General features: G+C 44.0%; 2 protein-coding genes across 2 annotated transcripts; one reads left to right on the top strand and one right to left on the bottom strand.

The window, feature by feature from the left end:
• Nucleotides 1–21,888: 21,888 nt before the first annotated feature.
• On the top strand, nucleotides 21,889–49,162 carry LOC115165353 (SRSF protein kinase 3). Its single transcript, XM_029718431.1, has 15 exons — nucleotides 21,889–21,962; nucleotides 22,699–22,753; nucleotides 32,546–32,682; nucleotides 33,620–33,728; nucleotides 33,924–34,011; nucleotides 34,160–34,354; nucleotides 35,047–35,212; nucleotides 35,357–35,382; nucleotides 35,470–35,710; nucleotides 36,035–36,766; nucleotides 37,317–37,417; nucleotides 37,679–37,786; nucleotides 40,257–40,326; nucleotides 46,978–47,070; nucleotides 47,436–49,162. The coding sequence occupies exons 1-15, from the start codon at nucleotides 21,950–21,952 to the stop codon at nucleotides 47,621–47,623; spliced, it is 2,322 nt and encodes a 773-aa protein (XP_029574291.1). The 5' UTR covers nucleotides 21,889–21,949; the 3' UTR covers nucleotides 47,624–49,162.
• Nucleotides 49,163–51,252: 2,090 nt separating this feature from the next.
• Nucleotides 51,253–57,587, bottom strand: LOC115165354 (LHFPL tetraspan subfamily member 5 protein). Its single transcript, XM_029718432.1, has 4 exons — nucleotides 57,019–57,587; nucleotides 53,679–53,849; nucleotides 51,803–52,039; nucleotides 51,253–51,594 (listed from the first exon to the last, which is right to left on the bottom strand). The coding sequence occupies exons 1-4, from the start codon at nucleotides 57,293–57,295 to the stop codon at nucleotides 51,584–51,586; spliced, it is 696 nt and encodes a 231-aa protein (XP_029574292.1). The 5' UTR covers nucleotides 57,296–57,587; the 3' UTR covers nucleotides 51,253–51,583.
• Between the last annotated feature and the right edge of the window lie 14,502 nt (nucleotides 57,588–72,089).

Below are 72,089 nucleotides of genomic sequence, written 5' to 3'. Positions count from 1 at the left end.
CATGCAGTCTTTGTAATTGTATTTTTAAATCATCACTCTATGTCTAATAAATCACTGTGTTTATTAGGATCCCCATTAACTAGTATATTAGGATCCCCATTAACTAGTCTATTAGGATCCCCATTAACTAGTCTATTAGAATCCCCATGACCTGGTTTATTAGGATCCCAATTAGCTAGTCTATTAGGATCCCCATGACCTGGTTTATTAGGATCCCAATTAGCTAGTTTATTAGGATCCCCATTAGCTAGTCTATTAGGATCCCCATTACCTGGTTTATTAGAGTCCCCATTAGCTAGTCTATTAGGATCCCCATTACCTGGTTTATTAGGGTCCCCATTAGCTAGTCTATTAGGATCCCCATTAGCTAGTCTATTAGGATCCCCATTACCTGGATTATTAGGGTCCCCATTAGCTAGTCTATTAGGATCCCCATTAGCTAGTCTATTAGGATCCCAATTAGCTAGTCTATTAGGATCCAATTAGCTAGTCTATTAGGATCCCCATTACCTGGTTTATTAGGGTCCCCATTACCTGGTTTATTAGGGTCCCCATTAGCTAGTCTATTAGGATCCCCATTAGCTAGTCTATTAGGATCCCCATTACCTGGATTATTAGGGTCCCCATTAGCTAGTCTATTAGGATCCCCATTAGCTAGTCTATTAGGATCCCCATTAGCTAGTCTATTAGGATCCCAATTAGCTAGTCTATTAGGATCCAATTAGCTAGTCTATTAGGATCCCCATTACCTGGTTTATTAGGGTCCCCATTAGCTCAGGTGCAGCAAAGAAAGAACTAGCAAAGCTGCAGCTGGCACTAACGCTAGTTAGCGTTGGCTTGCGAAACTACCTCTAACTTCCTTCATACTGGACACAGAGACACAAAAATGCTATCCACAAGTTCATCTGACTCTGCGGAAGTAGATAAAGTATCCCTTGAACTGCACACACAGAACTAACATCAACAATGTGCATGATAGTCTTTCATGGTTGAGGGTTGAAGAGAAATTGACTACTTCTCTTCAAGTCTTTTAAGAAACATTTGTGTGTTGAAAATGTCTTACCGCTTGTATAATCTATTTGCATACACTTCAAAACAAACACACTGTAGAATACTCCAACAGACACGCCACTATCGGGTTCTTCACGGTACCTACACCAAAAAAACGATTTAATGCGCCGCTCAGTTATGTATAGAGCCATCGTGGAATGCTCTGCCACCAGAGGTTACTCAGGCAAAAACCAAGTTTAGCTTTAAAAAACAGATACGAAAGTATCTTGTATAACAGCGCCTCTCCTCTTTCTAAAGCTCTAATATAAATGTTCTGTATATAACAATATGAATATGCATACAGTGCTTTCGGAAAGTATTCAGACCCCTTGACTTTTCCCACATTTTATTACATTACAGCCTTATTCTAAAATGGATTACATTGTTACCCCTCCCTCATCAATCGACACACAAAACACCATAATGACAAATCGAAAATAGGTTTTAGGACATTTGAAAAAAATAAGGAAATACCTTATTTACACAAGTATTCAGACACTGTGCTATGAGACTTGAAATTGAGCTCAGGTGCATCCTGTTTCCATTGATCATCCTTGACATGTTTCTACAACTTGATTAGTCCAGCTGTGGTAAATTCAATTGATTGGACATGATTTGGAAAGGCACACACCTGTCTATATAAGGTCCCACAGTTGACAGTGCATGTCATTGCAAAAACCAAGCCATGAGGTCAAAGGTATTGTCCGTAGAGCTCCAACACAGGATTGTGTTGAGGCACAGATCTGGGGAAAGGTACCAAAACATTTCTGTAGCATTAAATATCACCAAGAACACAGTGGTCTCCATCATTCTTAAATGGAAGAAGTTTCGGAACCCCCAAGACTCTTCCTAGAGCTGTCCACTTTGCCAAACTGAGCAATCGGGGGAGAAGGGCCTTGGTCAGCGAGGGGACCAAAAACACAATGGTCACTCTGACAGAGCTCCAGAGTTCCCCTGTGGAGATGGAAGAACCTTCCTAGAAGGACAACCATCTCTGCAGCATTCAACCAATCAGGCCTTTGTGGTAGTGGCCAGATGTAATCCACTCCTCAGTAAAAGGCACATGACAGCCCAATTGGAGTTTGCCAAAAGGCACCTAAAGGACTCTCAGACCATGAGAAGCAAGAGTCTCTGGTCTGATGAAACCAAGATTGAACTCTTTAGCCTGAATGCCAAGTGTCACGTCTGGAGGGAACCTGGCACCATCCCTACGGTGAAGCATAGTGGTGGCAGCATCATGCTGTGGGGATGTTTTTCAGTGGCAGAGGCTTGGAGACAAATCAGGATCAAGTGAAATATGAATGGAGCAAAGTACAGAGAGATCCTTGAGAGATCCTGCTCCAGAGCGCTCAGGACCTCAGACTGGGGCAAAGGTTCACCTTCCAACAGGACAACAACCCTAAGAACACAGCCAAGACAATGAAGGAGTAGCTTCGGGTCTCTGAATGTCCTTGAGTGGCCCAACCAGAGTCCGGACTTGAACCTGATCAAACATCTCTGGAGAGACCTGAAAATATGCGGAAGACACATCCAGCCTGACAGAGCTTGAGAGGATCTGCAAAGAATGGGAGAAACTCCCCAAATACAGGTGCCAAGCTTGTAGTGTCATACCCAAGAAGACTCGAGGCTGTAATCGTTGACAAAGGTACTTCAACAAAGTACTGAGTAAAGGGTCTGAATACTTATGTAACTGTGATATTTTCCTTTTTTCTTTTTTTTATGCATTTGAAAATCTGTTTTTGCATTGTCATTATGTGCTATTGTGTGTAGATTGATGAGGGTAAAAAAACGATTTAATACATTTTAGGATAAGGCTGTAACATCAAAATTTGGAAAAAGTAAAGGGGTCTGAATACTTTCCGAATGCACTGTATATGAATGTGTAAATTGTATTTTGTCTCTTGATGTCTTTCCAATATATAACTCTCAAAGTAAAGAATTTAATGTAATATCTAATGTTGTTCTTGTCTATAACTGTTCTGTGCTTTGTCATGTAAAAAAACGGCACCGGAAAAGATGGCTGACGTTTTACATGCTCCTAACCGATTGTGTTTTTATGTTAGTTTCTTTGCGTTGTTTATAATACATTTTTTTAACTTATTTTGCACATAATGTCGCTGCTACCGTCTCTTATGACCAAAAATAACTTCTGGTCATCAGAACAGCGATTACTCACCACGAACTGGCAGAAACGTTTTTTGCCTTTAACGAGTCTGACGAGCCCGACGTGAAGGACATACTGCTTTCCCGGGAACAGGCCCAAATCCCCGTCATTTGAGTGAAGAGAAGATGGAGAAAAAGAGGACGGAGGTCGGGCTGCCTTCTGAGAATTTGTAGGCGATCGAATAAACCCCCCCTGCCTTCCGTTCTACTAGCTAACGTGCAATCATTGGAAAATAAAATCGACGACCTACGAGGAAGATTAAACTACCAACGGGACATTAAAAACTGTAATATCTTATGCTTCACAGAGTCGTGGCTGAACAACGACATTATCAACATACAGCTGGCTGGTTATACGCTGTATCGGCAGGATGGAACAGCGGCGTCTTGTAAGACAAGGGGCGGCGGACTATGCATATATGTAAACAACAGCTGGTGCACGATATCTAAGGAAGTCTCAAGGTTTTGCTAGACTGAGGAAAAGTATCTCATGATAAGCTGTAGATCACACTATCTACCTAGAGAGTTTTCATCTGTATTTTTTGTAGCTGTCTACATACCACCACAGACGGATGCTGGCACTCAGACCGCACTCAATGAGCTGAATTCCGCCATAAACAAACAGGAAAATGCTCATCCAGAGGCGGCGCTCCTAGTGGTCGGAGACTTTAATGCAGGGAAACTTATCTGTTTTACCTCAATTCTATCAACATGTTAAATGTGCAACCAGAGGGAAAAAAACTCTAGACCACCTTTACTCCACACACAGAGACGCGTACAAAGCTCTCCCTCGCCCTCCATTTGGCAAATCTGACCATAATTCTATCCGCCTGATTCCTGCTTACATGCAAAAATTAAAGCAGGAAACACCAGTGACTTGGTCAATACAAAAGTGGTCAGATGAAGCAGATGCTAAGCTACAGGACTGTTTTGCTAGCCCAGACTGGAATATGTTCTGGGATTCTTCCTATGGCATTGAGGAGTACACCATATTAGTCACTGGCTTCATCAATAAGTGCATCGATGATGTCGTCCCCACAGTGACCGTACGTACATACCCCAACCAGAAACCATGGATTACAGGCAACATCCACACTGAGCTAAAGGTGAGAGCTGCCACTTTCAAGGAGCGGGACTCTAACCCGGAAGCTTATAAGAAATCCCACTATGTCCTCCGACGAACCATTAAAAAGGCAGTGTCAATACAGGACTAAGATCAAATCGTACTACACCGGCTCCAACGCTCGTTGGATGTGGCAGGGCTTGCAAACCATTACAGATTACAAAGGGAAGCACAGCTGAGGACTGCCCAGTGACACGAGCCTACCAGACGAGCTAAACTACTTCTATGCTCGCTTCGAGACAAATAACACTGAAACATGCATGAAAGCACCAGCTGTTAGCAGTGTTCCTTCTGCTCCTCCTTGCACAAAGGCGGAGGTAGCGGTCCTGCTGCTGGGTTGTTGCCCTCCTACGGCCTCCTCCACGTCTCCTGATGTACTGGCCTGTCTCCTGGTAGCGCCTCCATGCTCTGGACACTACGCTGACAGACACAGCAAACCTTCTTGCCACAGCTCGCATTGATGTGCCATCCTGGATGAGCTGCACTACCTGAGCCACTTGTGTGGGTTGTAGACTCCGTCTCATGCTACCACTAGAGTGAAAGCACCGCCAGCATTCAAAAGTGACCAAAACATCAGCCAGGAAACATAGGAACTGAGAAGTGGTCTGTGGTCACCACCTGCAGAACCACTCCTTTATTGGGGGTGTCTTGCTAATTGCCTATAATTTCCACCTGTTGTCTATTCCATTTGCACAACAGCATGTGAAATGTATTGTCAATCAGTGTTGCTTCCTAAGTGGACAGTTTGATTTCACAGAAGTGTGATTGACTTGGAGTTACATTGTGTTGTTTAAGTGTTCCCTTTATTTTTTGGAGCAGTGTGTGTTAAAGGAATTTATATCTTTGATGATAATAATCAATAATCAATTCGCCTTGACTAATGCCCAAGGTTTGTAAGACAATGGGTTAAAATAATTAGGCAAGGACTCAGCTTTCTGCAAAAGGTATCTGTAGCTTTATTCAGAGAACGTTCTGAGGTCAGGATAACAAAACAGTCATTATATAGTTTTTGCTTTCTTACGCACATGCATTTACACACAAACTGTTGGTGACCTGCAACCCCCATAAACTTCTCACACTGTTTATCACTATCCAGAGCTCAGCCTGTTCTTTTCCCTCAAGGTTAGAAATGCTTTGAAGCTTTCACTCCCTTGACCATCTGTTTCTCTATCTCTCTATACTAATTGCATACACACATTTCTTTCCCTCTCCAGTGGTTCCTGGACTTTCCGGAACTAATCAGACTAATCGATCCCTACATTGATCATTACATTGATTATTCATTAACCATGCTGTATGACTAATAATTCATCATGGTTTATTGATTCATTTACCTTTATTAGATAATTATCTTATCAGTGTGTGAGGTATATATATATATACACCTCTCCCTATCTTCACAACAACTTTAACAATATGACTTGACCATGATTACTTACCATCCAATGTTACTCCTAGGAGTTCAGCTTCTTCAACTTATTCAATAGTCACACCCTTTATACACAACTCTAGTTGAGGTTTAGGTCTAAGAGAATGCTTTGAACCAAATACAATGCTGTTGGTTTTAGATGTATTTAAGACCCGTTGTTTTTTGTTAACTGCCCATTCTGATATTGACTGTAAGTCCTTGCTGAGAGTATAAGTGAGCTCCTTTGCTGTAGGTGCTGATGTGTAGCGTGCAATCGTCAGCATACATAGTCCTTTTCTCTTCTTGTAAGACAAGTGCCAAATAATTTGTAAAAATAAAGAGTAACGGCCCAAGGCAACTGCACTGTACATGTCTGACGTTAGAGAAACCTCACGTCTGACGCTAGAGAAACCTCACGTCTGACGCTAGAGAAACCTCACGTCTGACGCTAGAGAAACCTCACGTCTGACGCTAGAGAAACCTCACGTCTGACGCTAGAGAAACCTCACGTCTGACGCTAGAGAAACCTCACGTCTGACGCTAGAGAAACCTCACGTCTGACGCTAGAGAAACCTCACGTCTGACGCTAGAGAAACCTCACGTCTGACGCTAGAGAAACCTCACGTCTGACGTTAGAGAAACCTCACGTCTGACGCTAGAGAAACCTCACGTCTGACGCTAGAGAAACCTCACGTCTGACGCTAGAGAAACCTCACGTCTGACGCTAGAGAAACCTCACGTCTGACGCTAGAGAAACCTCACGTCGGACGCTAGAGAAACCTCACGTCTGACGCTAGAGAAACCTCACGTCTGACGCTAGAGAAACCTCACGTCTGACGCTAGAGAAACCTCACGTCTGACGCTAGAGAAAACCTCACGTCTGACGCTAGAGAAACCTCACGTCTGACGCTAGAGAAACCTCACGTCTGACGCTAGAGAAACCTCACGTCTGACGCTAGAGAAACCTCACGTCTGACGCTAGAGAAACCTCACGTCTGACGCTAGAGAAACCTCACGTCTGACGCTAGAGAAACCTCACGTCTGACGTTAGAGAAACCTCACGTCTGACGTTAGAGAAACCTCACGTCTGACGCTAGAGAAAACCTCACGTCTGACGCTAGAGAAACCTCACGTCTGACGTTAGAGAAACCTCACGTCTGACGCTAGAGAAACCTCACGTCTGACGCTAGAGAAACCTCACGTCTGACGTTAGAGAAACCTCACGTCTGACGCTAGAGAAACCTCACGTCTGACGCTAGAGAAACCTCACGTCTGACGCTAGAGAAACCTCACGTCTGACGCTAGAGAAACCTCACGTCTGACGCTAGAGAAACCTCACGTCTGACGTTAGAGAAACCTCACGTCTGACGCTAGAGAAACCTCACGTCTGACGCTAGAGAACCTCACGTCTGACGCTAGAGAAACCTCACTCTGACGCTAGAGAAAACCTCACGTCTGACGCTAGAGAAACCTCACGTCTGACGCTAGAGAAACCTCACGTCTGACGCTAGAGAAACCTCACGTCTGACGCTAGAGAAACCTCACGTCTGACGCTAGAGAAACCTCACGTCTGACGCTAGAGAAACCTCACGTCTGACGCTAGAGAAACCTCACGTCTGACGCTAGAGAAACCTCACGTCTGACGCTAGAGAAACCTCACGTCTGACGCTAGAGAAACCTCACGTCTGACGCTAGAGAACCTCACGTCTGACGCTAGAGAAACCTCACGTCTGACGCTAGAGAAACCTCACGTCTGACGCTAGAGAACCTCACGTCTGACGCTAGAGAAACCTCACGTCTGACGCTAGAGAAACCTCACGTCTGACGCTAGAGAAACCTCACGTCTGACGTTAGAGAAACCTCACGTCTGACGCTAGAGAAACCTCACGTCTGACGCTAGAGAAACCTCACGTCTGACGCTAGAGAAACCTCACGTCTGACGCTAGAGAAACCTCACGTCTGACGCTAGAGAAACCTCACGTCTGACGCTAGAGAAACCTCACGTCTGACGCTAGAGAAACCTCACGTCTGACGCTAGAGAAACCTCACGTCTGACGCTAGAGAAACCTCACGTCTGACGCTAGAGAAACCTCACGTCTGACGCTAGGGAAACCTCACGTCTGACGCTAGGGAAACCTCACGTCTGACGCTAGAGAAACCTCACGTCTGACGTTAGAGAAACCTCACGTCTGACGCTAGAGAAACCTCAATTTGAAGATTGATCTGAGTTCTATTGGATAAGTAACTCTCCAACCATGTGAGCTTTTTTTCAATAACAAGAAAGGCTGCACTAAATTCTAACAATATACTGTAGTTCCAACTATTATCTTATTATCCATTTCTTTTAACCAACCATCAGTCATCTGAGTCAGTGCAGTTCAAGTTGAGTGCCCTTCCCTATTTGCATGCTGAAAGTTTGTCTTTGAAAAATAACACTGTATTTGTTCAAGCACAATTTTCTCCATCAGTTTACTAAGAACAGGAAGCAAACTGATTGGGTGGCTGTTACAGACAGCTAAAGGTACATTACTATTTTTAAGGCAGTGGAATGACTTTATCTTCCACGCCAGTGGAAACACACTCCTTTAGGCTTCGCTCAAAGATCTAGCAGATAGGGACGGCAATACAGTCTGCTACCATTCTCAATAGTTTCTATCTAGGTTGTCTATACCTGGTGGCTTATCATTATTGATGGATAACAATAGTTCTCCCAACTCTTCCACACAAACTTGACCAAATTCAAAACAGCAAACCTTCTCTTTCATGATCAGATCTTCAATACACAAATATGATGGTTCAATGTTGTCATTTCACTTAATTTCACTGTCACATTATTTCAATTTTTTAAAAATATATTTGTAATCATTTATTTCCCTGAGCCTCACCTGGCCCTTGAAATGCTCAGTCTGATCGTGTGGGCGTTAGGAAACAAATTTGAATATATTTACATACACAGACCTGATTGGCTGATAGGACGGTCTAGAGCCCCACCCCCTTGTCCAGATGAACAGTCATTGGTCTATTATAATCAGATCACATTGACATCATGATGTGGGCCAAAAGTTCCATCCCACCTGAGCAGGCAAAAATTTCAGGGATTTCTTTCAAACAGCTGTTACACAAAAAGGTTATTATCATAATTTTCACAATTTCAGTGTCTTATCACATTTTTAACTTCACCGCCCCTTTAACATGTTCAGTCTTTTCCGGCCTTGTCCTTCTAGGGATCTCCTTCCTCAGAGGGTTCCAGGTCTCCGTTCAGGCCTTGTCCTTCCAGGGATCTCCTTCCTCAGAGGGTTCCAGGTCTCCGTCCCGGCCTTGTCCTTCCAGGGATCTCCTTCCTCAGAGGGTTCCAGGTCTCCGTTCAGGCCTTGTCCTTCCAGGGATCTCCTTCCTCAGAGGGTTCCAGGTCTCCGTCCCGGCCTTGTCCTTCCAGGGATCTCCTTCCTCAGAGGGTTCCAGGTCTCCGTTCAGGCCTTGTCCTTCCAGGGATCTCCTTCCTCAGAGGGTTCCAGGTCTCCGTTCAGGCCTTGTCCTTCCAGGGATCTCCTTCCTCAGAGGGTTCCAGGTCTCCGTTCAGGCCTTGTCCTTCCAGGGATCTCCTTCCTCAGAGGGTTCCAGGTCTCTGTTCAGGCCTTGTCCTTCCAGGGATCTCATTCCTCAGAGGGTTCCAGGTCTCCGTTCAGGCCTTGTCCTTCTAGGGATCTCATTCCTCAGAGAGTTCCAGGTCTCCGTTCAGGCCTTGTCCTTCCAGGGATCTCCTTCCTCAGAGGGTTCCAGGTCTCCGTTCAGGCCTTGTCCTTCTAGGGATCTCATTCCTCAGAGGGTTCCAGGTCTCTGTTCAGTCCTTGTCCTTCCAGGGATCTCCTTCTTCAGAGGGTTCCAGGTCTCCGTTCAGGCCTTGTCCTTCCAGGGATCTCCTTCCTCAGAGGGTTCCAGGTCACCGTTCAGGCCTTGCACTTCCAGGGATCTCCTCCCTCAGAAGGTTTAAAGGGTTCCAGGTCATGGGAGGATCTCATATTGCCTGTCAGCTCTTTCTCTTTCACAGCAATATCTCTATCTCTGCCTGCATATGGCCCAAAAGGATTGGACACCATGCTTACATGACCCTATTTTTATAAAGGTAAACCTCACCAGGTTCTTACATAAGTGGTATACACTATGTTCACTGAAAGGTAACAAAGGAAAACTATTGTAAAGTGAATACTATTTAGAGTAAGAATGATTGAAGTTATTGGGCCAATAAAAAACAAGTGTTGTCTTTTCAAGATTCCCACGTCGTCTAACAGTGTTTACTGGTGTTGTACTGTAGGTGTACCAGTCAGACACCTTCTCCCTTCTAGCCCTGGGGGCCCAGTATGCTGTCGCTTTGATGGCCTTGCCAGTTCCTGACTTGTGGGATCAATTCTACCGCAGCAAAAATGTTCTCCACACACAGTAAATCTTCCTCATACTATACAGTACCGCATGCTGTTGGACATAAATGGAACACAGGAACATTGTTCACTAACACTGTTTGCTTCCACTATGACAACGTTTTATTTTATTTTACCGTTTATTTACAATTAACCATTTTATCCAGTAAATTCAATGGAAACGGAACTGAACGACCAGTTGAAGAACATTGTGATTATAGTGTCCCCAAGGGCGATTGCGTATGCCACGCTGCACGTCATTTTAAATGGTCACATCCATATTGATCATGCCACACCTACCAAATGTACCGCAAGGGTGTTGATCTGATGAAGGGGGAAGTAAAGAGCAAGACAGATATTTACATTTTTAGTCATTTAGCTGACACTCTTATCCAGAGGGATTTACAGTAGTGAGTGCATATATTTTTGTACTGGTCCACCGTGGGAACTGAGCTCACAACACTGGCGTTGCAAGCGCCTTGCTCTACCTGCTGAGAGCCACGCGGGACAAACTGGGCCATAGGCGTAATGAGTTTCATCATCCCAGTTGGGATGAATCAGTGGCCATTGATTTATAACGACCGGGACTGTTGAATTGAATTGATTTGTGTAAAAAAAACATATACAACAATATGTACAATGTATTCCCAGAGGATAGCACTTAAAAGTATGAATTAAAACAGCTGTTTCCAAAGTGGTCCTCGATGGGGAACTATTCTGTGACTGGTGAGCCAAAATAAGCTTTTAAAAATGGCCTTGTTTTTATATGTTAAAAGGACTATATTCTTGGTGTTATATGTGCTGTGATAAGGGTTGGCTATGGGCTATGCTGGATAATTTTAAATTCACTAGTCTCAGAGGATAACAGAAAACTGGAGTAAAAAAATATTGAAATCTATACATTTTCATGAGATGATTTTGGCATGTAAATATTGCTGTAAATAAATTACCACATTAACATATCTTTCAAGAAAATACCTCCGGCTGTACAGTATGTTCAGATCGCTACACTGCCGACAGATTGATCTCTACACTGCCAACAGATTGATCTTTACACCCCGGCCAACAGATTGATCTCTACACGGCCAACAGATTGATCTCTACACCCCGGCCAACAGATTGATCTCTACACCCTGGCCAACAGATTGATCTCTACACCCTGGCCAACAGATTGATCTCTATACTGTCAACAGATTGATCTCCACATCCCGGCCAACAGATTGATCTCTACACCCCGGCCAACAGATTGATCTCTACACCCCGGCTAACAGATTGATCTCTACACCCCGGCCAACAGATTGATCTCTACACCCTGGCCAACAGATTGATCTCTATACTGCCAACAGATTGATCTCTACACCCCGGCCAACAGATTGATCTCTACACCCCGGCCAACAGATTGATCTCTATACTGCCAACAGATTGATCTCTACACCCCGGCCAACAGATTGATCTCCACATCCCGGCCAACAGATTGATCTCCACATCCCGGCCAACAGATTTAACATTATTTTTGAGATGTTGAAACAGACTATAAGATGAGGAAATTCTGATTGTGAAGCAAATTGTTGTATGATATGTGATCTTACTTTTAATTTAGTAAATACAAAATCCAGATGTATTTTATTGTACTGTGTGTTGTACGTGCTATGTAATGATAATGGTAATATTTATTTATTTAGCTAGCCTGAACAGCCGCTAGTGGTCGCTGTTAACCTGTTTATTGACGGTCTGACTATCTTCCGGTTAGGATTATAAACTAAAGATAGAATATAAACTAATTTGACAGTAAATTCATTCAAACCAGAAAAAAAGTAGCAATCAAATTAATATAGCTTTTCTTTGCAATAAGTTACATTTGATTTTATTCCTTGATTTTATTTTATAAAGAAATTCAGAAACTGGATTTTGATTGGCTTGCCCAGTCAGTTGAGCTTGCCCGCTGAATAGGTTTTCACATCTCCATTCTGCTAGCAGCAGGATATTATGCTGGCGGCATAAGATAAGCTAAACTTTGGAAACATTTTGCACAGCAATGCAACTACCTAGGGAAAATACATATACCAGGATACCAGGATTTATTTAGAAAGTTTACACAAATACTCGTATGTTCAAACCAATGATGTATACTGAACAAAAATATAAACGCAATATGTAAAGTGTTGGTCCCATGTTTCATGAGCTAAAATAAAAGATCTCAGACATTTTCCATATGCACAAAAAGCTTATTTCTGTGTACAAATTTGTTTACATTCCTGTTAGTGAGCATTTCTCCTTTGCCAAGATAATCCATCCACCAGGTGTGGCATATCAAGAAGCGGTTTAAACAGTATGATCATTACACAGGTGCACCTTGTGCTGGGAACAATAAAAGGGCACTCTAAAATGTGCAATTTTGTCACACAACACAATACCACAGATGTCTCAAGTTGAGGGAGCATGCAATTGACATGATGATTGCAGGAATGTCCACCAGAGCTGTTGCAAGATAATTTAATGTTCATTTCTCTAACATAAGGCACCTCCAACGTTGTTTTAGAGAATTTGGCAGTACTCTAACCGGCCTCACAACCGCAGACCACGTGTATGGCATTGTGTGGGCAAGTGATTTGTTGAAGAAAGTGCCTCATGGTGGCAGTGTGGTTATGGTATGGACAGGTATAAGCTAAGGACAACGAACACAACGCATTTTATCTATGTAAATTTGAATGCACATTCATCCACCGACATCACATCATGTTTCAGCATGATAATGCACAGCCCCATGTTGCAAGAATCTGTACACAATTCCTGGAAGCTGAAAATGTCCCACTTCTCCTATGGCCTGCATACTCACCAGACATGTCAACTTATTGAGCATGTTTAGGATGATCTGGATCGATGCGTACGACATCGTGTTCCAGTTCCCACCAATATCCAGCACCTTCGCTCAGCCATTGAAAAGAAGTGGGACAACATTCCACAGGCCACAATCAACAGTTTGATCAGCTCTATGCGATGTAGATGTGTGTCTCTGCATGAAGCAAATGGTGGTCACACCAAATTCTGACTGATTTTCTGATCCATGCTCTTACTTTTTTTGTTGTTGTTGGTATCTCTGAGCAACAGATGCATATCTGTATTCCCAGTCATGTGAAATCTCTAGATAAGGGCCTTATTTCAATTGGCTGTTTATATTTTTGTTCAGTGTACATATAAAACCCAGATGGCCAATGAGAGGCTTTGATGCCACTGGTCGGTCATATTGGCACTCCCCAGAAGAAGCAGTCCTCCATAGGAATGACTGGAGTTCTACAGTATTTCAATTAAATGTTTCAAGTACAAAATTACATGTATTTAAGTATTTTGTTTTAGTGGGGACAGTAACATTAGTAATCTGTAAAAAAAAATATATACTTTAATGAAAATGTTTATATATATATATACATATAAACATTTTCATTAAAGTATATATATTTATATATATATATATATTATTTATTTTTATTTTATTTTATTTTTTTTTTGGTTTTTTGTTTAGCTCACATAATATAATTTAAAAGAATGCATTAAGGTGTCTGATAAGAGAATTATCTAATAAAGGTAAATGAATCAATAATCCATTATTAATTAGTAGTTATGTAGCATGGGTAATGAATAATTAAAGTACTGAACGTTAGTCCCATAAGGTCTAGTAGAGACCCGGAAGGGAGAGAAATGTGTGTGTGTGATTAGTGGGTCTAAGGGAACCGTAGACATGTGTGTGTGTGTGTGTAGAAACCGGGAGTAGCCTTCAAGGTTCTCCTAATCTCGGGGGAAAGGAACAGGCAGCGCTGGATAGTGATTAATAGTGGTGGGAAGTCAGGGGAGGGATACTATTCACCTACTGTTTGTGTGGAGGTGTGTGCGTAAACGGAGAGAGAGGATAAAATGAACTTCTTTGTTAATGTTGGGCTGAACGTTCTCTGAATAAACTGTACGAACCTTTTGCAGATGCTGAGTCTTTGCCTAATTATTATTAACCCATTGTCTTACAAACCTTGGGGATTAGTCAAAGTTTATTGATTGTTAATTATTATCATTAGGACAGAAAATTCCTATGACAGTGTCTGTAAGAGAAAACATTAATGAAGAAATTAATAAATGCATTTGCATAGTTTCCTAAATATTTTTAACAATGTTGACAGAGTGCCAAGATGGAAGCGGAGGTTTCAGCATAGTTCCCCCTATCAGTCACTCTAGTGCCCCCTATCAGTCATCTAGTGCCCCTATCAGTCACTCTAGTGCCCCCTATCAGTCATCTAGTGCCCCTATCAGTCACTCTAGTGCCCCCTATCAGTCATCTACTGCCCCCTATCAGTCAATCTAGTGCCCCTATCAGTCACTCTAGTGCCCCCATTAGTCATCTAGTGCCCCCTATCAGTCACTCTAGTGCCCCCATCAGTCATCTAGTGCCCCCTATCAGTCACTCTAGTGCCCCCATCAGTCATCTAGTGCCCCCTATCAGTCATCTAGTGCCCCCATCAGTCATCTAGTGCCCCCTATCAGTCATCTAGTGCCCCCTATCAGTCATCTAGTGCCCCCTATCAGTCATCTACTGCCCCCTATCAGTCATCTAGTGCCCCCTATCAGTCATCTACTGCCCCTATCAGTAACTCTAGTGCCCCCCATCAGTCATCTAGTGCCCCCTATCAGTCATCTAGTGCCCCCTATCAGTCATCTAGTGCCCCTATCAGTCATCTAGTGCCCCCTATCAGTCATCTAGTGCCCCCTATCAGTCACTCTAGTGCCCCCTATCAGTCATCTAGTGCCCCCTATCAGTAATCTACTGCCCCCTATCAGTCATCTAGTGCCCCCTATCAGTCATCTAGTGCCCCCCATCAGTCATCTAGTGCCCCTATCAGTCATCTAGTGCCCCCTATCAGTCATCTAGTGCCCCCTATCAGTCATCTAGTGCCCCCTATCAGTCATCTAGTGCCCCTATCAGTCATCTAGTGCCCCCTATCAGTCACTCTAGTGCCCCCATCAGTCATCTAGTGCCCCCTATCAGTCATCTAGTGCCCCTTATCAGTCATCTACTGCTCTCTATCAGTCATCTACTGCCCCCTATCAGTCATCTAGTGCCCCCTATCAGTCACTCTAGTGCCCCCTATCAGTCATCTAGTGCCCCCTATCAGTCACTCTAGTGCCCCCTATCAGTCATCTAGTGCCCCCTATCAGTCATCTACTGCTCTCTATCAGTCATCTACTGCCCCCTATCAGTCATCTAGTGCCCCCTATCAGTCACTCTAGTGCCCCCTATCAGTCATCTAGTGCCCCCTATCAGTCACTCTAGTGCCTCCTATCAGTCATCTAGTGCCCCCTATCAGTCATCTAGTGCCTCTATCAGTCATCTAGTGCCCCCTATCAGTCATCTAGTGCCCCCTATCAGTCACTCTAGTGCCCCCTATCAGTCATCTAGTGCCCCCTATCAGTCACTCTAGTGCCCCCTATCAGTCATCTAGTGCCCCCTATCAGTCATCTACTGCACCCTATCAGTCACTCTAGTGCCCCTATCAGTCATCTAGTACCCCCTATCAGTCATCTAGTGCCCCCTATCAGTCACTCTAGTGCCCCTATCAGTCATCTAGTGCCCCCTATCAGTCATCTAGTGCCCCCTATCAGTCATCTAGTGCCCCCTATCAGTCACTCTAGTGCCCCCTATCAGTCATCTACTGCCCCCTATCAGTCATCTAGTGCCCCTATCAGTCATCTACTGCCCCCTATCAGTCATCTAGTGCCCTCTATCAGTCATCTAGTGCCCCTATCAGTCATCTAGTGCCCCCTATCAGTCATCTAGTGCCCCTATCAGTCACTCTAGTGCCCCTTATCAGTCATCTAGTGCCCTCTATCAGTCATCTAGTGCCCCTATCAGTCACTCTAGTGCCCCCTATCAGTCATCTAGTGCCCCCTATCAGTCATCTACTGCCCCCTATCAGTCATCTACTGCCCCCTATCAGTCATCTAATGCCCCCTATCAGTCATCTACTGCCCCCTATCAGTCACTCTAGTGCCACCTATCAGTCATCTAGTGCCCCCTATCAGTCACTCTAGTGCCCCCTATCAGTCACTCTAGTGCCCCCTATCAGTCATCTAGTGCCCCCTATCAGTCATCTACTGCCCCCTATCAGTCAATCTAGTGCCCCTATCAGTCACTCTAGTGCCCCCATTAGTCATCTAGTGCCCCCTATCAGTCACTCTAGTGCCCCCATCAGTCATCTAGTGCCCCCTATCAGTCACTCTAGTGCCCCCATCAGTCATCTAGTGCCCCCTATCAGTCATCTAGTGCCCCCATCAGTCATCTAGTGCCCCCTATCAGTCATCTAGTGCCCCCTATCAGTCATCTAGTGCCCCCTATCAGTCATCTACTGCCCCCTATCAGTCATCTAGTGCCCCCTATCAGTCATCTACTGCCCCTATCAGTAACTCTAGTGCCCCCCATCAGTCATCTAGTGCCCCCTATCAGTCATCTAGTGCCCCCTATCAGTCATCTAGTGCCCCTATCAGTCATCTAGTGCCCCCTATCAGTCATCTAGTGCCCCCTATCAGTCACTCTAGTGCCCCCTATCAGTCATCTAGTGCCCCCTATCAGTAATCTACTGCCCCCTATCAGTCATCTAGTGCCCCCTATCAGTCATCTAGTGCCCCCCATCAGTCATCTAGTGCCCCTATCAGTCATCTAGTGCCCCCTATCAGTCATCTAGTGCCCCCTATCAGTCATCTAGTGCCCCCTATCAGTCATCTAGTGCCCCTATCAGTCATCTAGTGCCCCCTATCAGTCACTCTAGTGCCCCCATCAGTCATCTAGTGCCCCCTATCAGTCATCTAGTGCCCCTTATCAGTCATCTACTGCTCTCTATCAGTCATCTACTGCCCCCTATCAGTCATCTAGTGCCCCCTATCAGTCACTCTAGTGCCCCCTATCAGTCATCTAGTGCCCCCTATCAGTCACTCTAGTGCCCCCTATCAGTCATCTAGTGCCCCCTATCAGTCATCTACTGCTCTCTATCAGTCATCTACTGCCCCCTATCAGTCATCTAGTGCCCCCTATCAGTCACTCTAGTGCCCCCTATCAGTCATCTAGTGCCCCCTATCAGTCACTCTAGTGCCTCCTATCAGTCATCTAGTGCCCCCTATCAGTCATCTAGTGCCTCTATCAGTCATCTAGTGCCCCCTATCAGTCATCTAGTGCCCCCTATCAGTCACTCTAGTGCCCCCTATCAGTCATCTAGTGCCCCCTATCAGTCACTCTAGTGCCCCCTATCAGTCATCTAGTGCCCCCTATCAGTCATCTACTGCACCCTATCAGTCACTCTAGTGCCCCTATCAGTCATCTAGTACCCCCTATCAGTCATCTAGTGCCCCCTATCAGTCACTCTAGTGCCCCTATCAGTCATCTAGTGCCCCCTATCAGTCATCTAGTGCCCCCTATCAGTCATCTAGTGCCCCCTATCAGTCACTCTAGTGCCCCCTATCAGTCATCTACTGCCCCCTATCAGTCATCTAGTGCCCCTATCAGTCATCTACTGCCCCCTATCAGTCATCTAGTGCCCTCTATCAGTCATCTAGTGCCCCTATCAGTCATCTAGTGCCCCCTATCAGTCATCTAGTGCCCCTATCAGTCACTCTAGTGCCCCTTATCAGTCATCTAGTGCCCTCTATCAGTCATCTAGTGCCCCTATCAGTCACTCTAGTGCCCCCTATCAGTCATCTAGTGCCCCCTATCAGTCATCTACTGCCCCCTATCAGTCATCTACTGCCCCCTATCAGTCATCTAATGCCCCCTATCAGTCATCTACTGCCCCCTATCAGTCACTCTAGTGCCACCTATCAGTCATCTAGTGCCCCCTATCAGTCACTCTAGTGCCCCCTATCAGTCACTCTAGTGCCCCCTATCAGTCATCTAGTGCCCCCTATCAGTCACTCTAGTGCCCCCTATCAGTCACTCTAGTGCCCCCTATCAGTCACTCTAGTGCCCCCTATCAGTCATCTAGTGCTCCCTATCAGTCATCTAGTGCCCCTATCTGTCATCTACTGCCCCCTATCAGTCATCTAGTGCCCCTATCAGTCATCTAGTGCCCCCTATCAGTCATCTAGTGCCCCTATCAGTCATCTAGTGCCCCCTATCAGTCACTCTAGTGCCCCCTATCAGTCACTCTAGTGCCCCCTATCAGTCATCTAGTGCCCCCTATCAGTCATCTACTGCCCCCTATCAGTCATCCAGTTCCCCCATCCGTCATCTAGTGCCCCCTATCAGTCATCTACTGCCCCCTATCAGTCACTCTACTGCCCCCTATCAGTCATCTAGTGCCCCCTATCAGTCATCTAGTGCCCCCTATCAGTCATCTACTGCCCCCTATCAGTCATCTACTGCCCCCTATCAGTCATCTACTGCCCCCTATCAGTCATCTACTGCCCCCTATCAGTCATCTACTGCCCCCTATCAGTCATCTAGTGCCCCCTATCAGTCATCTACTGCCCCCTATCAGTCATCTACTGCCCCCTGTCAGTCATCTACTGCCCCCTATCAGTCACTCTAGTGCCCCCTATCAGTCATCTAGTGCCCCCTATCAGTCATCTAGTGCCCCCTATCAGTCACTCTAGTGCCCCCTATCAGTCATCTAGTGCCCCCTATCAGTCATCTAGTGCACCCTATCAGTCACTCTAGTGCCCCCTATCAGTCATCTAGTGCCCCCTATCAGTCATCTACTGCCCCCTATCAGTCACTCTACTGCCCCCTATCAGTCATCTACTGCCCCCTATCAGTTATCTACTGCCCCCCATCAGTCATCTACTGCCCCCTATCAGTCATCTAGTGCCCCCTATCAGTCATCTACTGCCCCTATCAGTCATCTACTGCCCCCTATCAGTCATCTACTGCCCCCCATCAGTCATCTAGTGCCCCCTATCAGTCATCTACTGCCCCCTATCAGTCATCTACTGCCCCCTATCAGTCATCTACTGCCCCCTATCAGTCACTCTAGTGCCCCCTATCAGTCATCTACTGCCCCTATCAGTCATCTACTGCCCCCTATCAGTCATCTAGTGCCCCTATCAGTTCAAACCTATTTAAAAAGAGGGGGAGTATGCCATGCTGCTGAATATGTACGAGAGTCCCTCTCAAAACCTAAACATATTTGATTAGTAGAGACCCTACTACTACTTTTTCACCCCACTTTAGCTGAGACAGTAAGGTTTTTCCCCTCTATAGCCCAATGTGTAATACAGTGTATAGAGGGGCAATAGTAATGGCGTCTTTTTGTAGGCACTAACTCCAACCATGGTTCGTTGGACAAAACCTATGGGGAAATTAATGTTTTTTTGGGGGGGGATTTTTGAGAAATCTACGTTTTGTTCTATGAGATAATCTTCATGAGCTAACGTTACTTTTCGTGCCTTTTGAAGCATTTATGGAATCATAAAAAGCGCATAATTGCTTCATAATTCATAAAGGTCATATTAACTGACTGACTCTGTACCGGCACCCCCCTGTATATACTGTTATTTTTTACTGCTCCTCTTTAATTACTTGTTACTTTTATCTCTTATTATTATCCGTATTTTTTTAAACTGCATTGTTGGTTAAGGGCTCGTAAGTAAGAATTTCACTGTAAGGTTTACACCTGTTGTATTTGGCGCATGTGACTAATAACATTTGATTTGATTTGATATCTCATAGAACAAAACGTATCAGATCTCCCAAGTCTGTGTTAACGTCAGACCTTTCTTTCGGCGTTTATCCCAATGCCCTATTCTTTCCCAATTCATTTTCCCCATATGAATGACTGAAAGAACCAGAGGTAAGTCCTTTCCAGGTTTTAGGACTACAAGCTGACGAGCTCTATTGCATTGGGGGCAATGGAGGGGGCGAAGTAAAAAGCAATGGAGAGGGCAGAGTAAAAAGCCAGCAGCAGTCTGTGTGACACAGTCCCCCTAAACAACAAGTCATATTTGGTTAGTAGATACATTACTGAATAATTTCCACCCTACTAGCTGAGACCGATTGTGAGGTTTTTTTCTCTACAGCACAATATCCTTAACATACCAATCTCAACATTTGTATTTTTTTCATTACTGGTGTTAAAAGATACATTTTACATTTTCACATACGCTCTTATCCAGAGCGACTTACAGTAGTGAATGCATACATTTCATACATTTTCCCCCCCCTGGTCCCCCGTGGGAATCGAACCCACAACCCTGGCGTTGCAAACACCATGCTCTACCAACTGAGCCACACAGGACTATCAGTCAACTAAATGTCTTTGTATTGATAAATTACTTATTGCATTTTATTAGCACAATAAAAGTGGCCATTGATTAAATATATATATATATATTTTGAATCAGTTATAGATGGGTTATCTGACAACATTACTAAAAGGATGTGCATACTTAAATGGGGCAGAAGCATGTGAGTTGTTGTGGTGCTGGTTGGCCAGATACACCACATGACCAAAAGTATGTGGACAGCTGCTCGTCGAACATCTCATTCCAAATTCATGGGAATTAATATGGAGTTGGTCCCCCCCCTTTGCTGCTATAACAGCCTCCACTCTTCTGGGAAGGCTTTCCACTAGATGTTGGAACATTTCTGCAGGGACTTAATTCCATTCAGCCGCAAGGGCATTAGTGAGGTCGGGCATAGATGTTGGGCGATTAGGCCAGGCTTGCAGTCGGCATTCCATTTAATCCCAAAGGTGTTCGATGTAGTTGAGGTCAGGGCTCTGTGCAGGCCAGTCAAGTTCTTCCACATTGATCTCGACAAACCATTTCTGTGTGGAAATCACTTTGTGCACAGGGGCATTGTCACGCTGAAACAGGAAAGGGCCTTCCCCAAACTGTTGCCAGAAAGTTGAAAGCACAGAATTGTCTAGAATGTCATTGTATGCTGTAGAGTTAAGATTTCCCTTCACTGGAACTAAGGGACCCGAACCATGAAAAACAACCCCAGACCATTATTCCTCCTCCACCAAACTTTACAGTTGGCACTATGCATTCGGGCAGGTAGAATTCTCCTGGCATGCGCCAAACCCAGATTCGTCTGTCGGACTGCTATATGGTGAAGCGTGATTCATCACACCAGAGAACGCGTTTCCACAGCTCCAGAGTCCAATGGCGGTGAGCTTTACACCACTCCAGCTGACACTTGGCATTGCGCATGGTGATCTTAGATTTGTGTGCGGCTGCTCGGCCATGGAAACCAATTTCATGAAGCTCCCGACAAACAGTTCTTGTGTGCTGAAGTTGCTTCCAGAGGCAGTTTGGAACTCGGTAGTGAGTGTTGCAACCGAGGACAGACGATTTTTATGCACTCGGCGGTCCCATTCTGTGAGCTTGTTTGGCCTACCACTTAGTGGCTGAGCCATTGTTGCTCCTAGACGTTTCTACTTCACAATAACAGCACTTACAGTTGACCAGGCAGCTCTAGCAGTGCAGAAATATGATGAACTGACTTGTTGGAAAAGTGGCATCCCATGACGGTGCCATGTTGAAAGTCAATGAGCTCTTCTGTACAGGCCATGGTATTGCCAATGTTTGTCTATGGAGATGTATTTATGTTTTCAATAAAACATTGGAGACCAAACATAGTTTACATGTTGTCAACAATCGAAGCCAACCCCGTCTGTTTGCCACATAGTTGCGTACGCGTCGGTTTTGTTGGTGTTGAAACGTGGGCTTTTAATTTGAAGGTTTTGGTCATTACATATACACGTGACGTCATCCTTTGTGCTGTTGGCAGAACGAAGATCTGCGAGCTACCCGGCCAACATGGAGAGAAAAGGTAATTGTTATAAAGGCATAAAATACACAATTAATCAGTTTGGTGTTCACATAATATATGAACAAACGTGATTTCAGTGTCGTATTTAAAGTTACTGTTCATTGTATCGACGTACTCTTATGTACGAAATGTTTTGTGGAATTGCATGTCTCCTGCTAAATTGAACGCCAGGCAAGCACTGGCGCAGCTAGCTAATGCTAACTAAGCTAGTACCATCAACCTGACCCCTTAACTACAATCCATTGATTTAATGTCATTTCTAACTATGACAAAGTAATTGAGTAAACGAGGAGGGAGTCATGTATTGTTTGTACGATTGGCGTTAGCAGATCTTCAGTGAGCGGTGGGTTGCGCGCTAGCTGGCCAAACATCGCAGTTGTCTCTTCCTTTAAAAAAAAAAAAAAGAACGCTATTGAATAGGCAACAGGGAAGACGTTATTGAATATCTTCAACCAGTAGCTCACTTATGTATCTAATACGACCATAAATTGAATTTGTCTTAACAATGTTTCCTACGACAATAGTTAGTTAACAACTGTGGCTAATGTTAGCTGGCTAATAATTAATTTGCTAGTTACCTCACAGCCAGTTTTGAAATGTCGTTGGATAGCTAGCAAGCACATAGCGTTCCGTCCAGTGAGTCCACTACATGGAAACATAGCTAGCTAAATATACTGGTTAACCAGTCAACTGATGGCTACCTAGATATTGAATACATGTCTTTTCATTGCATTAGTTCTAGCTCTTCAAGCGAGGAAGAAGAGGGCAAAAGCGAAGAAGTCCAGCAAGAAGTGAGTCATTCTGCAGTGCACGAACATACTGGTCAACAAACATGTCTTTCCGCGCTACACTTGGCTATATCTAATGACACAGGCATTTTGTTTTTTTTACCAAGAGCATTGAATTAGCTGGAGGCCCGAGGTCCAGTTTCCGTCCTAAAAAGTACTGACTGATCTGGTCTGTGACAGTCACATTACTAGTAGACTACACGTGCTGTCTGTTGCTGTCCACTCCAGACTGTACAGCAGACAGCTCTGATTTTGCAATAGCCATCCGTTTTTCTACCACACACACACCATAACACCTAGTTAATTATTTATTTAGGTTGAAGTACAGTTGCTAGTGAAACTCTCCACACCCTTTGCACAGTCTTCACATGTTCCTGCCTTAAAATAAAAAAAGGGATTACATTCAAATTTTCCCCTATCGATCTACACAACCTATTCCACTTAGAAATACAACATGAGGATGTATTGATTGTCTTCACATCCCATAGTTAATACTTGGTAAAGCACCTTTTGGCAGCTGTGCATTGTTCTGAATAATAATCTACTGACCTTGCACAACTCTTAGGGCAACATACTGTATATCCATTATTTTTGTCAAACTTCCTCAAGCTCAGTCAATCTGGTTGGGAATCATTGATGGACAGCAATTGTCAAACCTTGTCTCAGTTTTTTTTAAAGCAGATTTAAGTCAGGAAGGAGACTGGACCATTCAGGAACACAACAGCTCTTGGAAAGCCATTCTGGTTTGTCTTTAGCACAGAAAAATAAAACGTTTTCAGAAGACTGAGGTGTTATGGGTATGCATGTTACCTGGGCTTTGCTCCTTTCATATTTATTTTGATTGTAACCAACTCCCCTGTGGGTGGTATGCATACCCATAGCATGATGCTGCCACCACAACACTTGAAATTGCAAACGGATTTACGTTGCATTCACTCCAATATGACAAAGTGAAAAGAAGGAAGCATGTGTTAAAAAAATTCCACTCCAAATCATCCATTCTGTTTGCTACGAGGCCGTTAAGTAATGCTGCAAGACAACACGGCAAAGACACTAACTTTTTGACCTAAATTACAAACTACAGCTTTGGTTCAAATCCAAAGCAACACACAACCAAGTGAAAACCCTCTGTATTTTCAAGTGTTGTTGTGGCAGTATTAGGGGTCTGACCGTATAAACAAAATTAATAATTTTACCCCCCACAATTTATATCACGTTATCACAAAACAGATTATTTTCCTAGGCTGATGAGATCTTATACGTTTTTGTTGTGTTTATAAGTCAGTTATCATGACCTTTGTTTTTTTTTTTGCTTCTCGTTACCTAAATGCTCCAAAATTCACAAAGTGACGTTAGCTGATAGAACAAAATGAAATAAGCTGTCCAATGCTTGTTTACCACAGACCTTATTTTCAGCGTTTATAAAAAAAACACATTCATTTTCCCGTAGGCTTTGACCAACGAACTATGACGGAGTTGTTGCCTACAAAAAGATACCATTACCATTTCTCTCTTACATGCCAAAGATACAGCCTACACCTCTCCTACATGCCAAAGATACAGCCTACACCTCTCCTACATGCCAAAGACACAGCCTACACCTCTCCTACATGCCAAAGACAAAGCCTACATCTCTCCTACATGCCAAAGGCACAGCCTACACCTCTCCTACATGCCAAAGACACAGCCTACACCTCTCCTACATGCCAAAGACACAGCCTGCACCTCTCCTACATGCCAAAGACACAGCCTACACATCTCTCCTACATGCCAAAGACACAGCCTACACATCTCTCCTACATGCCAAAGACACAGCCTACACATCTCTCCTACATGCCAAAGACACAGCCTACACATCTCTCCTACATGCCAAAGACACAGCCTGCACCTCTCCTACATGCCAAAGACACAGCCTGCACCTCTCTCCTACATGCCAAAGACACAGCCTGCACCTCTCTCCTACATGCCAAAGACACAGCCTGCACCTCTCTCCTACATGCCAAAGACACAGCCTGCACCTCTCTCCTACATGCCAAAGACACAGCCTGCACCTCTCTCCTACATGCCAAAGACACAGCCTGCACCTCTCCTACATGCCAAAGACACAGCCTACACATCTCTCCTACATGCCAAAGACACAGCCTACACCTCTCCTCTTTCCATGAGGGGTTGAGGATTCCTGTTATCATGACACTGACCAGGTGAATCCAGGTGAAAGCTATGATCCCTTATTGATGTCACTTGTTAAATCCACTTCAAATCAGTGTAGATGAAGGGGAGGAGACGGGTTAAATAAGGATTTTTAAGATTTGAGATCGTCTGTGTGCCATTCAGAGGGGGGGTAGTAGGTGCCAGGCGCACCGGTTTGTGTCAAGAACTGTAACACACTGCTGGGGTTTTTATACTCAACAGTTTTCTGTGTGTATCAACAATGGTCCACCACCCAAAGGACATCCAGCCAACTTGACATAACTGTGGGAAGCATTGGAGTCAACATGGGCCAGCATCCCTGTGGAACCCTTTCAACACCTTGTAGAGTCCATGCCCTGATGAATTGAGGCTGTTCTGAGGGCAAAGGGGGGTGCAACCCAATATTAAGACTGTTCTTAATGTGTTGTACACTCAGTGTATGTGGTGTTGTAGAAAATGCAGTGCATGCTTTGTGTGAAGTTTCTAGATGACTTTGAATGGTACCTGTCCTTTTGGTTTCCATAGCAGCAGTTGATTCATTATAGGCTTTGAGTGTTTAAACTATATGGTCTCTGGCTTATCTATTCTCTGTAGGCAGAAGGAATGCAGTGTATCTGGAAATGTCATGAGCTAATTATAACATTATTAACATAGTGACATCACACCTGTGTGCGGTTGTGACTGACCACGGCACTCCCAAGGCAGATATGGACACCTGAATGCATACTGCAGGGCTACTCCTGGGCGTCTGAATGCATACTGCAGGGCTACTCCTGGGCGTCTGAATGCATACTGCAGGGCTACTCCTGGGCGTCTGGATGCATACTGCAGGGCTACTCCTGGGCGTCTGGATGCATACTGCAGGGCTACTCCTGGGCGTCTGGATGCATACTGCAGGGCTACTCCTGGGCGTCTGGATGCATACTGCAGGGCTACTCCTGGGCGTCTGAATGCATACTGCAGGGCTACTCCTGGGCGTCTGGATGCATACTGCAGGGCTACTCCTGGGCGTCTGGATGCATACTGCAGGGCTACTCCTGGGCGTCTGGATGCATACTGCAGGGCTACTCCTGGGCGTCTGGATGCATACTGCAGGGCTACTCCTGGGCGTCTGGATGCATACTGCAGGGCTACTCCTGGGCGTCTGAATGCATACTGCAGGGCTACTCCTGGGCGTCTGGATGCATACTGCAGGGCTACTCCTGGGCGTCTGGATGCATACTGCAGGGCTACTCCTGGGCGTCTGGATGCATACTGCAGGGTTACTCCTGGGCGTCTGGATGCATACTGCAGGGCTACTCCTGGGCGTCTGAATGCATACTGCAGGGCTACTCCTGGGCGTCTGAATGCATACTGCAGGGCTACTCCTGGGCGTCTGAATGCATACAGCAGGGCTGGGCGTCTAAATGCATACTGCAGGGCTACTCCTGGGCGTCTGAATGCATACAGCAGGGCTACTCCTGGGCGTCTGAATGCACTTCTGTTTTCTTGTTTCCATCTGACAGTTACTTGTACTCAGTTAATTTGTTAATTGGTGTCCCAGGTCTACAGTAAATCACTCCCTAATTATATATCACAAGATATAAAGCCGCCAGAAGTAACTGGGTCAGATTAAAGTATCCCTGTTACAGCAGGTACACAGTTTAGTACACATGTTGGTGACTCTTGGCCCTGTCCTGAACGACATTATACCTCAAGTAATCCTATAACACCCATTTTGAATATTGTGAATGATGTACAGTATATTAGTTAATCCTGTTTAGGGTTGCAAAGGGTCGGAAACTTTCTGGTACATTTGTGTAATTCTTCCGGAAATGTTCCATGGGAAGTTAAGCCCGAGAATTTGGGGAATTTTGCTTAAACTCATCAAAGAAAGTTAGCTTATAACAGTGAACCTTTTTTGTGGGATACACATAAGGCAATTCTAGGTTTTGTGGCATATTTTGGTTAAACTATCCCCAATTCAATGGAATTGCAACCCTCTGCATGCACAGTGCATTCTTCCATCACATGTACAGCTGATTCTCAAGATCTTGCACACTAATGAGATGCTATTGAGCCCACACTACTACACTGTCTGAGCCAAGGACTACATGCTTTCTGGTAAGTTTTGATTACAATACTGGATGGGGTGAATATATTTTGTGTGACATACAGTATTTTTTGTTAACTAGTAAATAGTAGCCTACAGCAACATGTGTTTAAATCATTTTTAACTTGTTAACATTTTCTGCTAGTTAGTTTTTGCTACCATGTGGGGTTTAGCTTGCTTGAGCCTGCTAACTGTTAATTCACCTGTTTCCATACATGTTTAATTTAAAACATTTATCTTACAAAGGAGTTTTTTATTCTAACTGCTTAATTATTTATCTGTACATGGAATTGTATTTTTATTTTTTTACAAATGTTTTCTAATCTTTATAGGAAAATGGCACAGGCATTACCTGATGTGTGGAGACATTTCACTGCAGCTAATGTAGAAGGAAAAGCTGTGGACATTTGCAAATACTGTGCCAAATCATATGTGACGAATGCAACAAAGATGCAGAATCATCTGGCCATGTGAATAAAGTTCCCTCATCACTCACAACAAGTGACCTCTGACAAAAGTCCCTTTACTTCTATTCGAGGTGAAAATGAGCATCCTGTCTGGTGCAGAGATCAACAAGGCCTATGGTGTCACTACCGTGTCTCGCCACCTCGGCCTGGATGAGGGCAAGGTTCTTGGCAGTCTGGCGAAGTACACGTCCAAGAAAGGGCTTTGGGATGGAGATGGAATATTGCAGTTGTGCCAACATATCTCATCAGCCACCTGGTGGAAGGGACTTTGTGGATCTGAGGCTCTTTCCCCTGTTGCCTCCAAATCCCACCAACATCAGCTGCCTCAGAGCGCAACCGGTCGTGGTTTGGGAACACGCACACCAAAGCACGCAACAGGTTGACCAATACAAGGGTTGAAAAAATAGTGGCCGTCTGGGCAAATTTGAGGCTTTTGAGCCTGACAACAAGCCATCCTCAACAAGGTTGGAAAGTGACAGTGAAGATGAGGCCTGAGTCTGATGTTCTAGAGGTGGACATTGAGGAGGTCCAGGGAGAAGACATGGAAGCCTGAGAGGAAGACAACCAAAGCTTTAGTTTCTAGACTATCATTTCAGAGATGTATGTTGAAAACGTTTTTGGGAGATGCGATGGATCATTGGGGATCATTCAATATTCCCTTTCTTTTGTTGTTCAGTGAAATCATCCCATGTGAAGAGTCGCCTCATTTAATTAGTTCAATTCGTAACTAAATGCTATATATTTTTTCTGTTGGAATGATTGAATCATTTGCAGTTGTCTACTTATGATAAGGTAAAAGGGTTATGTTTCTGTCTCCATATGATATGGTAAATATATCCAATGCAAAAAACAATCTACATTTTAAATGGTATTAATTTGCATATATTTCCATTAATTCCCATATATTCCTGTTAATTACCACGGAAAGTTTCCGCCTCCTGAATGTTCCCCAAAATGTGCAACCCTTGTCCTGTTATAGAAAAGATTCAGATTGTGGTTTAACCCCAACAGCCAAGCCGACCCACACTATGCCATCACACATGGCAGACATCCTGTGTTATGTAATGCCTATCTGCTGCGCTGCTATATTTATAACAGCAGGAGAACGATAAAGTTCTCAGCACGGGTTAACTGAAGCGTGACATTATGGATGGTGGAAATGCCCTGCCCATTAAGGCATTATCAGAGCTTATGGCAGTTTCTGCTAAAGAACAACACAACCTAGCCTCTGCAACCCAGAACAACACAGCCTAGCCGCTGCAACCCAGAACAACACAGCCTAGCCTCTGCAACCCAGAACAACACAGCCTAGCCTCTGCAACCCAGAACAACACAGCCTAGCCTCTGCAACCCAGAACAACACAGCCTAGCCTCTGCAACCCAGAACAACACAGCCTACCCTCTGCAACCCAGAACAACACAGCCTAGCCTCTGCAACCCAGAACAACACAGCCTAGCCTCTGCAACCCAGAACAACACAGCCTAGCCTCTGCAACCCAGAACAACACAGCCTAGCCTCTGCAACCCAGAACAACACAGCCTAGCCTCTGCAACCCAGAACAACACAGCCTAGCCACTGCAACCCAGAACAACACAGCCTAGCCACTGCAACCCAGAACAACACTGCCTAGCCACTGCAACCCAGAACAACACTGCCTAGCCTCTGCAACCCAGAACAACACAGCCTAGCCTCATAAGAACCCAGATCCAAATATTGTCATGAGACTTCACATTAACCTAGATAGGCAAAGAGTTCTGGTAAATCATTTTTGTATTTTTCTAACAATGGATTTCCTCACTGCAGTCATCCTATGTATGTGAATAACTTGAGTTTATTTCTAGAGCAGTAAGGCAGTTAGCTAGTTAGCTGGCTGTCACACTGCTTTGAGATGTCTTGAATGGAAAGGGCAACAGTCCTGTATCAAATGTCAGTCTAAATGCCAAGGCAAGTCACTCATCTCTAGGGAAAAAAGTTTGTTTCATCATGGGAAAATTGATATTTTTATGAAAGAGGTGGTAGAATGTAATACTGCATTTACCGTGCAAGATGATGTTAAAATCCGATAATCTATATGATATTTTGATATTATTTTACTGTAGTTACTACATCACTCATACTAGACTGTCCTCCAGGCAGCCAGCCCACCCCAGGGGGACGGCGTCCCAGCAGCAACCTGAAACAGAGGCCTCTATGTTCTAAAAACAGTGCTTTCAGGAAGTATTCATACCTCTTGTCTTATTCCATGTTTTGTTACAGCCCGAATTCAGAATTTATTACTTCAATTTTTTTTTTCTCTCTCACCTATCTACACACACAATAACCCATAATGACAATGTGAAAGCATGTTTTTAGAAATATTAGCAAATGTATTGAATTAAATACAGATCTCATTTGCATAAGTATTCACATCCCTAAGTCAATACTTTGTAGAAGCACCTTTGGTGGCAATTATAGCTTTGAGTAGTCTTGGGTATGTCTGTCAGCTTTGAGTTGTCTTGATTTTGGGATTTTCTCAAGCTCTGTTAAGTAAAATGTGGCACAGCGGTGAACAGCAATCTTCAAGTCTTTCCACAATGGCATTCAAGTCTGGGCTTTGGCTGGGCCACTCAAGGACTTCCACATTCTTGTTCTGAAGCCATTCCAACGTTGCTTTGGGTCATTGTCCTGTTGGAACGTAAATCTTCGCCCCAGTCTGTTGTTTGCACTCTGAAGCAAGTTATCATCAAGGATTTGCCTGTATTTGGTTCCATTCATTGTTCCCTCTATCCTTACAAGTGTCCCAGTCCCTGCTGCTGAAAAGCATCCCCCATAGCACGTTGCTGCCACCACCATGCTTCACGGTAGGGATAGTGTTAGATGGGTGATGAGCTGTACCTGGTTTTCTCCAGACATGGCGATTTGCATTCAGGTTAAAGTTCCATTTATTTCTCATTAGACCACAATCTTTATGCTCGAAAGCTTGGAGTTTTTGCCAACTCCTCCAAGCATGCTGTTATGTACCATTTTTGTCAGGAGTGGCTTCTGTCTGGCCACTCTCCCATAAAGCCCAGATGGTTGAAGTGCTGTAGAGACTGTTGTCCTTCTGGAAGGTTCTCCCATCTCAGCCTAGGAACGCTGTAGTTCAGTCAGTGGTCATTGGGTTCTTGGTCACCTCCCTGACCAAGGTCCTTCTTGCCCGGTTGCTCAGTTTGGTCAGACGGCCAGCTCTAGTCAGTCTGGGTAGTTACATATTTTTTTATATTCCCAATGATGGAGACCACTTTGCTCTTGAAAACTGTCAACACTATAGACTTTTTATACCCTTTCCCCAGATATGCCTAATCACAATTCTATTTATGTATTTGTTTTATTTAACCTTTATTTAACTAGGCAAGTCAGTTAACTTCTTATGGGTAGCTGGATGGTAGCGTCCCACTTGGCCAACATCCAGTGAAATTTCATAGTGCGAAGTTAAAAAATTCTCAATTCAAATATTTAACATTCTTGAAAATATATGTGTTATACATCAAAACAAAGCTTAACTTCTTGTTAATCCAGCCACTGTCAGATTTCAAAAAGCCTTTACAGCGAAAGCACACCATGAGATTATCTGAGGACAGCGCCCAGCACACAAAACATTATATACAGTTACAAGCCATGTAGATTAGTCAACAAAAGTCAGAAATAGCAATAAAATTAATCACTTACCTTTTGATCTTCATATGGTTGCACTCACAAGACTCCCTGTTACACAAATGTTCGATAAAGTCCCTCTTTATATCCAAAAACCTCAGTTTTGTTGGCGCGTTTTGTTCAGTAATCCAATGGCTCAAAGGCAGTCACGACAGGCAGACGACAAAATCCAAATAGTATCCGTAAAGTTCGTGGAAACATGTCAAACGATGTTTATAATCAAGCCTCAGGTTGTTTTTGGCCTAAATAATCGATAATATTTCAACCGGACAATAGCGTCGTCAATATAAAAGAAACAAAGGCGCCCTCTCGGTCGCACGCAGAAAACAGGTCTGGCGACTTCCCAGGGTCCACTCACTCAGTGGTCTTACTCCCTCCTTTTTCAGAATACAAGCCTGAAACAATTTCTAAAGACTGTTGACATCTAGTGGAAGCCATAGGAAGTGCAGTTTGAGTCCTAAGTCATGGGATATTGTATAGGCATTCAATATAAAACTACAAACATAAAAAAAAATCCCACTTCCTGGATGGATTTTTCTCAGGTTTTCGCCTGCCATATCAGTTATGTTATACTCAGACATTATTTGAACAGTTCTGGGAACTGAGTGTTTACTATCCAAATCTACCAATTATATGCATATCCTAGCTTCTGGGCCTGAGTAACAGGCAGTTTACTTTGGACACGCTTTTCATCTGGAGGTGAAAGTAGTGCCCCCTACCCTAGTGAGATTAAGAACAAATTCTTATTTACAATGTCGGCCTAGGAACAGTTGGTTAACTGCCTTGTTCAGGGGCAGAACGACAGATTTTTACCTTGTCAGCTCTGGGATTTGATCAAGCAACCTTTGTTACTGGCCCAACGTTTTAACCACAAGGCTACCTGCCACCCCTATCTATCTTGGAGATCTACGGACAATTCCTTGGATTTCATGCTATAGTTTCTGCTCTGACATGCACTGTTAACAATAGTACCTTTTTATATAGACAGGTGTATTGCTTTTTACATTACGTCCAACCAATTGAATTGGCTACAGGTGGACTCCAGTCAAGTTGTTGCGACGTCTCAAGGATGATCAAACGAAATTGGATGCACCGGAGCTCAAATTTGGAGCTTCATAGTGAAGGGGTGTGAATACTTATGTAAATTCCTTTTCTGTATTTTATTTTCAATACATTTGCAAAATTGTCTAAACATGTTTTCAATTTGTCATTGAGTATTGTGTGTAGGTGGGTGAAATTTTTTTTTAAATCAATTTTGAATTCAGGCTGTAACAAGAAAATGTGGAATAAGTCAAGGGGTATGAATACTTTCTGAAGGCACTATGTTCTGTTATTGTTGTTATACCGTCATAACATTCATGTGTGTCTTCCAGGCATCCAGCCCACCCCAGGGGGACATCAGCCCAGCAGCAGCCCCAGCCAGAGGCCTCTCCCCAGGAACCAGATGAGCCTGAGGAGATACTAGGCTCTGATGACGAGGAGCAGGAGGACCCCAACGACTACTGCAAAGGTGAGTTGTCCTTATATACACTCGGTGTCCTAGAGGTCTTCCAGGAAGTACCTGGGACTCCACTCGGTTGCCACGGAACTCGGATCTGGGTGAAAAGAAGTGAAATACCGACAGTATCCAAAATTATATTTGAAGAGTTTAGTTCCAAAACTGAAATGCAAATTTCGCACATTTACATTTTAATGAAATAAAAGCTGAAATAAAAGATCCCAGAAAGTTTCCATATGCACAAAAAGCTTAATTTTCTTATTTTGTGTAGAAATTTGTTCACTTCCCTGTTAGTGAACATTTCTCCTTTGCCAAGATAATCCATCCACCTGACAGGTGTGGTATATCAAGAAGCTGATTAAACAGCATGATCATTACACAGGTGAACCTTGCTGGGGACAATAAAAGGTCCCACTAAAATGTGAAGTTTTCTCACATGACACAATGCCACAGATGTCTCAGGTCTTGAGGGAGTGTGCAGTTGGCATGCTGACGGCAGGAATGTCCACCAGAGATGTTGATTTCTCTACCATAAGCCGCCTTAAACATAATTTTAGAGAATTTGGCAGTATGTCCAACCGGCCTCACATCGGACAGCTGATGAAACTGAGGAGTATTTCTGTCTGTAATAAAGCTCTTTTTGTGGGGGAAAAACATATTCTGATTGGCTGGGTCTGGCTCCCCAGTGGGTGGGCCTGGATCCTTAGTGGGTGGGCCTATTGCCACCCATGGCTGCACCCCTGCCCATTCATGTGAAATCCATAGATTAGGGCTTCATTTATTTCAATTGACTGATTTCCTTACATGTACTGTAACTCAGTAAAATCGTTGAAATTGTTGCATGTTAATATTTTAGGTGTGTGTGTGTGTAATTCACATTATTAGTCCTAATAATGAATGTTGAACTTGCTTGTCTTCTGTCACCAATCTCCCTCTCCTGTGTGTCTAGGTGGCTACCACCATGTAAAGATAGGAGACCTGTTCAATGGGAGGTACCATGTGATCAGGAAGCTGGGCTGGGGACACTTCTCCACTGTGTGGCTGGCCTGGGACATACAGTAAGAGCTGCTTCTTCTCTGTTTCTCTGTCAATTAACACACATGTAACGGTGGATATTTTCTTTTGAGCACATTTTGAAATGGCACTGTATTGGCTCACAGCCATAAGTATTGGACTATATATGGAATAGGGTGCATTTGGGACAGAGAGACTGTCTTCTGTGTCAGCTTGACTGACTTGAGTCTGTGTTGTAGGGTGAAGCGGTTTGTGGCTATGAAGGTTGTGAAGAGTGCAGAGCATTACACCGAGACAGCCGTGGATGAGATCAAACTCCTCAGATCTGTGAGTACTAACTTCAGTCATTTATACCCAATATGACATCAGTCTGATGTTTTCATCTGCAAAATGCCTCCTTTGTTCTCCTCCTTTATTTTCCTTTCAGACACATTTTGTTTTGATAAGTTCTGGTTCTCCTGGCTTTGCTTTGTAGGTGAGAAACACGGACCCTGACGATCCCAAAAGGGAGATGGTGGTTCAGCTACTGGATGACTTCAAGATCTCCGGCATCAACGGAACTCATGTGTGCATGGTGTTTGAGGTGCTGGGGCACCACCTACTGAAGTGGATCATCAAGTCCAACTACCAGGGCCTTCCTCTGCCCTGCGTCAAGACCATCATACGCCAGGTAGCTAGTACCAAGAGCATCACGTGACAGGTAACTGGTACCAAGAGCATCACGCGACGGGTAACTAGTACCAAGACCATCATCATATGCCGGGTAACTGGTACCAAGAGCATCACGTGACGGGTAACTGGTACCAAGACCATCACGCGACGGGTAACTGGTACCAAGTAGAGGTCGACCGTTTATGATCTTTCACCGCCGATACCGATTATTGGAGGACCCCAAAAAAAACGATACCGATTAATTGGCCGAGTCTTTATTTTTTTGTAATAGTGACAATTACAAACCCATCGACAACAGCCACCCTCGAAGCAGCGTTACTCAGTCAGAGCATGAGCTGGTACCAAGACCATCACGCGACGGGTAACTGGTACCAAGAGCGTCACGCGACGGGTAACTGGTACCAAGAGCGTCACGCGACGGGTAACTGGTACCTTGGCTACCCTAATCTCAGAATCCAGAACCAAATATTGCGTGTGCTACCTAGCTAGCTACTCGATTTCACATTTATTTAAACAATATGTGATGAGACATCTGTTTCTCCCGTAAGTGTTTGTGCATGTTTGAAGGTTTTACTTGCCGTATCTGTGATATGTGGTTGTTTTATCTACCTTAATTTAATGCAGTGAAAGTAAATCACGCTGGATAAGAGCGTCTGCTAAATGACTAAAATATAATGTAACGTTATCCAGGTTCTCCAAGGCCTGGACTACCTTCACACCAAGTGTGAGATCATCCACACTGACATCAAGCCAGAGAACATCCTGTTGACGGTGAATGAGCCCTATGTGAGGAGGCTGGCCGCGGAGGCTACAGAGTGGCAGAAAGCAGGGGCTCCCCCTCCCTCAGGGTCCGCAGGTAGGGGCTATACACACAGTACAGACTGAGTACTGTGATGCAGTGCCCTACTTCCACTTTATTGGGTGGCCTTGCTTTTTCTGGGTTTTGGCACAAGGTTATTATTGTTTTGTATTCTTACTTGGTTCTACCGTCTCTTTTCAGTCAGCACAGCGCCAGCTCCAAAAGCAGTAAGTTGCCTCTGCTTGAGATTTGTTTGTTGTTGTTACTAAACCCTGTTGTGTTCTGTCTGGCTCACTGTTCCTCTTCTTCTTCAGGTGGCCAAAATGTCCAAGAACAAGAAGAAGAAGTTAAAGAAGAAGCAGAAGCGTCAGGCGGAGCTATTGGAGAAGTGCATTCTGGATTTGGAGGAGATGGAGAAGGCTCCGGGGAGGGGAGAGGAGGAGGATGAAGATGAAGAGGACCCGGAGTCTCCAGTCTCTTCCAAACAGCAGCGGACATATTGTGCTCCTCTCAGACAGGTTTCCTTACAGGAGATTGCCAGCCAAGACAGAACCGGTGAGTGTCTGGAATTCAACTCATTACAACGTTATTGTCCCTGAAGGGGAAGTTGGCTAGATTTGTCTTTTTCAATCATGGGCCTGGAGATCCACACTGGGTTGTACGGGCTTTTTTTCTCAGCACTGATGCACCTGACTCAACTAATCTATTAATTATCAAGCCCTTGATTAGTTGAATTAGCTGGGCTGGGACAAAAACCTGCACACCCAGTGGGTCTCCAAGACCAGGATGAAGAACAACACAGAATCAGACTAATTGGAAGGGAACTACTAGTCCAACCTCCACTAAATCTAATGATGTGTTCTTTTCTTGTTTACCCAGCGTACATTGCGGGTGCGGAGGTGACGCGCTTCGTACCAGAAAGCATAATAACTGAGATAGAGGTGAACTTTAATGGCCTTCATCCTGAGGAAGAGGAAGATAAAACAAAGGAGTGGAAGGAGGAAGACCAACACAACGGTAACACAGACCCAGCTGAGGATCACTGTCTTCTTCAGGAGTCAAACCCACAGGAGTCAATGTCATCAAACCCACCACAGGAGTCAATGTTATCAAACCCACCACAGGAGTCAATGTTATCAAACCCACCACAGGAGTCAATGTTATCAAACCCACCACAGGAGTCAATGTTATCAAACCCACAGGAGTTAAAAAAGGTGTCAAATGGTCAGGAGTCTCCACCTCCTCCACCCGTGTGTAACGGCCTGATGTCCCCAGAAACAGAGGAGCCTAAGACCCCAGAGAGTGAGGAGGGGAGTGCAGCTCTACCCAGGAAGGTGACTGAGATAAGGAGAGAAGCATCTGAGATGGAGTCAACAAGCTTCATGGTCCGGGAGGAGGAGGAGGAGGAGGAGGAGCTGTCACCGGAGGAGGAGGAACAGGAGAAGAAGAATCAGGACAGGGGTCAGGAGGAAGTCACAGAGGAGGCGCAGGATAGGAGTTGGGAGGAGGAGGAGGAGCAGAACAGGAGTCATGGGGAGGTGGAGGAGGAGGAGGCCACAGAGATGCTGGATAACATCCAGTATGGAGGACAACAGGAGAGTCTGAAGGATGGTGAGTCGACCATCATGATGTTCAGAACATTACGCTGCTATGCATGGTGGAGCACGTTTGTTCCTAAGCTGAAAACAATGTAGGAGCACAATGAAAAATATTTGATGTAACAACGTTTTCTTTGTAGTAACTGTGTAAGAACGACGTTCATGAATCTGCTCTGTATTTTCCATGGCACCCAAGGGCTGCTCTAGATTGCAGGGCTGCTCTAGATTGCAGGGCTGCTCCTAAATAAAATGTCAGGTCGTACAGCAAAATATTGAAGTAAAATGGTCTCACTTTTAGAGCACCTGCTATGTGGTGGAGCTGTCTACATGGCTATATGTTTATGTCTAGTGATACAACCAGGAGGTTAGTTATGATTGAACAAAGTGATCTCATCTGAGTTTTAAGTACAGTAGTTTGTGTTCGTCCTTTATTTTACTGTCAGGTCAGTGTTGAAATGGCTGGTTGTCTTCCTCCCCATCTGCCTTTCCCTTCCTCTCGCTCTCTCTCTCCACCTCCACCTTGCTCTCTCTCTCTCCCTCTCTCGTGCTTTCTGGGGATGTAGCCAAACTAGCAGCAGGAAACCTCCTGGTCAACCCCCTGGAGCCACTTAATGCAGGCAGACTGAAGGTCAAGATAGCCGACCTGGGGAACGCCTGCTGGGTGGTGAGTATCTGTGCAGATGACCCAAGGGATTTCATGCTTAAGTCTACCAGGCATTGATGTTACCTGCCTGCTTAGTTGAGCTTGTCTGGTGCAACTGAAAATGGCCAACCTCCAGATAGACTCACTGAAATGCTCACTCTTAGACCCTGATCTGAGTAGAAACAGTTAGTAGTCCCGTTGACTTCCTGTCTCTCTCTATTTGAACTGATCTGAGTAGAAACAGTAGTTAGTAGTCCCGTTGACTGTGTCTCTCCTCCGCAGCACAAGCACTTTACAGAAGACATTCAGACGAGACAGTACCGTTCTCTAGAGGTGCTCATTGGGTCTGGCTACAACACACCAGCTGACATATGGAGTACAGCCTGCATGGTAAGACTGGACAACAACCACTTACACACTTTACATGCATATATACTGAACAAAATATAAACTAATGTTTCATGAACTGAATTAAAATATCACAGAAGTTGCCATTAGCACAAAAAAAAACGTATTTCTCTCAAATGTCGTGCCTAAATTAGTTTACATCCCTGTTAGTGAGCATTTCTTCTTTGCAATAGATAATCCATCCACCTGACAGGTGTAGCATATCAAGAAGCTGATTAAACAGCATGATCAATACACAGATACACCTTGTGCTGGGGACAATAAAAGTTTACTCTAAAATGTGCAGTTTTGTCACACGACAATGCCACAGATGTCTCAAGTTAAGGGAGCGTGCGATTGGCATACTGACTGCAAGAGTGTCCACCAGAGATGTTGCCAGAAAATGTAATGTTAATTTCTCTACCATAAACTGCCTCCAACGTTGTTGTAGAGAATTGGCAGTACGTCCAACTGGCCTCACAACCACAGACCACGTGTAACCACGCCAGCCCAGGACCCTCGGCTTCTTCACCTGTGGGATCGTCTGAAGGAGTATTTCTGTCTGTAATAAACCCCTTTTGTGTAGAAAAACTCTGATTGGCTGGGCCAGGCTCCCCAGTGGGTGGGCCTATGCCCTCTGTCGTAGCATTTGCTGTCATTAAATTTGAAGACTGTATATTATCAAATCAATTCTCTGTAATTATTCAGAATTTCAAAGAATCACAGAATAGTAATTAACTGGGAAGTTGGGGCACCACAGAAAAATGTTTAGAGATTCAATTTCCCTGACTATAACTTGATTAGTCTTCTGTTAATGTATTACCTCATCAGTCTAATATCTGCTCGAACCCTAACATAGATCATGAATCAGCAATATACAAATTGGATTGATTATTTATTTACAATCACACAGAATTACATGAACACACACACACAATAGGCCTTTCATGGTTACTAACATGATATAAATAAAAAGTCCCTAGTGGACCAAACCCAATATGACGCTTGGTAGACAAAGGAAAAGGGTGGGGACAGCTCAAGAGCGGGGAACTCAGAGCTGATAACTAAACTCCTAGAAATTACTTATACTTTGAACATGAACAACCGCTCATTCGAAAATTAATTGCAATTTACATATTTACGAGTGTGTGCCTTTGCTGTCCCCTCTCTGCGATCGCTGGTCTATCTGCTGGATAGTCAGTTGACAGGAATCTCTGATTTGTCCACCAGCAATCAAAGTCTAAGTTTTTATTATGGATACTTCAGAGTACCATTCGGAAATGTTCTTAGGATTGTTCTGTTAAAATAGATGCTTCCGCGGTTGTCGGTGTTCTCGCCCTAGACATAGGCATATTTTCAGCTGCAGACTGGTAAAGGTTACGGTCTAGGATTTACTTCTTCGGTAGTGATCGATAGTTTGAGTTTAGCCATTTCAACGTAGGGACCCTGTCCCGGTGTCATCTTCACTCTAGTTTGTAGATTTCTTAACCATTCGTGACGTCCGGCTTACCGTGGGTCTCTTTGGTATAAAATGTAAATTTTGTCATGAGTGGTTTTATACACTTCTGGGAGAAGGGGCGGTTCATGACGCCAAGGTAATGTCTGTGCGGGTGTGGCCACTGACTTGGTTAAGGCTTCATATGGAACACATTTTCCTAATTTCGAAGGTTAACATCACATCTTTTCACAAATAGTTTCATATGTAATCATATACATTTCACAACATTTAGCGGTAAACCCCATAATTGAGAAGTGTACACTACCAAAGAGACAGTAATGTCACCAAACTCGACATGACTGTCCATTAAGTGTCCACGGACCATTTCAACTGCTTGGAATACAGAAATACTGTTCAATTATTCCAAATTTGATGTCCAAGTGTTTTTTTGTTCCACAGTTTACATTCCAATCTCGAACACTACAGAGCATAGGGACAGCGTATTTTACGACCGCCATAAAGCAGCCCCCTCTCCCTCTGCGGGCGCTGTGGAGCGGACCCGCTGCAACCTGATCCTTCAGATCTTCACAGGAGAGTTATGACACCTCCCAGGTCCACCCATGGCTGCGCCTCTGCCCAGTCATGTGAAATCCATAGATTTGGGCCTAATGAATTTATTTAAATTGACTGATTTCCCTATATGAACTGTAACTCAGTAAAATCTCTGAAATTGTTTTATATTTTTGTTGTGTGTGTGTGAGAAAGTAGAAGAGGTTAATTTAGTCATTTCTGGAAATTAGGTAGTCTTAGATGGATCACTAAGTTAAGGACAAGAATTCCCTTTTTTACTAGCCAAGTAAATTTCCCAACTTGGGGATAATAAAGGATATTTTACTTTACGGGAAGAGGAATGTCTGTACAGGAAGTAGATAATATTTAGAAAGGCTGACTGTCTTTCTCCCTACAGTAGAGCGTCTGTTTCCTGTCTGTGTTTATTGCTATTTATGTTTATAGTTTGTTTACTTGTCTCTGCAGGCGTTTGAGCTGGCCACTGGGGACTACTTGTTTGAGCCCCATTCCGGGGAAGATTACTCCAGGGACGAAGGTAATGATACGTACTCTACTGCTTGATTTGGATCTATGTAGGCTGGTCTTTTCCTGTCTTAGTGTTTCGATGGTTGTCTCTACGCTGTAGCAGTCTGTTTTTGAATGTATGTTGAATGTAGGGCAATTATATATTTTATTTTATGTTGAAAATGGCAGGTATGTACATATGTTGGAAATTGCTTCAGCTGCCTAATATGCAAGGAAGAGCCATTTTTTGGATTTGTGACATTAACCATTGGCCTACTGTGAAAAGCTTTACCAAAATATGAATGCGTTGTCATTTAATCTCCATCACCTTTTGGGTTTTAGTTGGTCCTAAATATGAATTAATGATTTAAAAACCAACAATGATGCTTTTTGCAGTAGGCGGTGTGTATTTGATGGTACAATACTGTGCAATGCGTTTGGTAGTACAATATTGTATGATTTTGAATAGTATTCCAGTTGACAATATAAACACCACGGTTTGTGTAACTCCTTTAGTGATATTAGTTGAATAGCCATTTGGGCTCTCAACTCTGTTCTTGGAGATATGGTCCTGTAGGTTTTCACTCCAACCCTAATCTAACACACCTGATTCTAATAATTAGCTGGGTGATGAGTTGAATCAGGTTAGTTACAACTGGGGTTTGAGTGAAAACCTACAGGAGGATAGCTCTCCAGGAACAGGGTTGGAGTGAGAACCTACAGGAGGATAGCTCTCCAGGAACAGGGTTGGAGTGAGAACCTACAGGAGGATAGCTCTCCAGGAAAAGGGTTGGAGTGAGAACCTACAGGAGGATAGCTCTCCAGGAACAGGGTTGGAGTGAGAACCTACAGGAGGATAGCTCTCCAGGAATAGGGTTGAAGTGAGAACCTACAGGAGGATAGCTCTCCAGGAACAGGGTTGGAGAGACTTGGTTTAGCATACATGAGCTAGCCTGGTCCTATTGTGCCTTAGCCAACTATTCCATCATTGTCATGCCATATATTTCCGGAAGAGTTGGCAGTAGCAGTTATAGTCAATCTTAAAGGGCCAGTTTCCCAGATATTTTAAGCCTAGTCTTGGACTAAAAACCATGTTCAGTGTAGATCTTCCATTGAAAGTGCTTTTTAGTCCAAGGAAACCTGTTTGGTGTTTATTGGACATTATTGTTATGAGTAAATCTATGATCATGTGATGTTGGGTACCTACCTGCATTCCTGTGTCTATTTCCCCTATAATAAATTGGAGCCATATTTCTGAAGATGGGGCCCACATATCCCCACCCTTCTCCTATTCATTCCTCATTCACCTCATCCCTACGTTACTCTTCAGCTGTTCTCCACCTCCTTCGCTGCCTCTGTACCATGCTTTGCTCACATCTGCATGTGCAGTTACCTTTTTCAGTTTGTAGCGGCTTGATTGTTTCAGTGGCGTGTTGGCTGAGAAAGCCCCGGGCTACGCTACATCTAACTGGCACGCCTTGCCTTGTGCAGCCTTATAAGGAGGAATGTCATTTCAGTTTACTATATGATGTCTTCAGGTGCTGTTGTCAGCTACAGCTAGCTGTCTCCTACTGCTCACACCTTGAATCTAAACATCTCCTTATAGATTGGCTGTGTATACTGCCTTGATGAGTTTGTTTCCATTTCTAACAGCTAACCGCAATGAATGACTTCATTACCATTCTCCATCTTATTGGCGTGTCTTATGTGCAACAGAAACCAAGTATCTTCCTCCTGCACCAGACGTTTGTGCTGTCTTGCCCAACTCCTTTGGTCATTGTCACAAGACTTCAGTCCACTGATAACAGAGGCTTTCTGCACTAAAAACCTCTTTTCAAACCACTGAAGTTGTTTGGTTGGTAAAGATACTGTGGCTTTCTCTGTAGAATTAGAATCATTCTAGGGTTTTGTCATACATGTGCGTCATTTCATGCCATTACGCCGTCATCTTTATCCATTTGTCTTAATATGCTGCCACTTGGCTCTGTTCTGCTTCTTCACCATCCCCTCTCTTTCCCTGTATACTCTGCTTTCTCTCCTCCACTTTGTCTCCCTCCTCTGTTTCTGCTCTCTCCTTTTTCACTGTTCTATCCCTCTCTCTCTGTGACCTGCCCCGGGCCTCCAGACCACCTAGCTCTGATTATTGAGCTGTTGGGGAAAGTTCCCCGCCACTATGCACTGAGTGGGAAATTCTCACAGGAATACTTCACCAGAAGAGGTATGCTACTGTGTGTCTGTGGCCTGCCCTGGGGGACGTGGGAGGGGTGTGGGGAGAGTAGGGAGGTAACGCAGGCAAGGTCCTCTGACGGCAACAGAAGTCCCACCACCCAATTGCTAACATTCTAATGTCCGGTTGGTACCAACTATAGTAGGGATTGGTTGAAGTTCAATTCAAATCTCCCGACCATCTGATCTAAGCCATTATGACACCAATGTTGATGAACATTTGCTAATCAACTTGATTGGAGGTAAACAACACACTTCTCGTCATGAGCCGTCCAGCCGTTACTGAGAACCACATACCGGATTTTTAACAGGGTCGTTAGCATTAGGAAAAAATTACAATTTCTTGCCCCAACCTAGCATAACATAGCTCAATATCTAGTTGTTGGATAAGGAGGAGACTACAGCATCCATAAAGTGATCATTAGACTTGCCACCTTTCGGACTGAAATATGTTTGTAGGGCCAACAGTTTTGATGTATAATGTATCGCTCTCTTACTACCTTTTTTGTAGAATTTCTGAGAATTTCTGACAATGCTAACATGCTATACCAGTCAGATAAGAGCTAACATTGGCTAGGTAGCTAACCAACAAGCGAGGAAAGCTAGATATATTTTGCCAAGTCAGGTTCTTCATATAACGCTAAAGTCATGTCTAAACGGCTGACCTAGACTCTTAGGTGTAATCAGAGCACTAACAAAAATGCACAAATAAGCTAGCGAACGTCCTTGGCTGCTATGCTAGCCAGTTAATGTTGTGTGCTAGCTACAATCAATGAGGCATTGCTTAAGTTTACTACCGAACTGGCTAGCTGAGCCAACGTTACCCCACAAAACTGTACTATAACTCAATTTTGATAATATATGATAGCTACATTCTTCCACAAAACATAGCTAGCTAAATAGGCTCAAAGCAAACGTCAAATGTAAATGTATGTAAATGTCAAACTTTGAATGTGTCACAGAGCTAGCTAGCTACCTTAGAATGCATGCAATGGGCATTGCAAAACTAGCTAGGTAGGCTACTCAGTAGAGCAAGCTACAGTAAGACAAGGTAGACAGATTTCAAACAGGACAAACACTGCAGTTAGCTATGCTTCATTTCATCGACCTAAGAATAACCAAGACTACAACACACACCATAGCCGAGAAAAATGAGCTATGTTGAACTGCGCATAGAAAATGGTTGAACCCCATACGCACCTGTAAACAGAGCCTCGGTTCAGTTGTGCACTGCAAGTGTGCAAATGCATGCTAGCAACTTACCAGACTCGACTGACAGCATCGCTGTTTCAAACATGTAGAATAAATTCTGGCATACTGATAAAGTGTCAAGTTACTTTTCAGTGTGTGCCCAGAAATGCAAACACCCAGCTGGTTGACAGAGAGCCGGGCCATCTCTATGGGCTCGTTGATGTCCTCCCACTGGACCATCTCTATGGGCTCGTTGATGTCCTCCCACTGGACCATCTCTATGGGCTTGTTGATGTCCTCCCACTAGGACCATCTCTATGGGCTTGTTGATGTCCTCCCACTAGGACCATCTCTATGGGCTCGTTGATGTCCTCCCACTGGACCATCTCTATGGGCTTGTTGATGTCCTCCTCCCTCTGGACCATCTCTATGGGCTTGTTGATGTCCTCCTCCCTCTGGACCATCTCTATGGGCTCGTTGATGTCCTCCCACTGGACCATCTCTATGGGCTCGTTGATGTCCTCCTCCCTCTGGACCATCTCTATGGGCTCGTTGATGTCCTCCTCCCTCTGGACCATCTCTATGGGCTCGTTGATGTCCTCCTCCCTCTGGACCATCTCTATGGGCTCGTTGATGTCCTCCCACTAGGACTATCTCTATGGGCTCGTTGATGTCCTCCCACTGGACCATCTCTATGGGTTTGTTGTCCTCCTCCCACTCCACTGTGTGATGTCAGAGTAGACCACCGTTGTCCCGGGGAACATTCAGATGACTACCTCAATCAGCTCACGTCTGACGCATCAGGGCTGTCCCATTTGTGTGTCCTAAGTATTTTCCACTGAGGTTTGGACCAAAAATCAACATCCATGGAAGAGATTCCCTTAAAACACACCACTTCGATACAGCTAGTTAGGAGAATTTGCTCTCCTAACCTGCTACAAAAAGTCACTTGTATCGAAGTGGCGCGTTTTTAGGGAATATCACGCCCGTGGACTTCTACCTCAAGGCCAGTCTGGACCGCACAAAAAAAAAGACGTCCAAAAGATGTCGGTGTACGTCCCCGTAATACGAAATAACCATCAACAAGCAAATGGCTTTAAGGAGGATCTGGGGTTCTCACTTATTCAGTACTTTGAGTCACTTACAGGAACTGGTATGTTCATAATGCAAAGCAGCTGTTGATATTCACCCCCCCTCCCCTTTTTTTTTAAAGGGAGAATCCATATGTTTTGCATAAATGCAAATAGCCATGTCTACGAATCGATAGCCAGGGCCCGGTATAGCGATGGAACTCGAGCGTTTTTAACGATTCAGCATTTCAATAACGGCCGAAGAACTCTCACGCGTTTCCCAAAACACGGCGTAGGGAGAAGTTTCAATAAGCACGTCGTTGGAGCATGTCTATACTGGTTTGAAAGAAAGGCAGTGCTGCTCTCGGTTCAGCGTTCTCCTTTCAAATCTTTCCTTAACATTTAGATTCTGATCATGGATCAGCTCCGCGTGAGAACATCACTTATGGCAAATATTGAGGCGGCTTATTTTAATGCTTAGGCTATGTACTAAAGCAAATATTTGAGACATTGTGCATATGTTAGGCCTACATATCAAGAAATTGGTGCAAAAAAATTGGACAGTATCCTACAATTAGCAAAATAGAACTCAATTGATTTCAATATAATTTAAATATAGGCCTATGCAAGCTACTGTATTTTAATGCAGTCATCACGGTTTTAATTTGAAGCATCTTTTTACCCTTTGCTTGTTTATAACAATTGCTAAGACAATACAAAAGTTCTCAGGCTCTATAGACCTCTATATGAGGGACTGTATCCAACAGACCACCGCTTGATGTAATGTTGGGCACCTACTGACCAACATTGTTTTATGAAATATATATGTTTCTCAATGACATTGCTAAAATAAAGGTTTAAGGAACTAGCCAGGCACCACATTTAATTCAATACAAAACAGCTCACTCAATCAAACATGATGGTCTTGTAAGTATAAAGCAAAGCTTGCTTTCATATAATAAACAAGCTTGAAAAGGTAGTGGAATGGGATCAAATTGTATTTTATTGGTCACATACACGTGATTAGCAGATGTTATTGGTCACATACACGTGATTAGCAGATGTTATTGGTCACATACACGTGATTAGCAGATGTTATTGGTCACATACACGTGATTAGCAGATGTTATTGGTCACATACACGTGATTAGCAGATGATGTTATTGGTCACATACACGTGATTAGCAGATGATGTTATTGGTCACATACACGTGATTAGCAGATGATGTTATTGGTCACATACACGTGATTAGCAGATGATATTGGTCACATACACGTGATTAGCAGATGTTATTGGTCACATACACGTGATTAGCAGATGTTATTGGTCACATACACGTGATTAGCAGATGTTATTACAGGTGTAGCAAAATGCTTGATTAGTGTGGAGGATCCAATACTTTAACTTCTGTGGTACAAATTACAGTATTGTGGGAGCACCTCCTAAGAGAATGAATTTGAATCCTAAGCAACCTTTAGGATTCCAACCTAGCCAAACCAAAAACAGTTGACCTGTCAGTCAATCTGCAAATCCGTGACTCAAAACCACCAGATATTTGCAATAAAAACGAATTGTTATTAAAAAAAAACAAATGTTAGTTCCAAAAAACAATTTTAAAATCCACTTTTTAAAATGACTAAATATGTAACAACTTCCAGGCACTCTGTCTAGAGTACACTGCTGCCAGGGCGTCATGGCAACTACCTAATTGAATTCAAAATGTTGTCTCAACCGATGGTGGGCACACAACATCCGATTATGTGGAATGTGGTCTAAACTACAACATATGCGAATAGGAAGAAAATATATACTTTTTTTTTAGATAATTGACGTTAAAGGTTAAATTAATTTGTAAGCTTTTAAATGATACCTTTTTATCTCTTGAATGTTTTGGCATTAGGGTCCAAAAATACACATTCTGACCACTTCTTTCATAGGCAAACATGTTTAAATCTAAACGTGTGCTGTCAAAAAATATTTGAATTTAAAGTGATTGACCCCTGTTTTCAGTGGGTTTAAAAGAGATTGTACACCACAAAAATAACGGTGGGTTCTTCTAAGTGCTGTCAGACTGACCCCCTCTCAACCCTCCCTCGCCCCTCCACCCGGGATGGGCCTGTGACTGGAACACTGTCTGATGATATGTTGTTGGTGTCATCCCCCCCCCTCTCTTTTCTTACTCTTATCTTGTCAGACCATATTGCATTGATCATTGAGCTGCTGGGGCAAGTCCCACGCAAACTCATAACAGCTGGGAAATATTCCAAGGATTTTTTCACCAAGAAAGGTAAAGTTTCTAAATGAAGACCTGTCACCCCGTTGTTGTAAACGCCAACATTTGTGCCTGTAGTTCATAGTGACGTTTCATTTTTTTTGCCCGATGTTCCTCTATGCTCAATAGTATTGTTAAATCACAATCACAAGTTTACTGCTGAATGACAGTCTTACATTTTTATGTATAGCAAGAGGAGAAAGAATGTTTTAATGACAGTCTTGTGTGTTGTGTGTCTGTCATGGTGGTGAGTTTTGTGATTGTATTGTCATGTCCCCCTGTCATGGTGGTGTGATGAGAAACCCTGTCTGACCGACCTACCTCTCTTTCTGAGACTGACTGTGCTGTCTCTCTGTGTCTAACCCTGTTCTCTTTCCTAGGTGACCTGAAGCACATCACCAAGCTGAAGCCATGGGGGTTACTAGAGGTGCTACAGGATAAGTATGAGTGGCCCAAAGAGGAGACTGATTGTTTCGCTGACTTCCTCCTCCCCATGCTGGAGCTGGTACCAGAGAAGAGGGCCACGGCCGCAGACTGCCTGCGCCACCCCTGGATCGCCCCCCAGTGACAGCCTCCAGTACTGCAAATCAAAATACCCTGGTGCCTATTCAGTAGGCAAACATTGTGGAATGTTGCAGATAACTGTCATGACTAGAGGTGACATGATTCCCTTTTCTACATGTCATAGAGGCATTAATGTTCTACATTAGAGATTTGTATCAGAACATTCCAGAACGTTTTGTCCTGCTGAATGCACCCCCTTCGCCTGGATTGCCCTCCCCAATGGAGCCTTCCAACCACTGCAATGTAAAACCATGTGAAGTTACTGAACCTTCAGCTGTATGGTGTTGAACAGAGATACGATCATCTGTCAAATAGAACAGGGAATTGGGTCCACTTTATTCATTCAATTTCTATCTTCAATGTCACGTTTTGAATTTTGTCATTTAGCAGGACATGCTTATCCAGAGGGACTAAGTGTCTGCTAAATGAGTGAAAAGTAAAATGAGCCTCTCATTTTCCTAAATACACCCCTGGATGTATTCCCTCTAGGTGTCGTCTCTGGTCACTGCGATGCAAATGAAACCCCTCACAAGAGACTTGTTGCAACAGAGCACTTTCCAATTCAACCATATCTGAGATGACGACTTATTTATTTCTGTTTTAGATTTGTTTTCTTACATTGTGTTCTTATTATCATCAAGGAGTGTCTGTAAGCTTTTATTTGTTTCTTTCCATTGTACTGATTGTGTTTAAATAAGCCAGTAGGCAACATTGGTTTATGGTCATTTTGGCGGTCCAGAATTCTGTGCTCCGTACACTACTCCCTTGTATGAAGACTTGTCTTTGTAATTGTTATTGTGACTCTCTCTCACCACCATCTTGTTTTGTTTTATACCTGCACAAGACCTGGAAAAGATCAAGATCAATGAACTGCCCTTCACTTTTGTAATCCTTTTTCCGTTTAAATGACTTGATACCACTTGTTTTCTTTCCTCTGATAAATGTCATTGATGTCCGTCTGTGTTCACTTTAAGAGTTCTCCTGTGTTACACCTTCCCCCTGTAAGACATTTGTTTTGTATTAAGTGTAGTATTAGGAAGTTGCACATAGGGCAGATGAACAGACTCGTAGGTTGCCCTCTAGTCTCTTTTCTGACTGAGCTATTTCTAGGTCTTCACCACCCATAAATACAATGGAGGACTGTCTTGCTATTTTTAGATCAGCCAGTAAAAAACATATCTGACATTGTTCAGAATCCGTTTATAATACTAACTTTGCATAAATTCACTTTGAGCCAATGGGAGACTGGTTTTGTGGGTTTAATTAAGTAAGATGTTCATAAGAACACCATTTAAAGAAGAGAAATTGTGAAAAGATACATAAAATGATGTGTGTGTGTGTATATATATAAATAACTGTACCAAGGAATTTGCCTTTCTGTATATTACAGCCGTGTACAGTTTTTAACAAATCGTAGGGGTGTGGCTGAAATGGCACCCTTTTTCCTATGTAGTGTGCACTACCTATGGAATAGGGTGCCATTTAGGGTGGCCCCTACTATGTCTGGGTAGTATTGTGTCAATAAAGCATATGGAAGAAGTGTGCGAGCTCTTTTGTGTGAACGTCCGTCAGCTGTTAATGTCTGTTATTTGTCCGTAAGATGAGGTGTTCTAATGGTCAGGGTTTTGGAAATTGTGGGAGGGGGAGTCACTGCGAAATGCAAAGCTAATTTTTACACGTCGAAATGATTTCCTCAGGTTCCTCTTAATTTCCATACTGTAGTGATGTCCTAAGTAAATGTTTTCACCTTTTTGAGTTATTGGGGTCTAGTGGAAGAGAAGGCCATTTTACAGTCGTAGTCGGAAGTTTACATACACTTAGATTGGAGTCATTAAAACTCGATTTTCAAACACTCCACAAATTTCTTGTTAAACTATCGTTTTGGCAAGTTGGTTAGGACATTACTGTGTGCATGACAGAAGTAATTTTTCCAACGATTGTTTACAGATTAATTCCCTGTATCACAATTGCAGTGGGTCAGAAGTTTACATACACTAAGTTGACTGTGCTTTTAAACAGTTTGGAAAATTCCAGAAAATGATGTCATGGCTTTAGAAGCTTCTGATAGGCTAATTGACATAATTTAAGTCAATTGGAGGTGTACCTGTGGATGTATTTCAAGGCCTACCTTCAAACTCGGTGCTTCTTTGCTTGACATCATGGGAAAATCAAAAGAAATCAGCCAAGACCTCAGAAAAAAAACTTGTAGACCTCCACAAGTCTGGTTCATCCTTGGGAGCAATTTCCAAATGCCTGAAGGTACCACGTTCATCTGTACAATCAATAGTACGCAAGTATAAACACCATGGACCACGTAGCCATCATGCCGCTCAGGAAGGAGACGCGTTCTGTCTCCTAGAGATTAACGTACTTTGGTGCGAAAAGTGCAAATCAATCCCAGAACAACAGCAAAGGACCTTGTGAAGATGCTGGAGGAAAAAGGTACAAAAGTATCTATATCCACAGTAAAACGAGTCCTATATCGACATAACCTAAAAGGCCGCTCAGCAAGGAAGAAGCCACTGCTCCAAAACCGCCATAAAAAAAAGCCAGACTACGGTTTGCACATTGGGACAAAGATTGTACTTTTTGGAGAAATGTCCTCTGGTTAGATTAAACAAAAATAGAACTGTTTGGCCATAATGACCGTCATTATGTTTGGAGGAAAAAGGGGGAGCCTTGCACGCCAAAGAACACCATCCCAACCGTGAAGCACGGGGGTGGCCGCATCATGTTGTGGGGGTGCCTTGCTGCAGGAGGAACTGGTGCACGTCCCAAAATAGATGGCATCATGAGGGAGGAAAATTATGTGGATATATTGAAGCAGCATCTCAAGACATCAGTCAGGAAGTTAAAGCTTGGTTGCAAATGGGTCTTCCAAATGGACAATGACCCCAAGCATACTTCCAAAGTTGTGGCAAAATGGCTTAAGGACAACAAAGTCAAGGTATTGGAGTGGCCATCACAAAGCCCTGACCTCAATCCTATTAATAATTTGTGGGCAGAACTGAAAAAGTGTGTGTGAGCAAGGAGGCCTACCAACCTGACTCAGTTACACCACCTCTGTCAGGAGGAATGGGCCAAAATTCACCCAACTTATTGTGGGAAGCTTGTGGAAGGCTACCCAAAATATTTGACCCAAGTTAAACAATTTAAAGGCAATTTACCTAATACTAATTGAGTGTATGTAAACTTCTGACCCACTGGGAATGTGATGAAAGAAATAAAAGCTGAAATAAATAATTCTCTCTACTATTATTCTGACATTTCACATTCTTAAAATAAAGTAGTGATCCTAACTGACCTAAAACAGGGAATTTTTACCAGGATTAAATGTCAGGAATTGTGAAAAACTGAGTTTAAATGTATTTGGCTAAGGTGTATGTAAACTTCCGACTTCAACTGTACATCAAGCTCCGTTTCGCCCGTCAGGGTTAATCGCACATATTTGAAATGTCAATTTAAGACACTATAAAATTGTATACCACCGTACAATAAAACAAAAGGTCTTCATATTAGGAGTTCTGCAATGCCTCTTGTCTAGCTTGATTCTTTGCCCAACTACTGTTGATGGGACATTTTTTCATGACAAGTACAATGAACTTACCAAGGAACAAAAAACTTTAGAATTTCATTCAGAAAGTAAAATGTGTATTGACGATTGTACACTTATTGTTTACAGAAAACATTTAATTCATCCAAAATACTAAAATTAAACTTTAATTACCAAGGCTCAGAAGAGGACAAAAACACCAAATGAAAACAGGGTGCCGTTGGGGACAATACAGTCTAAAGAACTGCCCTCTAGCATAATGAGTTAAAAAACATCATGTTTTTGGAGGAAAGGACACCTTTGTGTATATTGTAAAAACACTAGCCGTGGAGGCCTTGCCGTATCCCTGGCCTGATCATCATGAGTGCCAGAATGATGCATTGTTCTTCCGTCTCTTCATACTCCAGTGCCTCATTGCTTTTCTGGAATGGAAACAGGATGAATGAAATTTAGATAAATAAAAAAAGTAGGGAGATGTCCTGAGATAATCCCAGTGTCCCACACTCCAAGCCATTTACTATTCTGTATCCCTCATGCTACAAAAATGTTCTTTTTTCACTCCCCCCCCAATTTTTTTGTTGTTGAATTAATCCCTCACACAACAAATATCACCTAATTTTGTTCTCTCACCTTGCCCCTCCACTTCGAAGTCATCCGGCAGCAGTTTGTCCTGTCTGTTACCCAGTGTGAAGGCTAGGAAGGCCAGGATGAGAGAGTCCAAGACACAGATCATAGCCAGGATGTAGGTCCACCTCACTGTACAGTTCCCCAGGGTGTACTTGTCTGTCCTCTCGCCACACATCCTCTTCACCTCCGGGGCATCCCAGCCATCAGGGTAGATCATACAGCCCATCACCATCAGGATGGCTGGGGAGGGAGGGAGGGACGGACAGACAGACAGACAGACATTACCATTAGGATGGCTGGGGAGGGAGGGAGGGACGGACAGACATTACCATCAGGGTAGATCATACAGCCCATCACCATCAGGATGGCTGGGGAGGGAGGGACGGACAGACAGACGGACAGACATTACCATTAGGATGGCTGGGGAGGGAGGGAGGGAGGGACGGACAGACATTACCATTAGGATGGCTGGGGAGGGAGGGAGGGAGGGAGGGAGGGAGGGAGGGACGGACGGACGGACGGACGGACGGACGGACGGACGGACAGACAGACATTACCATCAGGGTAGATCATACAGCCCATCACCATCAGGATGGCTAGGGAGGGAGGGAGGGAGGGACAGACGGACAGACAGACAGACAGACAGACATTACCATTAGGATGGCTGGGGAGGGAGGGAGGGAGGGACGGACAGACATTACCATCAGGGTAGATCATACAGCCCATCACCATCAGGATGGCTGGGGAGGGAGGGAGGGACGGACAGACATTACCATCAGGGTAGATCATACAGCCCATCACCATCAGGATGGCTGGGGAGGGAGGGACGGACAGACAGACGGACAGACATTACCATTAGGATGGCTGGGGAGGGAGGGAGGGAGGGACGGACAGACATTACCATTAGGATGGCTGGGGAGGGAGGGAGGGAGGGAGGGAGGGAGGGAGGGACGGACGGACGGACGGACGGACGGACGGACGGACAGACAGACAGACATTACCATCAGGGTAGATCATACAGCCCATCACCATCAGGATGGCTAGGGAGGGAGGGAGGGAGGGAGGGAGGGAGGGAGGGACGGACGGACGGACGGACGGACGGACGGACGGACGGACGGACAGACAGACAGACAGACAGACAGACAGAGTGGAGACTATCCACAATGGTTGTGCCAATAATATCTGATGTATCATAAGTGTTGTGTTAAAAGCCTTGTACATCAGTTGTAAAACCTGAGTACGTACGGAGCCTTTCGTATAGATATAGACTTGTACTAAGAGACAAAACATGACATGTATCATGTTACATGTAATCCATCTACCCCTTGAAGGTAGGCGTGAACGTAGGTGTCAGAATCTGGACTCAAACAGAATCCCTTCGGGCTGGCGTCCACAGAGTTGTTGTTATCTGCTGACACTGGACCCAAGCCACCTCTGAAAGAGGAGAGATGTCACTGGGGAGTCGCTGACTGTACACGATAGGTTTGTCACCTCTCCTGGACAACAGGAATGACAACTACAACCAGGGGCCGGAATGACTGTACATACCGTATGACTGTACATACCGCGGTGTGACTGTACATACCGCGGTGTGACTGTACATACCGCGGTGTGACTGTACATACCGCGGTGTGACTGTACATACCGCGGTGTGACTGTACATACCGCGGTGTGACTGTACATACCGCGGTATGACTGTACATAACGTATGACTGTTTGTGAGCCAAGGTTGCCTAGAGGCTGGATAAAGAGGTGGACCCCCCCCCCCCCCCCCCCCCCCAGGCCCACTCCTGGATGTACATTGTGTCTCACCAAACACAGGACACTATACATTAAAATGTACAGGTTAGTTAGGTTAGAGAATATCTTCTAATCTCACCTGACGCAAACTGCATCCACCCACAGATCTTGTAGACGCTCCCGGTGTTGCAAAACCAGAACAGAGTGAAACAGACCATACAGCCCACTATCAGCAGCATGGATGTACCCACGAAGAAGAGGGCTGTCCTAAAGGCTGGGGACGGGATGGACGCAAAGTCCAAGGCGCTTCCTTTATGGAGGAGGAGGAGGAGGAGGAGGAGGAGCAGGTTGAGGGGGAGGAAGAGAAGAAGATTACTGCAATGATCTCTGATGTCCAATGAAAAATAGTCTTCTGCGTTATTCAAACCCCTCCGAAAGACATACAGAATAGGCTACACATACAGACTAGGCTACACATACAAAATAAGCTACACATACAGACTAGGCCATACTACTATTAGTATAGGATCTCTGTGGGTTGGAGAGACTGGAGCAGAGGGCAGCCATACTACTATTAGTATAGGATCTCTGTGGGTTAGAGAGGCTGGAGCAGAGGGCAGCCATACTACTATTAGTATAGGATCTCTATGGGTTAGAGAGACTGGAGCAGAGGACAGCCATACTACTATTAGTATAGGATCTCTATGGGTTAGAGAGACTGGAGCAGAGGACAGCCTTACTACTATTAGTATAGGATCTCTGTGGGTTGGAGAGACTGGAGCAGAGGACAGCCATACTACTATTAGTATAGGATCTCTGTGGGTTAGAGAGGCTGGAGCAGAGGACAGCCATACTACTATTAGTATAGGATCTCTGTGGGTTAGAGAGGCTGGAGCAGAGGACAGCCATACTACTATTAGTATAGGATCTCTGTGGGTTAGAGAGGCTGGAGCAGAGGACAGCCATACTACTATTAGTATAGGATCTCTGTGGGTTGGAGAGACTGGAGCAGAGGGCAGCCATACTACTATTAGTATAGGATCTCTGTGGGTTAGAGAGGCTGGAGCAGAGGACAGCCATACTACTATTAGTATAGGATCTCTGTGGGTTAGAGAGGCTGGAGCAGAGGACAGCCATACTACTATTAGTATAGGATCTCTGTGGGTTAGAGAGGCTGGAGCAGAGGGCAGCCATACTACTATTAGTATAGGATCTCTGTGGGTTAGAGAGGCTGGAGCAGAGGACAGCCATACTACTATTAGTATAGGATCTCTGTGGGTTAGAGAGGCTGGAGCAGAGGACAGCCATACTACTATTAGTATAGGATCTCTGTGGGTTAGAGAGACTGGAGCAGAGGGCAGCCATACTACTATTAGTATAGGATCTCTGTGGGTTGGAGAGACTGGAGCAGAGGGCAGCCATACTACTATTAGTATAGGATCTCTGTGGGTTGGAGAGACTGGAGCAGAGGACAGCCATACTACTATTAGTATAGGATCTCTATGGGTTAGAGAGGCTGGAGCAGAGGACAGCCATACTACTATTAGTATAGGATCTCTGTGGGTTAGAGAGGCTGGAGCAGAGGGCAGCCATACTACTATTAGTATAGGATCTCTGTGGGTTAGAGAGGCTGGAGCAGAGGACAGCCATACTACTATTAGTATAGGATCTCTATGGGTTAGAGAGGCTGGAGCAGAGGACAGCCATACTACTATTAGTATAGGATCTCTGTGGGTTAGAGAGGCTGGAGCAGAGGGCAGCCATACTACTATTAGTATAGGATCTCTGTGGGTTAGAGAGGCTGGAGCAGAGGGCAGCCATACTACTATTAGTATAGGATCTCTGTGGGTTAGAGAGGCTGGAGCAGAGGACAGCCATACTACTATTAGTATAGGATCTCTGTGGGTTAGAGAGGCTGGAGCAGAGGACAGCCATACTACTATTAGTATAGGATCTCTGTGGGTTAGAGAGGCTGGAGCAGAGGACAGCCATACTACTATTAGTATAGGATCTCTATGGGTTAGAGAGGCTGGAGCAGAGGACAGCCATACTACTATTAGTATAGGATCTCTGTGGGTTAGAGAGGCTGGAGCAGAGGGCAGCCATACTACTATTAGTATAGGATCTCTATGGGTTAGAGAGGCTGGAGCAGAGGGCAGCCATACTACTATTAGTATAGGATCTCTGTGGGTTGGAGAGACTGGAGCAGAGGACAGCCATACTACTATTAGAATAGGATCTCTGTGGGTTAGAGAGGCTGGAGCAGAGGACAGCCATACTACTATTAGTATAGGATCTCTGTGGGTTAGAGAGGCTGGAGCAGAGGACAGCCATACTACTATTAGTATAGGATCTCTGTGGGTTAGAGAGGCTGGAGCAGAGGACAGCCATACTACTATTAGTATAGGATCTCTGTGGGTTAGAGAGACTGGAGCAGAGGGCAGCCATACTACTATTAGTATAGGATCTCTGTGGGTTAGAGAGGCTGGAGCAGAGGACAGCCATACTACTATTAGTATAGGATCTCTGTGGGTTAGAGAGGCTGGAGCAGAGGGCAGCCATACTACTATTAGTATAGGATCTCTATGGGTTAGAGAGGCTGGAGCAGAGGGCAGCCATACTACTATTAGTATAGGATCTCTGTGGGTTGGAGAGACTGGAGCAGAGGACAGCCATACTACTATTAGAATAGGATCTCTGTGGGTTAGAGAGGCTGGAGCAGAGGACAGCCATACTACTATTAGTATAGGATCTCTGTGGGTTAGAGAGGCTGGAGCAGAGGACAGCCATACTACTATTAGTATAGGATCTCTGTGGGTTAGAGAGGCTGGAGCAGAGGGCAGCCATACTACTATTAGTATAGGATCTCTATGGGTTAGAGAGGCTGGAGCAGAGGACAGCCATACTACTATTAGTATAGGATCTCTGTGGGTTAGAGAGGCTGGAGCAGAGGACAGCCATACTACGCCCATTAAACAGTTTAGTGATTATAACATTCTCATCACAGTTTTTATTCTGTACTGAAGAATGAACTGCTGACATTGTGTCAACGGTGGACTAATGAACAAAATACTAAAAGATCGTTATTGTGTAAAGTGACCCTTTAAAGAGGCAATCTGCTGTTGAAACAATTACAAAGCCACTCCCTGCCACTGTTTCGGTTAAAATCAGAGGGATGGGACTGGAGAAATTTTACCACTCTCAAATGTATAGACAGAGCTATGGATGCAAGGACTGATCATCCATGATATCAAACTAATATTTGTAACCATATTTTGAGACTATATAGTGATTGATTACATGTACTTTGTTTACAAACATTTGGAGTAAAACAATCTTATAGTTTGGGTTCTGATGAGGTACAATAGTTTAACTAAGCTCATAAGTTATATTCTTCAAGAATCATCAGGTTCATATCACTTATTTTTATGTCCAAAAATAGATGTAGCAACTGCAGACTGGTCCTTTAAGTGCCTTGCCTTTACAGATGAGCTCAGAGGTCAGCGCGTTGCCGATACAGTAGTGAAACAGGCCGAAGTATCCAGCCTGCGGGGTGTTGACGCTGTCCCCGATCCAGTACGGTTGGATGAACACCACCATTTCTATGATGGAAAAACAGATGGTGAATATCGCCCACAGGACGCCGACGGCTCGCGCGTTCCTCACGTAGTTGGTGTGATAGATTTTGGCCGCCTCCTGTGCAGGGAGCATTTTCTCACTTTTTGATTTGGTCTCAACTTTCTCTGTAGTTGACATCTTGTTGACGCGGAAATAGAGGGCTATGAGGGTGAAAGCCTGGGAAGATGCGCAGAGAACACTTCTCGAGTCACCAGAAAGTCACCCGTCTTGAGTCACCAGAGATACTTTTCAGCACTTACTGTCAGTTACTGTCAGTTTGAGTTTCTCTTCAATGCCAGCTTGTTTTCTGTGAATGCTCCGTTTGATCGTCTGCCAGACACTTTAACTTGTCATTTCAAATTATAATTGAATGTATAAAAGGAAGATTTAAGTCCACAAAACAAATCTTTTCTAATACAAGACCCACTGAGCGCTCAGGTCATTGTCTTTGTTTTACTTAGCCTTGACGTCCGTGAGAAGATCAGTGCTCTGTAGCAGCCGACAGATCCTACTTGTGTAGAGTTGGTGTGTCTCCTACGGTGTTGGAATCAAACCGTGCCGGTAATGGTGTGTGATATGTTGAATTATTCAAGGTCAGGAGATGAGAGGCGTTAGGAGTGATGGAACACGTTGCTTAGTGGAACCAGATACATCTAGCTACGTGTTAATCATTTTGATTTATTTATAAGGCTGTTGACTAACTAACAGGACAATTCTCCAATGTGATGTAATAACCTCAACATTGTTCACAAACGCAAAAAAGTAGTTGTTTTTAATAACACAACATAGCTTTGTTACAATATTAAATGTCCAATGCAGCCGTTTTTATCACAATATCAAATCGTTTCTGGGTAACATTTAAGTACAAAGCCATCAATCACTTAACACCATTCATTTCTATTTGAAGACTCAAAAGCGCATTAAAGCCAAATGAAATCGGTTAAGATGGCATCTCATGGAGACATAATGTGCGCAGTTTGAGGTTACTCCAGGATGTGAATTCTCAGTGCTGCCTCCTCTAATTGAGTAACTCAAGTTGAACGCCGACGGCAACTCAATTATCCTTAGAACTTTTCTGTGTGCAATTTAAAAATAATCGTTTCAAGTGAAGATTCACCACGAAGATTGCCATTTCCCCATTCCTTATCCTGTTTTCTGCAGTGCCACGGTCGGCCTTGAACTTGCTTCAATGAGAGGGGCAGTCATTCTCCCCTGGTGTAAATGTACAGAGTTTACTGGCATGTCACATTGGAGTCACACGATACTAGCACAAGGCATAGCTAAATACTGTAAAAACATGATATAGCTCTGGCCCATGGTTTCCAGTAGCCGACAATTGCTGTTTTTTGGCCAATAAAAAAAAAAAATGAAAAGCTGATAAATAAAACTGTTTCCGGCCAAAATTAACAGTGGATGTAAATACCTTTGACCCTCACGCATATCAAGTTATAGGTTAATTTGCATAATTGTGTGGAATTAAATTGGCCTGTGTGTATTTTCGTTAGTTGTAATGTATCTTATTTATCCAACACAACTATCACACAAGCACAGCATACAGAGCCCATTTTGAGAGGGATTTCTCCTGCATATCCTCAGCTGGTTACTGCTGGAGTAAAACATGTGCTTTTATAATACCATCCATTAAGCAACAGTTCTAAATGCAAATAGTCCATTTGATTACCTGTTCAGGAGTCTTATGGCTTGGGGGGTAAAAACTGTTGAGAAGCCTTTTTGTCCTAGACTTGGCACTCCGGTACAGCTTGCCATGCGGTAGCAGAGAGAACAGTCTATGACTGGGGTGGCTGGGGTCTTTCACAATTTTTAGGGCCTTCCTCTGACACCTCCTGGTGTAGAGGTCCTGGATGACAGGAAGCTTGGCCCCAGTGATGTACGGGGACGTACGCACTACCCTCTGTAGCGCCTTGCGGTCAGAGGCTGAGCAATTGCCGTACCAGGCAGTGATGCAACCAGTCAGGATGCCCTCGATGTAGCAGCTGTAGAACCTTTTGAGGATCTTAGGACCCATGCCAAATCTTTTTAGTTTCCTGATGGGGAATAGGCTTTGTCTTGGTGTGTTTGGACCATTCTAGTTTGTTGGTGATGTGGACACCAAGGAACTTTTAGCTCTCAACCTGCTACACTACAGCCCCGTCGATGACGGGGGATGTTTACGTTTTGCCAAAAACGAGAAAAGAAAAATAACCGTTTAGTTTTATTACTACATTGTAAATACAATATTATATTATCGATGATACTTTCATAATTTAATATTGAAAACAATTTACCTAATGTTCTAATATTTTTTTATGGCCCCTGTCAGTCAATTAAAATGATAAACATCAAAAAGTTAAAAATCTACTAATTCGAGAGCACCAGCCTCTGCTATAAGGAAAGGGGGATACCTCATCAACTGAAACCCTTCAACTGAAATGTGTCTTCCGCATTTAACCTCTGGATCAGAGAGGTGCGGGGGACTGCCTTAACATCCACGTCTTCGGCGCCGGGGAACTGCCTTGCTCAGGGGCAGAACGACTGATTTTTACCTTGTCAGCTCTGGGATTCGATCCAGCAACCTTTCGGTTACTGGCCCAACGCTCTGATACACCGTGATCATTGGCAGCTAAAGAAATGAGCGCATGGAACTCATATCCTATAGACCATTCCAGCAGTAGGCCTATAACTTTAATAGCGAACTATGTAAAAATAGGCCCACATAATGCTGACAAATAAAAACAGTAGAAAATATGATAACTCAGTTTCTTTCAATCACATTCAACTCTACTCAGCCTCTCTACCTCCCCTTCTATCTGTCTTGAGCTAATCATTATAGTGAAATGCAACATTTGTATCAAATCAAACAATTGTGTCTGTCCGGAAGCTTTCGCTAGCGAACTTGCAACATCTTATCAACTAGCCTATCAACATCTTATCAACTAGCCTTATCAACATCTTATCAACTAGCCTATCAACATCTTATCAACTAGCCTTAACAACTAGCCTTATCAACTAGCCTTATCAACATCTTATCAACTAGCCTATCAACATCTTATCAACTAGCCTTATCAACATCTTATCAACTAGCCTTATCAACATCTTATCAACTAGCCTTATCAACATCTTATCAACTAGCCTATCAACATCTTATCAACATCTTATCAACATCTTATCAACTAGCCTATCAACATCTTATCAACATCTTATCAACATCTTATCAACTAGCCTATCAACATCTTATCAACTAGCCTATCAACTAGCCTAATCAACATCTTATCAACTAGCCTATCAACATCTTATCAACATCTTATCAACTAGCCTAATCAACATCTTATCAACATCTTATCAACTAGCCTTATCAACATCTTATCAACTAGCCTATCAACATCGTATCAACTAGCCTTATCAGCTAGCCTTATCAACATCTTATCAGCTAGCCTTATCAACATCTTATCAGCTAGCCTATCAACATCTTATCAACATCTTATCAACTAGCCTATCAACATCTTATTAACTAGCCTATCAACATCTTATCAACATCTTATCAACTAGCCTTATCAACTAGCCTTATCAACATCTTATCAACATGTTATCAACTAGCCTTATCAACTAGCCTTATCAACTAGCCTTATCAACTAGCCTTATCAACATCTTATCAACATGTTATCAACTAGCCTATTCCAGGGCCTTAGAGTTTCCCGCGCCACTGAGCTCGGGACAGACAGCTGTTTTTGCACAAAGGAAAAGTGTTCAGGTATTTGAAGAAATTTCCACTGGTTATATGGGATCATCAGATCATTATATTTTGCTCTTTCACACCAAGGCTAGTTGGTTATTGAGGGGGAGATTGTAGGAAATATGTTTTAAATAACCTACTGTGAGGAACTATAGTTTTAATAGGCTGTATTATCATTCACAATGGATACTAAAAAAACCGACTGAGTTGATTTTCCTACATTCTGCGGAGCAGAAGATACTTCTATGTTTGCTCAGTCTCCCTCAACATTAACAGGACAGAACAAACAGACACATGGAGCACAACAAACAAGATACAATTTGATTTATTTATATAAATCTCGTAAATGATGGTTATGGAATAAACCAAAAATCGTGTTTCTCCCAAGTGTAGCAAGTTGTGAACTCTGGAAACAATGTTTCCACTCTGAGAATGAGAACAGTAAATGACTGTGATTAATAAATGCAGTTACAGAAATTAAATGTAACCAAAATGACAGGGATTAACAATACATTTACTATTGTTCAACTAAACTAACATATGGAATTGTTTTAAGACGGTCATACCATCGATCATTTAGCTATTTGATTTTGAATTTTAGGACCACTGTATGTATAAAACAAATATTTTAAAAAGTATGTGATAAAATATAGATTTAGGCCTTTACTACTATAGCCCGTAGAATAACACATTGAATAACACATTCATAAATGGCAAAACAGACAGTCCAGAAATAAGTCATAAGGAATAAGGTTTTGAAGTGTTTTTTTAGACACATGTTTAAGCCCTTTTTTTTTATTGCACAAAACTACAGTGGCGAGAAAAGGTATGTGAACCCTTTGGAATTACATGGATTTCTGCATACATTTTACATAAAATCTGATCTGAGCTTCATCTATGTCACAACAATAGACAAACACAGTGTGCTTAAACTAATAACACACAAATTATTGTATTTTTCTTGTCTATATTGAATACATAATTTAAACATTCACAGTGTAGGTTGGAGAAAGTATGTGAACCCCTAGGCTAATGACTTCTCCAAAAGATAATTGGAGTCAGGAGTCAGCTAACCTGGAGTCCAATCAACGAGACGAGATTGGAGATTTTGGTTAGAGCTGCCCTGCCCCTTAAAAACACTCACAAAATTTGAGTTTGCTATTCACAAGAAGCATTGTCTAATGTGAACCATGCCTCAAACAAAATAGATGTCAGAAGACCTAAGATTAAGAATTGTTGCCTTGCATAAAGCTGAAAAGTACCTCTAAAAGTCAGTCCATGGTAAGACAAAGTGTCTATAAAGGGAGAAATTTCAGCACTGTTGCTACTCTCCCCATGAGTGGCCGTCCTGCAAAGATGACTGCAAGAGCACAGCGCAGAATGCTCAATGAGGTTAAGAAGAATCCTAGAGTGTCAGCTAAAGACTTACAGAAATCTCTGGAACATGCTAACATCTCTGTTGACGAGTCTACAATACGTAAAACACTAAACAAGATTGGTGTTCACGGGAGGACACCATGGAAGAAGCCTCTGCTGTCCAATAAAAAACATTGCTGCATGTCTGAAGTTCGCAAAAGAGCACCTGGATGTTCCACAGCGCTACTGCCAAAATATTCTGTGCACAGATATAGTTGTGTTGTTTAGAAGGAACACACAGCACTATGTGTGGAGAAAAAAAGGCACAGCACACCAACATCCAAACCTCATCCCAACTGTAAAGTATGGTGGAGGGAACATCATGGTTTGGGGCTGCTTTGCTGCCTCAGGGCCTGGACAGCTTGCTATCATCGACGGAAAAAGACATTCCCAAGTTTATCAAGACATTTTGCAGGAGAATGTAAGGCTATCTATCCGCCAATTGAAGCTCAGCAGAAGTTAGGTGATGCAACAGGACAACAACCCAAAAGACAGAAGTAAATCAACAACAGAATGGCTTCAACAGAAGAAAATACGCCCAGTCAGTCCTGACCTCAACCTGATTGAGATGCTGTGGCATAATCTTGAGAGCGGTTCACACCAGACGTCCCAAGAATATTGTGGAACTGAAACAGTTTTGTAAAGAGGAAGGGTCCAAAATTCCTCCTGACCGTTGTGCAGGTCTGATCTGCATCTACAGAAAGCGTTTAGTTGAGGTTATTGCTGCCAAAGGAGGGTCAACCAGTTATTAAATCCAAGGGTTCACATACTTTTTCCACCCTACACTGTGAATGTTTACACGGTTTGTTCAATAAAGACATGAAAAAATGTAATTGTTTATGTGCTATTAGTTTAAGCGGACTGTATTTGTCTATTGTTGTAACTTAGATGAAGATCAGATAAAATATTATGACCAATTTATGCAGAAATCCAGGTAATTCTAAAGGGTTCAGATACATTTTCTTTCCACTGTACCTCAATACATCCATTCCTTTTTTAAACCGGAAACAGTAACCTTCAGACTAGTCCCGTGACACTTGTGGAGAACACAATGGTATTCGTAAGAATCAAATCTTTCCCTAGAGTGGTCATATTTAGTTTTGTAGGCCAACCATTCAGACACTACAGACGTTTTTGTGAGAAGATCGATTTTCGGGATGTCTCGCGGTCTGACAAACACCGCTGTTTCTTGGCCACCTTCCACCGCAGATGAGGAAGGCAGACGTAGGCCGTGTCTAGACTTGACAGTTCAGCTTTAGAATTCATCATAGAGTTCTGATCATGGAATTCCGAACGGTCATGCATCTACACCTACATAAATGTGTCCGGATTTCCTGTTCCTGCGCTGTAATCAAATGCCAGTTTTTTTTATTCTACAAACGGTGGAATAGGCAAAATATGATAATAACACAACAACTGATGGCAGTAGCTAACTACTTTAGGAGAACTAGCCAGCTAACCTCTGTAGCTAGCCAGCAAGCTAGCAGGCAACGCTAAAGGGATCGCAAACGGGTTAGCATAACTCTAGCCAAACAAAACATTTTTATTTCTAAATATAAGACATTTATGATAACATTTATGAGGTGCCTCTGGGTCACAAAACACACGTTTTCTGGAGACTAGTGTGAGGAATGCTGATGACTTCGCCCACTGTATGTGATTTCGGTAGCCTGATATGCGTCCAGACTGAGGAGAAATCCATACACCTGAAGTAGTCAGCCAGATCTGAACACAATCAGACCACAAAGCAACTTTAGTGCATCTAGACCTGTCTTTTCAATGCGATCTTCTTATTCTGATAGCAGAAGTTGCATGTAAGTGTCAATTGTCTCTAAAATAGAATTTGTTTCTAAAATAGAACTTAAAGTGGGTTGTCAACCGCCATATACAATCCACAGAAGAAGAAGACTTAAAGAGGAGAGATTACTAGAAACGAGAGTTCTCCTTTTATCTGTGCTTTAATTGTTGGAATAGAGAACACACGGTTTTGTGTGAATCAAAACTGGTCAACATTCTACAAAGATCCTGCAAAAAAATAAAAATGACCATGTACATTTCAGGTAAAATAACAACCCAATGTTTATATCCCAGGACAAATTAACTAGCAACAGCAAGTTAGCTAGCTAAATGTCCATGAATGTTTCATATGTGTTTCGACCTGTCCACAAATGAATATATCGTTATTGGCATTGGTGTAACAGATTTAAGTAAAAATACTTTAAAGTACTACTTAAGTAGTTTTTGGGGTATCTGTAATTTAATTTACTATTTATATTTTTGACAACTTTTACTTTTACTTCACTAAATTCCTAAAGAAAATAATGTACTTTTTAATCCATACATTTTCCCTGACACCCAAAAGTACTCGTTACATTTTGAATGCTTAGCAGGACAGCATTTCTTTCCAATTCACGCACATCCCTGGTCATCCCTACTGCCTCGAATCTGGCAGACTCACTAAACACACGTTGAGTTTGTAAATTATGTCTGTGTCAGTGTGACCCTGGCTATCCATAAATTAAAAAAACAAGAAAAATGGTGCCCTCTGGTTTGCTTAATATAAGGAATTTGAAATTATTTGGATTCTTAAGTATATTTTAGCAATTACATTTACTTTTGATACTTAAGTATATTTAAAACCAAATACTTTTACTCTAGTATTTTACTGAGTGGCTTTCACTTTTACTTGAGTCATTTTTTAAGGTATCTTTACTTCTACTCAAGTATGATGTTTGGAGACTTTTTCCACTACTGTTATTTGGTTCAGAAGGCGTATTGATATTTCAACCTGCGTGTCCTGACCGAGTCTGATGGGGATAGACAAACTCCTGAGCACGGAGCCATTTTGACCATCATGTGAGTGTTATGTGGGACTAATGTATAAACCCTTGTAAACAAGATATGGTCAACAGTACCCTCCATTGGACAGAACCGGTAATTCCTCTGCTACTGAGGACAGGGATTGAAGAATTTTGCTCTCTCTATTTAAAAAAAAAGTAACCTTTATTTAACTAGGCAAGTCAGTTAAGAACATATTCTTATTTACAATGACGGCCTACCCCAGCCAAACCTAAACCCGGATGACGCTGGGCCAATTGTGCGCCGCCCTATGGGACTCCCAATCATGACCGGTTGTGATACAGCCTGAAATTGAACCAGGGTCTGTAGTGACGCCTCTAGCACTGAGATGCAGTGCCTTAGACCACTGCACCACTCTAACCCCCAGCTCATAATGATATCCTAACTGATGTCCATGTTGATAGTGATGATAGTGTGTAATAGAGGTTTACTATCCTGCTGGTCCTAGATCTATAGAGTGCCAGTGCTTAAATGCTCAATTGAATAAATACATGTTTATCTTCATATCAGGGCACGTGATTTATGCCACATTGAAATTACAATGTTAAAATGGTTCATTCAAAATTGGAAACGCTAAACAGAAATTGGAAATTAAAATGGTAAACAGTAAATGGTCAATGGTTAACAGTAAATCAAATCAAATTGTTTTAGTTACATGCGCCGAATACAACAGGTGTAGACCTTACAGTGAAATGTTTACTTACAAGCCCTTAAACCAACAATGCAGTTTTAAAAAATACGAATAAGAATAAGAAATAAAAGTAACAAGTAGTTAAAGAGCAGCAATAAAATAACAATAGCGAGACTATATACAGGGGGGGGGGGGGGGGGGTACCGGTACAGAGTCAATGTGCGGGGGCACCGGTTAGTTGAGGTAATATGTACATGTAGGTAGAGTTATTAAAGTGACTATGCATAGATAATAACAACAGAGAGTAGCAGCGGTGTAGCCAGTCTGGGTAGCCATTTGCTTAGATGTTCAGGAGTCTTATGGCTTGGGTGTAGAAGCTGTTTAGAAGCCTCTTGGACCTAGACTTGGCGCTCCGGTACCGCTTGCCATGACTAGGGTGGCTGGAGTCTTTGACAATTTGTATGGCCTTCCTCTGACACCGCCTGGTATAGAGGTCCTGGATGGCAGGAAGCTTGGCCCCGGTGATGTATTGGACCGTTCGCACTACCCTCAGTAGTGTCTTGTGGTGGGGGGCCGAGCAGTTGCCATACCAGGCAGTGATGCAACCGGTCAGGATGTTCTCGATGGTACAGCTGTAGAACCTTTTGAGGATCTGAGGACCCATGCCAAATCTTCTGAGGGGGAATAGGTTTTGTCGTGCCCTCTTCGCGACTGTCTCAGTGTGCTGGTCAATGGTTAACAGTAAATGGTAAATGGTTAACAGTAAATGGTAAATGGTTAACAGTGAACGATAAATGCACTGAGCAAAGTTAAATGGAAAGTGTCTGTTTTCATTTTCCAACTGCCCAATTTAGCATTTTCTCTTTTAACTTACATTTTTTAGAAGTGTATGCAAATTGCTTGCTGGAGGCATGCTCCAGGAGAGAAACACAACACCACCATGCAGTGAGACAACCTAGCTATGCTAGCTACCCAGGAGAGAAACACAACACCACCATGCAGTGGGACAACCTAGCTATGCTAGCTACCCAGGAGAGAAACACAACACCACCATGCAGTGGGACAACCTAGCTATGCTAGCTACCCAGGAGAGAAACACAACACCACCATGCAGTGGGACAACCTAGCTATGCTAGCTACCCAGGAGAGAAACACAACACCACCATGCAGTGGGACAACCTAGCTATGCTAGCTACCCAGGAGAGAAACACAACACCACCATGCAGTGGGACAACCTAGCTATGCTAGCTACCCAGGAGAGAAACACAACACCGCCATGCAGTGGGACAACCTAGCTATGCTAGCTACCCAGGAGAGAAACACAACACCACCATGCAGTGGGACAACCTAGCTATGCTAGCTACCCAGGAGAGAAACACAACACCACCATGCAGTGGGACAACCTAGCTATACTAGCTACCCAGGAGAGAAACACAACACCATCATGCAGTGGGACAACCTAGCTATGCTAGCTACCCAGGAGAGAAACACAACACCATCATGCAGTGGGACAACCTAGCTATGCTAGCTACCCAGGAGAGAAACACAACACCGCCATGCAGTGGGACAACCTAGCTATGCTAGCTACCCAGGAGAGAAACACAACACCACCATGCAGTGGGACAACCTAGCTATGCTAGCTACCCAGGAGAGAAACACAACACCACCATGCAGTGGGACAACCTAGCTATGCTAGCTACCCAGGAGAGAAACACAACACCATCATGCAGTGGGACAACCTAGCTATGCTAGCTACCCAGGAGAGAAACACAACACCGCCATGCAGTGGGACAACCTAGCTATGCTAGCTACCCAGGAGAGAAACACAACACCACCATGCAGTGGGACAACCTAGCTATGTCACACTGTCTGTGTATTGATCTTAGATCAGTCTAACCGACAGGGTTTGAACCTGGTGTCCTGTACACTAGTAGAACATATCAGCCTGTTAAGTGTAAGTCGACGTAATTTAGCTCGGGGAGCAAATGCAATTTTTCTGGTTTCAGGCAAAGTTACTCATTGCATGTGCGTGGTAACTGAATTACTTATTTCCTGGTTAGTTGTTGGCATGATGAGTAACCTTGCGTGATACCTGAAGAGTTGCATTGGCTATAGGGCTTTGGTTTAGCGGGCTAATGTGCTCTTATAATCTGCAGAATACCTTTGTTTGAGCCCTGTCAGTCATATTTGGGCCGTGGCTCAGACCGGTCTTTTGTGAGGAGGAGGAGGTCAAAGGATGATGAATTGTAACTGAGGTGGTTCAGTTACAACACAAGCGTGATGAGTAGGTCTAACCTTGCCCTTAATAAGAGTTGCACAGGCTACCCGAGACAATGCCTAAGCCTCAGCTTAGCAGGCCTATGCTTTTCTGGTGCACTCAACAGCATCTGTGAAGACCCCAACGCCAAGGAGCCCAACAACAACTGAGCCAAGCGTCAACTGGGAACCAGCACGTAGGTGACTTCCTGGTTAAATAAAACATTTAATAAAAAACATCTCTTTAAACCCACACAGTGATCACACTGACTGACAAGAGAGGAAAGGTTATTATACTCAATGGGTATGAAGAAATTCTCTCTCTCGCTCGCTCTCTCTCTCTCATATCCCCATTGCAGCAACAAAAGATCTCCACTTGAGTGGAGAAATGAAACTATTCTTTAAACTTGTGATTCTTCAAACCCAAGTCACTTCAATGGATGCATTGGGACATTAAATCATTAAATGTTGATTGATATATTCACCTGTGTAGCTCAGTTGGATGTCGTCGCTTTAGATAAAAGCGTCTGCTAAGTGGCATGTAAATTCATCCTTCCGTGTTTGCTGTCTGCTTGGGGTTTAACCGTGATCACAATGCTGATGCCTTGGCCTGGTTGAATAGGTTTTTAAATTGGCTCATAAATCAAGTTACTTTTGTTAACACATTTCAAAGATTAAATATCTGCTCTTCCTAAACAGATTTGCTTATGACACCAGTGCAATGGATGCATTCATTATAGTCTGCTTACCATATTTGTTTATATTTGACTGTAAATCAGTCACATCACTCTAATGTTATTGAGGAAATAGCTATGGATAGAAATGATACAAACAGCAAAGACATTAAACAAACACAATCGGTATGCGACCAGAAGTGGAAAAACGTTGCCTTATGATATGTTTAGTCTTCACCCTTCACAGTACATACGGTATAGAGAAAGATGCTGCTCAGAATTAGAACAGACTCTTTCCATGTCTCTCTACCTTTTGAAGGCATTCAAATCACCATTCTCCTTATTGTATCTTTTAACTGATAGTATTTCAACCACTATGACACTATGGTGTGTATGTGTCAACTGTCTAAACCACCGTGGGGGGGATTGCTCCGTAACCTCACTCTGGGGGATCGCTCTGTAACCTCACTCTGGGGGATTGCTCCGTAACCTCACTCTGGGGGAGGTTACGGAGCAATGGGGGAGTGAGGTTACGGAGCGATCCCCCAGAGTGAGGTTACGGAGCGATCCCCCAGAGTGAGGTTACGGAGCGATCCCCCAGAGTGAGGTTACGGAGCGATCCCCCAGAGTGAGATTACGGAGCGATCCCCCAGAGTGAGGTTACGGAGCGATCCCCCAGAGTGAGGTTACGGAGCGATCCCCCAGAGTGTGGTTATGGAGCGATCCCCCAGAGTGAGGTTACGGAGCGATCCCCCAGAGTGAGGTTACGGAGCAATGGGGGAGTGAGGTTACGGAGCGATCCTCCAGAGTGAGGTTACGGAGCGATCCCCCAGAGTGAGGTTACGGAGCGATCCCCCAGAGTGAGGTTACGGAGCGATCCCCCAGAGTGAGGTTACGGAGCGATCCCCCAGAGTGTGGTTACGGAGCAATGGGGGAGTGAGGTTACAGAGCGATCCCCCAGAGTGAGGTTACGGAGCGATCCCCCAGAGTGTGGTTACGGAGCGATCCCCCAGAGTGAGGTTACGGAGCGATTCCCCAGAGTGTGGTTACGGAGCGATCCCCCAGAGTGTGGTTACGGAGCGATCCCCCAGAGTGTGGTTACGGAGCGATCCCCCAGAGTGAGGTTACGGAGCGATCCCCCAGAGTGTGGTTACGGAGCGATCCCCCAGGGTGAGGTTACGGAGCGATCCCCCAGGGTGAGGTTACGGAGCGATCCCCCAAAGTGTGGTTACGGAGCGATCCCCCAGAGTGAGGTTACGGAGCGATCCCCCAGAGTGAGGTTACGGAGCGATCCCCCAGAGTGTGGTTACGGAGCGATCCCCCAGGGTGAGGTTACGGAGCGATCCCCCAAAGTGTGGTTACGGAGCGATCCCCCAGAGTGAGGTTACGGAGCGATCCCCCAGAGTGAGGTTACGGAGCGATCCCCCAGAGTGTGGCTACGGAGCGATCCCCCAGAGTGTGGCTACGGAGCGATCCCCCAGAGTGAGGTTACGGAGCGACCACAACTGTGGCCGGTGGCTGAGGGGTGAGGCAGGGGAGTCAGGCCACAGCCTACTGAGGGAGGCATGCCTCATCCTGGTCTGGCACCTACGAGGAGATCTAGGGGCGGGGGATCCAGGCAGGTGAAGCCTGGAGATCATGTACCCAGCAGTCCTCACCCTGGGGTCACTGTGTTGGGCGAGGGGCCTGAGGGCCTGGAGGAGCGGGGTGGCCTCATTGTACTGCTGCCCCAGCGCTCCCCCTGGTGGCTCCCTGCAGAATACAATCACATTCATGTATTGTTATATCCCTATTTACAGCAGCAGTCACAAAGTAGCCTGATCCCAGGACTGTTCATGCTTGTACCTACTCCTCTGGTGTCCTTGTCAAGCCAGACATGTCATGACTGGTATGACAATGAGTGACAAGGAGATGGTATTTTTTTATTTTACTAGGCAAGTCAGTTAAGAACAAATTCTTATTTTCAATGAACAGTGGGTTAACTGCCTTGTTCAGGGGCAGAACGACAGATTTTTGTACCTTGTCAGCTTAGGGAACCTTTCGGTTACAAGTCCAACACTCTAACCACTAGGCTACGCTGCCGCCCTGGTATAATAACAATTAAACTGAATTTCACTCAGGCTAGTCAGAAAACCTGGCCTAAACCTTAAAACAGCAAGCAAAGCAACTCCCTAGAAGGAAGAAACCTGCCTGCAGCTCTGGTTAGACAGCAGGCCCAGCCAGTGGAGGAGACTGTCTCTGGGGCTGGAGGGGTGCAGCACTGACAGAAACCATGCTTCTACCTGGGGGAGAGGATGAACAGTTTAGATGGGGTTTGTCACCAGAGGCACTGTATTTAATAGAAGACAGAGACATGAGAACAGCACTGATGGCTGGTGGAACAAGTACTATAACATGAATCAAAAGAAGAAACTACACAACCCAAAAAAACTCAAAGAAAAAAGGTGACTACACAAAAGAGAAGTGGGAAGGAGGTGACCCAGATCCGCCTGCAGTACTCAGACCACAAATCAGTGCATGTGATGGGGGTGGGGGTGGGGGTGGGCTACTTTGATGGTTCTGTAACGAGGGTTAGGCCCTGGACTGCCCAGTGATTGTGTGTGACTGTGTGTGAGTGACAGGGGGGAGCTGCTTTGAATGGATCTATAATGAGGGTCAGGCCCAGGTCTATAGCCTGTGATTGACATACATTTGCTGTCCATGTCTGGCTGAGAGACTTGTAAGGAGCTGCTACAACTCACTCACCCTGCTACGACTCACTAACTCACCCTGCTACGACTCACTAACTCACCCTGCTACGACTCACTAACTCACCCTGCTACGACTCACTCATTCACTCACCCTGCTACGACTCACTAACTCACCCTGCTACGACTCACTCATTCACTCACCCTGCTACGACACACTCACCCTGCTATGACTCACTCACTCACTCACCCTGCTACGACTCACTCATTCACTCACCCTGCTACGACTCACTAACTCACCCTGCTACGACTCACTCATTCACTCACCCTGCTATGACTCACTCACCCTGCTTCGACTCACTCACCCTGCTATGACTCACTCACTCACCCTGCTACGACACACTCATTCACTCTGCTACGACTCACTCACCCTGCTACGACACACTCACCCTGCTATGACTCACTCACTCACTCACCCTGCTACGACTCACTAACTCACCCTGCTACGACTCACTAACTCACCCTGCTACGACTCACTAACTCACCCTGCTACGACTCACTCATTCACTCACCCTGCTACGACTCACTAACTCACCCTGCTACGACTCACTCATTCACTCACCCTGCTATGACTCACTCACCCTGCTACGACTCACTCACCCTGCTATGACTCACTCAC

This window comes from Salmo trutta, chromosome 28, assembly GCF_901001165.1.
Source record: "Salmo trutta chromosome 28, fSalTru1.1, whole genome shotgun sequence".
NCBI lineage: Eukaryota > Metazoa > Chordata > Actinopteri > Salmoniformes > Salmonidae > Salmo > Salmo trutta.
This window is presented reverse-complemented; position numbering and strand designations above follow the sequence as displayed.

What these genes read in the sequence shown, in the direction of transcription:
- LOC115165354 (XM_029718432.1), bottom strand. Translation starts at nt 57,295, where the DNA reads ATGTCAACTACAGAGAAAGTTGAGACCAAATCAAAAAGTGAGAAAATG. An exon ending in CTCTGAGCTCATCTGTAAAG is followed by an intron (nt 53,850 to 57,018) that starts GCAAGGCACTTA and finishes TCCTCCATAAAG; the next exon opens with GAAGCGCCTTGGACTTTGCG. An exon ending in GTGGATGCAGTTTGCGTCAG is followed by an intron (nt 52,040 to 53,678) that starts GTGAGATTAGAA and finishes CTCCCTCCCCAG; the next exon opens with CCATCCTGATGGTGATGGGC.
- LOC115165353 (XM_029718431.1), top strand. An exon ending in GCGAAGAAGTCCAGCAAGAA is followed by an intron (nt 22,754 to 32,545) that starts GTGAGTCATTCT and finishes TGTGTCTTCCAG; the next exon opens with GCATCCAGCCCACCCCAGGG. An exon ending in AGATCAAACTCCTCAGATCT is followed by an intron (nt 34,012 to 34,159) that starts GTGAGTACTAAC and finishes TTTGCTTTGTAG; the next exon opens with GTGAGAAACACGGACCCTGA.